The sequence below is a fragment of the Martes martes genome, assembly GCF_963455335.1.
Source record: "Martes martes genome assembly, chromosome: 10".
In the NCBI taxonomy this organism is placed as follows: Eukaryota; Metazoa; Chordata; class Mammalia; order Carnivora; family Mustelidae; genus Martes; species Martes martes.
The window spans coordinates 11976486-12034398 of record NC_137898.1 but is presented as its reverse complement, the minus strand read 5'-3'; the positions used below and the strand labels follow the sequence as shown (position 1 = coordinate 12034398).

The following is a 57913-nucleotide window of genomic DNA, read 5'->3' as shown; positions in this document are numbered from 1 at the left end:
AAGCCTAATTAAGGTTATCTTTTCTTAATTTAGATACGCATTGTTCTGCCTTACTTTTGGTATCAATCTAGAAACTACATGAAGGGTTGGTGATAGCAAAAAATAAAAAATCCAAAGCTATTTAATTACTTATAACTAGTTGGACTGTAAAGTTTTAACTGATTCTTTCAGTGGGGGGGGGGTGTGCTATGGTCTGAGTTATTTATTTTGGCAGCTAAATTAAAGGATAAATATATTATAACCAACCAACATGTCCGTCTTCTATGGGTAAGATCATAAATATATTATAACCAACCAACATGTCCGTCTTCTATGGGTAAGATCACCTGTTATCAAGAATCCATTCTGTCAGGTATAATGGATACTCTCAGGAAGGTTTCTTTCACTTCAGATCCTTTTTAAAAGATTTTATTTATTTCTTTGACATAGACATTTGACATTTATTTCTTTGACACAAGCAGGGGAAGAATCAGGCTGGCGAGGGAGAAGTAGGTTGGAGAGGGAGGGGTGGGCTCCTGCCAAGCAGGGAGCTGGACGTGGGGCTCAATCCCAGGACCCTGGGATCATGACCTGAGCTGAAGGCAGACACCCAACCGACCAAGCCACCCAGGTGTCTCTCACTTCAGATTCTTTGTGAGGAGGAGTAGTCCACTAAGAGTACTGGACTGTCAAACATTTGGAATGGCCTAAGATCCCCAGAGGACAAGAAGTCTTTATCCTTGACTGGCGCAGAAAAGCCAGAGTCTCACAGGTGCTAAGATGTCAGACACTTCTCAAGAGAGTGATGAACTTTAGTGGAGCTATCAGCTTATTTGCTCTGGGTTTAGACATGACAGACCATATCAGGTACATCTAAGAATATTTTTACCACCTCTTTCAGGACAAGAACAATTTACTTCACTTAGATGTTGCTTGTAAAATGTGCATTATTGAAAATGTTAGTGTAATATCCTATTATTTCATCCCCAGCTTTTTCTATATCCAAATGTCCAAATTCTTATTTGTTTTTCAGGAATTATTATTCATGGTTTCAAACGTTGAGTCTCTTTGTTATTTGACTTTAGTATCTATAAAAAGAAAATATTATGGAAAATTGACAAGGAGAGGAGCGTCTGGATGGCTCAGTAGGTTAAGCAGCTGACTCTTGGTTTTGGCCCACGTTGGTATCTCAGGGTTGTGGAACAGAGCTTTGCATAGGGCTCCACACTCAGCATGGAGTCTGCTGGAGATTCTCACTCCCTTTCCCTCTGCCCTTCCCTCTGCTCTTGCCCTCTCTAAATAAACAAATTAATTAATAAAGTCCTAAAAAAAAAAAGAAAATTGACAAAGGGAAATATCCTTTGAGATTGAATTGATTCATATGATTAAATCAAGTAATGATATTTACATAAGTAGAGTTATAGCAACCCTATCCTAGATATTTATTTATAGTTATTTTATTTTTAAAAGATTTATTTGTTTAGGGGGAGGAGTCAAGATGGCGGAGAAGTAGCAGGCTGAGACCACATCGGGTAGCAGGAGATCAGCTAGACAGCTTATCTAACCATTGTGAACACCTACAAATCCAACGGGAAATCGAAGAGAAGAAGAGCAACAATTCTAGAAACAGAAAATCGATCACTTTCTGAAAGGTAGGACCTGCGGAGAAGTGAATCCAAAGAGACGGGAAGATAGACCCCGGGGGGAGGGGCCGGCACCCGGCAAGCCGCGGAGCAACGGAGCACAAAATCGGGACTTTTAAAAGTCGGTTCCACTGGGAAACATCGCTCCAGAGGCTAAACCGGGGGGAAACCCAGGCGGGGTCAGCATAACCCCAGGTCCCGCGGGGTCACAGAAGGACTGGGGGTGTCTGAGTGCCGCAGAGCTCGCAGGTATTAGAGCGGGGAAGCCGGCTACAGTGACAAAGCCGAGGAGCAAGCTCTAAGCCCGGGGTTACCTTGTGCGGGTCACAGGCTGGGTGCGCTCGGAGCGCGGCTGGAGGCTGCGGAGACGGAAGCGACCCGGCGCTTTTCTCCGGCTCCAGCAATTGACTGCTTTCCTCAAGGTGCGACCGCAGGCCAGAGAGGCGGGGCGGTTGGGCGCTTTGCTCTGAGAGCGCACTGAGGAGCGGAACCCCAAGCTCTCGGCTCCTCCCGGCCGAGAGATTGGGAGGCCGCCATCTTCATTCCCGTCCTCCAGAACTCTACGGAAAGCGCTCAGGGAACAAAAGCTCCTGAAAGCAAACCCCCTCGGATTACTTAGCCCGGCCCCTGGCAAGGGTGGTGCAATTCCGCCTGCGGCAAAGACACTTGAGAATCACTACAACAGGCCCCTCCCCCAGAAGATCAACAAGAAACCCAGCCAAAACCAACTTCACTCACCAAGAACAGTGGAATTCCACAGCAGGAGAAAGCAAATCCTACCTGGACAAAATGACAAGGCGGAAAAACTCACCTCAAAAAAAAGAACAAGAGGCCGTACCAAAGGCTGGAGACCTAATCAATATGGACATTGGTAACATGACAGATCTAGAGTTCAGAATGACAATTCTCAAGGTTCTAGCCGGGCTCGAAAAAGGCATAGAAGATATTAGAGAAACCCTCTCTGGAGCGATAAAAGCCCTTTCTGGAGAAATAAAAGAACTAAAATCTAACCAAGTTGAAATCAAAAAAGCTATTAATGAGGTGCAATCAAAAATGGAAGCTCTCACTGCTAGGATAAGTGAGGCAGAAGAAAGAATTAGTGACATAGAAGACCAAATGACAGAGAATAAAGAAGCTGAGCAAAAGAGAGACAAACAAATACTGGACCATGAGGAGAGAATTGGAGAGATAAGCGACACCATAAGACGACACAACGTTAGAATAATTGGGATTCCAGAAGAAGAAGAAAGAGAGAGGGAGCAGAAGGTATATTGGAGACAATTATTGGAGAGAATTTTCCTAATATGGCAAAGGGAACACACATCAAAATCCAGGAGATGCTCAGAACGCCCCTCAAAATCAATAAAAATAGGTCCTCACCTCATCACCTGATAGGAAAATTTACAAGTCTTAGCGACAAAGAGAAAATCCTGAAAGCAGCCCGGGAAAAGAAGTCTGTAACATACAAGGGTAAAAACATTAGATTGGCAGCGGACCTATCCACAGAGACCTGGCAGGCCAGAAAGAACTGGCATGATATATTCAGAGCACTAAACGAGAAAAACATGCAGCCAAGAATACTATATCCGGCTAGGCTATCATTGAAAATAGAAGGAGAGATAAAGAGCTTCCAGGACTGGGACGCCTGGGTGGCTCAGTTGGTTAAGCAGCTGCCTTCGGCTCAGGTCATGATCTCAGCGTCCTGGGATCGAGTCCCACATCGGGCTCCTTGCTCGGCAGGGAGCCTGCTTCTCACTCTGCCTGTGCTCGCTCTCGCTCTCTCGCTCTCTCTCTCTCTGACAAATAAATAAATAAATAAATCTTAAAAAAAAAGAGCTTCCAGGACAAACAAAAGCTGAAAGAATTTGCAAACACCAAACCAGCTCTACAGGAAATATTGAAAGGGGTCCTCTAAGCAAAGAGAGACCCTAAAAGTAGTAGATCAGAAAGAAACAGAGACAATATACAGTAACAGTCACCTTACAGGTAATACAATGGCAACAAATTCATATCTCTCAATAGTTACCCTGAATGTTAATGGGCTAAATGCCCCAATCAAAAGACACAGGGTATCAGAATGGATAAAAAAACAAAACCCATCAATATGCTGCCTACAAGAAACTCATTTTAGACCCGAAGACACCTCCAGATTTAAAGTGAGGGGGTGGAAAACAATGTACCATGCTAATGGACATCAGAAGAAAGCTGGGGTGGCAATCCTTCTATCGGATCAATTAGATTTTAAGCCAAAGACTATCATAAGAGATGAGGAAGGACACTATATCATACTCAAAGGGTCTGTCCAACAAGAAGACCTAACAATCTTAAATATCTATGCCCCTAACATGGGAGCAGCCAACTACATAAACCAATTAATAACAAAATCAAAGAAATACATCGACAGTAATACAATAATAGCAGGGGACTTTAACACTCCCCTCACTGAAATGGACAGATCATCTAAGCAAAAGATCAACAAGGAAATAAAGGCCTTAAATAACACACTGGACCAGATGGACATCACAGATATATTCAGAACATTCCATCCCAAAGCAACTGAATATACATTCTTCTCTAGTGCACATGGAACATTCTCCAGAATAGACCACATCCTGGGTCATAAATCAGGTCTCAACTGGTACCAAAAGATTGAGATCATTCCCTGCATATTTTCAGACCACAATGCTCTGAAGCTAGAACTCAATCACAAGAGGAAATTTGGAAAGAATGCAAATACATGGAGACTAAACAGCATCCTTCTAAAAAATGAATGGGTCAACCAGGAAATTAAAGAAGAATTGAAAAAAATCATGGAAACAAATGATAATGAAAACACAACTGTTCAAAATTTGGGGGACACAACAAAGACAGTCCTGAGAGGAAAATATATAGCGGTGCAAGCCTTTCTCAAGAAACAAGAAAGGTCTCAAATACACAACCTAACCCTACAACTAAAGGAGCTGGAGAGAGAACAACAAAGAAAACCTAAACCCAGCAGGAGAAGAGAAATCATAAAGATCAGAGCAGAAATCAATGAAATAGAAACTAAAAAAACAATAGAACAAATCAACAAAACTAGGAGCTGGTTCTTTGAAAGAATTAATAACATTGATAAGCCCCTGGCCAGACTTATCAAAAAGAAAAGAGAAAGGACGCAAATAAATAAAATCATGAATGAAAGAGGAGAGATCACAACCAACACCAAAGAAATACAAACAATTATAAGAACATACTACGAGCAACTCTACACCAACAAATTTGACAATCTGGAAGAAATGGATACATTTCTAGAGACATATAAACTACCACAACTGAACCTGGAAGAAATAGATAACCTGAACAGACCCATAACCAGTAAGGAGATTGAAACAGTCATCAAAAATCTCCAAACAAACAAAAGTCCAGGACCAGATGGCTTCCCAGGGGAATTCTACCAAACATTTAAAGAAGAATTAATTCCTATTCTCCTGAAACTGTTCCAAAAAATAGAAATGGAAGGAAAACTTCCAAACTCATTCTATGAGGCCAGCATCACCTTGATCCCCAAACCAGACAAGGATCCCACCAAAAAAGAGAATTAGAGACCAATATCTTTGATGAACACAGATGCGAAAATTCTCACCAAAATACTGGCCAATAGGATCCAACAGTACATTAAAAGGATTATTCACCACAACCAAGTGGGATTTATTCCAGGTCTGCAGGGTTGGTTCAACATCCGCAAATCCATCAATGTGATATAATACATCAATAAAAGAAAGAGTAAGAACCATATGATACTCTCAATAGATGCTGAAAAAGCGTTTGACAAAGTGCAGCATCCCTTCCTGATTAAAACTCTTCAAAGTGTAGGGGTAGAAGACACATACCTCAATATTATCAAAGCCATTGATGAAAAACCAACAGCAAATATCATTCTCAATGGAGAAAAACTGAAAGATTTTCCACTAAGGTCAGGAACACGGGAGGGATGTCCGTTATCACCACTGCTGTTCAACATAGTACTAGAAGTCCTAGCCTCAGCAATCAGACAACAAAAAGAAATTAAAGGCATCCAAATTGGCAAAGAAGAAGTCAAACTATCACTCTTTGTATATGATATGATACTATATGTGGAAAACCCAAAGGCTCCACTCCAAAACTGCTAGAACTTATACAGGAATTCAGTAAAGTGTCAGGATATAAAGTCAATGCACAGAAATCAGTCGCATTTCTTTACACTAACAACAAGACAGAAGAAAGAGAAATTGAGGAGTCAGTCTCATTTACAATCGCACCCAAAACCATAAGATACCTAGGAATAAATCTAACCAAAGAGGCAAAGAATCTATACTCAGAAAACTATAAAGTACTCATGAAAGAAATTGAGGAAGACACAAAGAAATGGAAAAATGTTCCATGCTCATGGATTGGAAGAACAAATATTGTGAAAATGTCTATTCTACCTAAAGCAATCTACACATTTAATGCAATCCCTATCAAAATCCCATCCATTTTTTTTAAAGAAATAGAACAAATAATCCTAAAATTTATATGGAACCAGAAAAGACCTCGAATAGCCAAAGGAATATTGAAAAAGAAAGCCAAAGTCAGTGGCATCACAATTCCAGACGTCAAGCTCTACTACAAAGCTGTCATCATCAAGACAGTATGGTACTGGCACAAAAACAGACATATAGACCAATGGAACAGAATAGAAAGCCCAGAAATAGACCCTCAACTCTATGGTCAACTAATCTTCGACAAAGCAGGAAAGAATATCCAATGGAAAAAAGACAGCCTCTTCAACATATGGTGCTAGGAAAATTGGACAGCCACATGCAGAAAAATGAAATTGGACTATTTCCTTACACCACACACGAAAATAGACTCAAAATGGATGAAGGACCTCAATGTGAGAAAGGAATCTATCAAAATCCTTGAGGAGAACACAGGCAGCAACCTCTTTGACCTCAACCGCAGCAACTTCTTCCTAGGAACATCACCAAAGGCAACAGAAGCAAGGGCAAAAATGAACTATTGGGATTTCATCAAGATCAAAAGCTTTTGCACAGCAAAGGAAACAGTGAACAAAACCAAAAGACAACTGACAGAATGGGAGAAGATATTTGCAAACGACATATCAGATAAAGGGCTCGTATCCAAAATCTATCAAGAGTTTAGCAAACTCAATACCCAAAGAACAAATAATCCAGTCAAGAAATGGGCAGAGGACATGAACAGACATTTCTGCAAAGAAGACATCCAGATGGCCAACAGACACATGAAAAAAATGCTCCACATCGCTTGGCATCAGGGAAATACAAATCAAAACCACAATGAGATACCACCTCACACCAGTCAGAATGGCTAAAATTAACAAGTCAAGAAATGACATGCTGGCGAGGATGTGGAGAGAGGGGAACCCTCCTACACTGCTGGTGGGAATGCAAGCTGGTGCAACCACTCTGGAAAACAGTGTGGAGGTTCCTCAAAAAACTGAAAATAGAGCTACCCTATGACCCAGCAATTGCACTACTGGGTATATATCCTAAAGATACAAACGTGGTGCTCCAAAGGGGCACGTGCACCCGAATGTTTATAGCAGCAATGTCCACAATAGCCAAACTGTGGAAAGAGCCTAGATGTCCATCAACAGATGAATGGATAAAGAAGATGTGGTATATATACACAATGGAATACTATGCAGCCATCAAAAGAAATGAAATCTTGCCATTTGTGACGACGTGGATGGAACTAGAGGGTATCATGCTTAGCGAAATAAGTCAATCGGAGAAAGACAACTATCATATGATCTCTTTGATATAAGGAAGTGGAGATGCAAGGCTGGGGGGGGGTTGGGGGGAGGTAGGAAAAGGAAAAATGAAAAGATGGGATTGGGAGGGAGACAAACCATAAAAGACTCAATCTCAAGAAACAGACTGAGGGTTGCTGGGGGGAGGGGGGCCCGGAGAGGGTGGTGGGGATATGGACATTGGGGAGAGTATGTGCTATGATGAGTGCGGTGAAATGTGTAAACCTGGCGATTCACAAACCTGTACCCCTGGGGATAAAAATACATTATATGTTTATTAAAAAAAAAAGGGGGGGGAAAAGATTTATTTGTTTATTGGAAAGAAAGAGAGAGAGCATGAGTTGGGGGAGGGGCAGAGGGAGACAATCGTCAAGCAGACTTCTTGAGCACAGAGCCTGACTTGGAGTTTGATCCCACAACCCATGAGATCATGATCGGAGCCAAAACCAAGAGTCAGCCACTTAACCAACTGAACCATCCACATGTCCCTATTCATAGTTATTTAAAGATGATTTTTATTAAAATTTTTTTTAGTTTGTATTTAAATTCCAGTTATTTGACATACAGTGTGATATTAGTTTCAGATATACACGTTAGTGATTCAGCACTTACATATGACACTCTGTGCTCATCACAAGTGCCCTTCTTAATCCCCATCACCTATTTAACCCATCCCCCACCCTCTCCCCTCTGGTAACCATCAGTTGGTTCTCTATAGCTCAGAGTCTGTTTTTTAGTTTGCCTGTCTCTTTTTCCCCCTATGTTCATTTGTTTTGTTTCTTAAATTCCACATATGAGTAAAATCATATGATATTTGTCTTTCTCTGACTGACTTATTTCAATTAACGTAATACTTTCTAGCTCCATCCATATTGTTGCAAATGGCAAGGCTTCCTTCTTTTTTATGGCTGAGTAATATTCCACTGTATATTAGAGTATTCTTTTTTGCATATTAGAATATTCTTGATCAAAATTCATTTTAGAAGCATCAGTTGGAGGTATGGCTATTAATTGGGTTTTTATAGTTGTTGTATCCCTTAATTCTGTAAATTAATTCTACTAACAATAGCTTGGGGTATCTAAAATATTGACTGACCCTATCTAGGTCATTAATATTAGTAAGTACAACATACATACTATGAAAAACCATATGAACTGTTCCTCTAAAAATTAAAAATAGAACTACCGTATAATCCAGCAATCTTACTTCTGGGTATATAGTCAAAGAATTGAAAACAAGATTTTGAATAGCTATTGCATTCCATGTTCACTGCAGCATTATTTACAGTAGCCTAGATATGGAAGCAACCTAAGTATCCACTGACAGGTAAAGAAAATGGATAAAGAATATGTGGCATATACATAAAACAGAATATGATTCAGCCTTAAAAGAGAAGGAAGTCCTGCGTTGATTAAACTTGAAGACATTGTGGTAAATGAAATAAACCAATCACAAAAAGACAAACACTGCATGAGTCCACTCATGAGGTGTCTAAAATAATCAAACTCATAGAAGCAGAAGGTAGAGTGGTGGTTACCAGGAGCTGGGAAAATAGAAAAATGATAAGCTGCTGTTGAATGGGTATAACATGTCTGTTATGCAAGATGAGAAAGTTCTAGAATTCTGCTGTACAATATTGTGCTTACAGATAACGATAAGGTACAATAATAGACACTTAAATATTTGTGAAGAGCTCATATTTTTAACCAGAAATAAATGAATAGACAAATAAATATTAAAAGTGAGGGACAAAGCCATCAGAGACCAAAACACCCCCGTATTTCATATAAGAAGCAATGATAAGAATTGTTGTTGGCTTCTCATATTATAATTCGAGTTATAATGCATTGGAACAACATCATAAATAGTGCTACAGAAAAAAAATTCATATAATTCTATATCCAGTGAAAAATCCTTCAAAAATTTTGGATAGAATAAAGCCATTTTCAGAAAAAATAATCAGCTATATAACATTACCAGAATCTGTGCTATTTTATGTTTTCAGTCACCAGAAAATCCCAGTACTGTGATTACAATCACAGATGTCACATAAAAATGCCACCTTAGATGAGCAGAATTTTAGGTCATCTTGCTTCTTGCTTAATGCATCAACTTGGATAATTCTATATCTTTTTCTACAATTAGTACATCCCCTGTGTCTGTCTTTCCTGATAATTGTATCTATGTTACACTAATTCATTACAGATGTGAGAATTTTGTTGTTGTTTAGCTTTATTTAGATGTGAGAATGTTTTTATGGAAAATACCATGGAGTGAAAAATATATATGCCAAAAAGTATACATAGAAAGTGCTGTAACTCAAAACCCAAAGAACAAATAATCCAATCAAGAAATGGGCAGAGGACATGAACAGACATTTCTGCAAAGAAGACATCCAGATGGCCAACAGACACATGAAAAAATGCTCCACATCACTCGGTATCAGGGAAATACAAATCAAAACCACAATGAGATACCACCTCACACCAGTCAGAATGGCTAAAATTAACAAGTCAAGAAATGACAGATGCTGGTGAGGATGCGGAGAAAGGGGAACCCTCCTACACTGTTGGTGGGAATGCAAGCTGGTGCAACCACTCTGGAAAACAGTGTGGAGATTCCTCAAAAAACTGAAAATAGAGCTACCCTATGACCCAGCGATTGCACTACTGGGTATATATCCTAAAGATACAAACGTGGTGCTCCAAAGGGGCACGTGCACCCGAATGTTTATAGCAGCAATGTCCACAATAGCCAAACTATGGAAAGAACCTAGATGTCCATCAACAGATGAATGGATGAAGAAGATGTGGTATATATACACAATGGAATACTATGCAGCCATCAAAAGAAATGAAATCTTGCCATTTGTGACGACGTGGATGGAACTAGAGGGTATCATGCTTAGCGAAATAAGTCAATTGGAGAAAGACAACTATCATATGATCTCTTTGATATAAGGAAGTGGAGATGCAAGTGGATGTGGGGGGGTTGGGGGAGGTAGGAAAAGAAAAAATGAAAGAAGATGGGATTGGGAGGGAGACAAACCATAAAAGACTCAATCTCAAGAAACAGACTGAGGGTTGCTGGGGGGAGGGGGGATGGGAGAGGCTGGTGGGGATATGGACATTGGGGAGGGTATGTGCTATGATGAGTGCTGTGAAATGTGTAAACCTGGTGATTCACAGACCTGTACCCCTGGGGATAAAAATACATTATATGTTTATTAAAATAAATAAATTAATTTAAAAAAAAGAAAGAGCTGTAGATTAGTGCATTTATAAATTAATAATGCACTGTTCTATTCTCAAATAAATACCTTTTAAGGGAGACAGAAAAATTTATTACCTTAAAAATGTATTACCTGTCATATTTGATGACAGTGCAAAATTCTTTCTGCTTACTTTCTAAACTCTTAGAATGGTGGATTTTATAACAAGGGACAATAAAGGGTAAAGTCATCCTCTTGAACATTTTTGAAGCTTTATTTATGAAACTGCACAAAACATTAGTGCATAGAAGTCAATGTTATCCTTTGTAAAATTGTATAAGGGCACCTGGGTGGCTCAGTCGTTAAGCATCTGCCTTCAGCTCAGGTCATGATCCCAGGGTCCTGGGATGGAGCCCCGCATCAGGCTCCCTGTTCAGCAGGGAGCCTGCTTCTCCCTCTCCCACCACCGCCCCCTGCTTGTGTCCCCTCTCTCACTGTGTCCCTCTCTGTCAAATAAATAAATGCAATCTTAAAAAAATAAAATAAAATTGTATGAACGTTCCACATTTGGTATAAGAATAATGGCTGGTATTAACTATAAAACTCTGTCTCACACATAATAGAACATTACATTTGAAGTAGCCCAAAATAATCTTGTCTTAATACAAATAATTCGCGTGCATACTACAACTTGAAACACGTTAATAACATGCCAAATTTTCTTTTATCTTGTCAATTTAGGAAAAAAGTCATATTCAATATTTATAATTTTAATCTAGTTTGTAGAATGTTATGTATGATAAAATTTCACAAATTGGATACAGTTTTGTAGATTTTTTTCCTGATTTACCTTAAATTTGATCCATTTCTGCTATATAAACTTCCACGGATTTTGCATAATTTTCTTTTTGCATGTGTATTGTTTCTGGATATCAAGATGTTCAGTTGTGCTATTGGGACATGACAAGGTACTGAATTCTTTTGCTCTACCCTGAATGTACACACTCCAAATAAGGAATAATAGAATGCTGCTAGAGAGTAGAATAAATGGCTCTACTAAAACAGTATCAAAATAGTTATTTTGGATATTCTTCTCACTAGCCACATGCAGGACAAGATAATCAGAAACCAGCAAAATAAGCCAGACAGAGGAACACAAAAATTGCATTGTATCCCTTATATGTGGAAATCTTTAAAAGAAAAGGTGGGGGGTGGGGAAGAAGAAATGAAACTCATAGAAGCAGAGAATAGAAACGTGGTTTTCAGGATCTGGGGGATGGGAGAAATAAGGAGACATTGGTAAAAGGATACAAACTTTCACCTATCTGATGAGTAAGGTCTGAGGAACTAATGTAAAACATGGTGACTGTAGTTACCAGTATTACATAATTGAAATTTGCTGAGGGAGTAGAACTTAAATGTTCACACACACACACACACACACACACATACGATAAATATGTGAGGTGATGGGTATGTTCATTAACTAGATAGTAGGAACCCTTTCACGGTGTATGTATCAAGTCACCATTATATACACTTTAAATATTTAACAACTTTATTTGTCAATTATACTTCAATAAAGATGGGGGAAAAAAAGAAAATTGCAAACCTACAGAAAAATTGCAAGATTATATAATTAGAACTTATCTTTTTTTTAAATTTATTTATTTGACAGACAGATATCACAAGTAGGCAGAGAGGCAGGTAGAGAGAGAGGGGGAAGCAGGCTCCCTGCTGAGCAGAGAGCCTGATGCAGGACTCCATCCCAGGACCCTGGGATCATGACCTGAGCCAAAAGCAGAGGCTTTAACCCACTGAGCCACCCAGGCACCCCAAACTTACCTATTTTTCACCTGGATTTATCAATTACTAACATTTGAACCATTTGCTTTACATACAACTACATATATAATTACTTTTAATATTTTTTTGCTAAATCTTTTAAAAGTAAAAGTAATACATTTCATAAACTTTTCCTCAAATATTTCAGGGTGTATCTTTTATTTATTTATTTACTTTTAAATAAATTTTTAAAAAGATGTTTATTTATTTGATGGAGAGAGAGAGAGCACACACACACAAGCAGGGGGAGCAGCAGGCAGAGGGAAGGGGAGAAGCAGGGAGCCTCATGTGGGGCATGACGGACGTGGTGCTCGATCCCAGGACACTGGGATCATGACCTGAGCCGAAGGCAGACACTTAACCAACTGAGCCATCCAGGTACTCCTCAGTATGTATCTTTTAGATACAAGGGTGTTTTCTTATATAATACTATGACAAAATCTAGGAAATTTAGGGTTTATATAATATATTAGCAAATACGTAATTCATATTCACATTTTTGCCAATTGTTCCAGTTATAGGGATTTTATTTTGCCCCCCTTCATTTTTTTTTCAGCTATGTTTTTTCTGATCTTGGACCAACTCTAGGTTTATGAAATTCATTTAATCATCATGTTTTTTAGACTTCTCTAATTTTCAGTAGTTTCTCAACCTTTCCTTTCTTTTGTGAAATGGATACCTTTGTACACAGGCGAGGTATTTTGTAAATTTGGATTTGTTTTCTTGTTTCCTCATGCCTAGATTCAGGTAGTTCCTTTGAGGCAGGAATACAGCATACATGAGGTGGACTTGTATTTTCTAAGGAGACAGAAAACTCCTGTTTGTACCCTGGTAATAACTTTCATCATTTGGTTAAGGACCCATTTTCTAAATCAAAGAAGAAGAATAGTAGAATGACACCCATAGTTTGTGACAACCTGAAAAGCTCTATGAAATATAAAAAATTCAATTATTTATCATTTTAAGTACACTCACATGTTGTACGGTCCTAAGAATATGAATCAGTATAAGATTCAACCAATTACCAAAGTCCTTTAACTTGGATGTTTAGGATAAGATCTGTATACTTAAAGATAAGGTATTTATAGAGCCGAAGAGTCTTAAACCCAGCTAGATGTATAAATAACTTTTTTATCTTATTTTTTTCAGTGTTCCAAGATTCATTGTTTATGCACCACACCCAGTGCTCCCTGCAATATGTGCCCTCCTTAATACCCACCACCAGGCTCACCCATTCCCCTCACCCCCCTCCCTTCCAAAACCCTCAGTTTGTTTCTCAGAGTTCACAGTCTCTCATGGTTCCTCTCCCCCTCTGATTTCCCCCAATTTACTTTTCCTTTCCTTCTCCTAATGTCCTCCATGTTATTCCTTATGCTCCACAAGTAAGTGAAACCATATAATTGACTCTCTCTGCTTGACTTGTTTCACTCAGCATAATCTCCTCCAGTCCCATCCATGTTGATACAAAAGTTTGGTATTCATCCTTTCTGAAGGAGATGTAATATTCCATTGTATATATGGACCACATCTTCTTTATCCATTCATCTGTTGAAGGGCATCTTGGTTCTTTCCACAGTTTGGCAACTGTGGCCATTGCTGCTATGAACATTGGGGTACAAATGGCCCTTCTTTTCACTAAATCTGTATCTTTGGGGTAAATAACCAGTAGTGCAATTGCAGGGTCATAGGGTAGCACTATTTTTAATTTCTTAAGGAATCTCCACACTGTTTTCCAAAGTGGCTGCACCAACTTGCATTCCTACCAACAGTTTAAGAGGATTCCCCTTTCTCCACATCCTCTCCAACACTTGTTGTTTCCTGTCTTGTTAATTTTGGCTATTCTAACTGGTGTAAGGTGGTATCTCAATGTGGTTTTTTTAAGATTTTATTTATTTGTCAGAGAGAAAGAGAGAGAGTGAGAGCACAAGGAGGGGGAGCAGCAGGCAGAGGGAGAAGGAGGCTCCGTGCCGAGTGAGGATCCCAAGGTGGGACTTGATCCCAGGATTCATTCTGAGATCATGACCTAAGCCAAAGGCAGACGCTTAACCAGCTGAGCCACCTCGCATCTCTCAATGTGGTTTTGATTTGAATCTCACTGATGGCTAATGATGATGAACATTTTTTCATGTGTCTGTTAGCCATTTGTATGTCTACTTTGGAGAAGTGTCTGTTTATGTCTTCTGCCCATTTTTTGACATGATTATCTGTTTTTTGAGTGTTGAGTTTGAGTAGTTCTTTATAGATCTTGGATATCAGCCCTTTGTTGTTAGTTATTATTAACTAACTAACTAACTAATGTTGTTAGTTGTCATTTGCGAATATCCTCTCCTATTCCGTTGGTTGCCTCTTTGTTTTGCTGACTGTTTCTTCTGCTGTGCAGAAGCTTCTTATATTGATGAAGTCCCCAAAATTCATTTTCACTTTTGTTTCCTTTGCCTTTGGAGACCTATCTTGAAAGAAGTTGCTGTGGCTGATGTCGAAGAGGTTACTGCCTATGTTCTCCTCTAGGATTTTGATAGATTCCTGCCTCACATTGAGGTCTTTTATCCATTTCAAGTTTATCTTAAATGAAGTAATAAAATTCACAAGGAGAATAAGTAAAGAATGTCAATAAATGCCAGAAAAGCTGCATTAAGGTGAGGAAAGAAAACCCTGTGGTTTGTGACTTACATTGGAAAAACCGTCAGACTATCACATGCAGTAGGAGAATCTCCTTTTTCCTCTCCAGACCCTGTCCACCTCCTTTGAATGTGTTTTACAGTGATGGTGATCAAGAGCATCTCCACAAAGACGTAGTAGAGCCTCATGAGTAATACAGAGGAATAAATTGTTGGTTATATATCTACAGAGGGGCTATTATAAGGAAACCATCTTTATAATAAAGCAGTGCTACATGTCATGGTTAAAGAAAAAAGACTTTGGGACTCCTGGGTGACTCAGCCAGTTAAGTGTCTGCCTTCTGCTCAGGTCATGATCCCAGGGTCCTGGGATCGAGGCCCACATTGGGGTCCTTGCTCAGCAGAGAGCCTGCTTCTCCCTCTGCTCTCCCTGCTGCTCTGCCTACTTGTGCGCTCTGTGTGTGTGTGTGTGTGTGTGTGTGTGTGAAATAAATAAAATCTTTCAAGAAAGAAAGAAAGAAAAAAGATTCCATAAAATTGAGGAAGAACTTAACATTACTTTTAAATAGTTTGTAAAGTTAGGTAACTTATGAATACAGCATCCATATTCCTCTTCCTGCTGCACACCAGGAGGCAGTGTCTCAATCTCATGCATGACATGTAATCCTGCCTTTCCAGCTGGTAGCATGAGAAATCTTTTTCTCTTTCTGAGTATCAAGAGGTCTCCTATAACTACTTCAGTGACAGTATCCCTCCTCCCTTGATGTCTTAGAGAGGGACCTTAGCTTGTACATCTATGGATGTGATGGTTTGTTACTTTGGTGTCTTAAGGAAATAGACTTGTGATCATCTACAACCTTGGTATGGAGAGCTCTTCCCCTCCTCCTTCTGGCAAATCAGTTATACTAAAAAGTCTTACATTCTGAGTCTCTTGTGTTTTCATGCCATCCCACAACAGTATCTTTGGGTATCTGGATTCAGCTAGACAGTAGGTCCAGAAAAAGGATATAAAGCGTAATCTTTTCTATAATTATTGCAGGCATCATAAATGAGGAAAAGAAGGAAGAAAGAAAACTTGAGCCCCCAGCTTGGTTCTCAGAGGTTTCTAATATTTAAGGACAGGCTAGGACACATTCCCTCTCATCGTGGAACCTCTAGCCAGCTCTAACATTTGATAATAAGACTGAGATTGCTGAATTGGTTAATGTCGATGTTAATTTCAGGGACCTTGGGATGCCTTAAAAATAGCTCAAGATGAGAAATACAACAACTGTGCTATTGCTGAATAGTGGAGACGGAGGGTGTGATTGGAGCCACAGAGGACAAAAAGGTAGGTGGCACTCTGGAGAAAATGATACTTAAAGGAGAATTTCAAATAACTCTGGTGAGTGTCCTTCCCAGCCATTTCTTGGAATGCAAAGGTTTATATTTTTCTATGTTATTACATATACTACCTGAAAATATTCTTTCCTTTGCTATAAAACAATTCTGCTTTCAATAGTCAGCATGTTTAATGGGGATTGTGAAAAGGAGTAATTTGTGTCTGCTTAGTAATCCAACTGGTGTCCATACTGGGACTCTAGCCAATAAAAATGTTTATTTCCTTTTCCTGCCACCGATATTTCTGACACAAGGACTACTGAATATACCTATATACATGGTAGATGCTAGATTGGTACCCAATTATTTTGAATCCAATTTGTAAATTATACTCTGGACCTCTTATAGCTTGGTCCCACCCAATTTGCTAACCAATCTCTGCCTGCCCCATCCCCCACCTTGTAATGATAATCATCAGTCCATATTGCACCTAACCTGGTGCTTAATACCAAAAATTACAACTTGTGTTTTTGGAGTGCTTAATGTGTGCCAGACAATTTCCCAAGTTCTTTGTTTATATTTTCTCATTCATTTGATTTGTGCAATAAACCTATAATTTAGGAACTGTCACTTTCCCTCATTTTAGAGATGAGAATTCTGTGACACAGAGATCTTATTTTCTAAAAGATTTGATTTATTTATTTGACACAGAGAGAGAGAGATCACAAGTAGGCAGAACGGCGGGCAGAGAGGTGGGGGAAGCAGGCTCCCTGGGGAGCAGAGAGCCCGATGTGGGCTCGATCCCAGGACCCTGAGATCAGGACCTGAGCCAAAGGCAGAGGCTTAACCCACTGAGCCACCCAGGTGCCCTGACACAGAGATCTTAAATAAGTTCCCCCACTTTATAGACCTGACAAAAGGCAGATCTGGAATTGTCATTCAGAGAGTCCAGCTCCACAGTATGTACTTCTAATCACTACATTACACTGCCCTACCCCCAGTGTTTATATAATATTATTGATTTTTTATATTAATAGATGATTTCCATAATGTAAGCTCCTCAAAGGATCTATGTTTCACTCAGTGTGTGTCCAAATTCCTAGAATAGCCCCTGGCACACAGTAGGTGATCAGTTAATATCTATTGCTGTTGTTGAAATGAGAAAACTGTGGAGAATTTGAAACATCTCTTTTGTGCTATTAGCATGTAGAAAGAGCATGAGAAAATCATATGAAAGGGCAGGAGAATCTTTGCTCATTTTGACATCACACTTCTAATCCCTGGAATTTCCCTCAAGAAAATATATATACTAAAAAAAAGAAGATAGGAATAAAACAAAGAAAGAAAGAAAAGGAACTTTAGTATTTCATATTAAGTAAAGGTGTATAAATGTGATATATTAGTATAATTGAGTATTTGTCACTTGATATATATTGATCTCTTTATATATTGATCTATAAATACACACACATATATATAGAGATAGCTATAAACATATTCACAAATATATATATGTGTGTGTGTGTATATATATGTGTGTGTGTGTGTGTGTGTGTGTGTGTGTGTATATATATATACATCTATGTATCTACCAACCTATAGACAGAGTGTGTGTGCCCACTGTCCCCTCTCAATGTCTTCCAACTGATGGACCCTCTAGTTTAACTTTCACAATCAAACACAAAATGTTTTTTATAGCAGGGTGATTATCAGGATGGAAATTGGCCGATTTCAATAACACTGTTCTCACTTTCTTGGGGTTTGTCTGAGGAAAAATGCTACCACTAGTTAGTCTTTCTCTTAAGAACTCTCTGAGGATCATATATACCTGATGTCATATATTCATGTGAATAATATTTTAACATGATTATTAAACACAGATCAAAGAGTTACTGGTGAAAGAATCACTTCACATCACCTACTGAAGACATAGAACACACTTTGGTCATTAAAATAAAAGGGGGTCAGGAGTGATGTCACCAAGATGGTGGGATTGGATGCTCTTGACTTTCTCTCTTCCCAGGGACACACTCAGAGACGGCAGTTACCTTTGAGAGAAATCCAGAAACTTGCAGAACAACTTCTACATTTTAGGTGAATGAGAAAAGAGCCACATTGAAATGGATAGGATGGGCTAATATATGCTCACCACAAACCCCACCCCACCACAGCACTTTACAATCAAGAGAGAACCCCCAATTCTCAGTTTCTTCCTGAGAAGCAAAGGGTTGGACCACACAGCTAGTGCCCAGTTTTTAAGGCTACCACCCAAGGGATGGGTCCCCAAATCACCTTGCCCAGAGAGCCATTGTGGCTTGGCATACATGAAACTCACAGGGACACATCAAATAAAGAAGTTTTTAAATGGGTGCATGAGCATTTTTTTGCAGCTATCCCTTCCAGGGTCAGCACAGAAGAAGCAGACAAAATGCCATCTCCCAGTTTCTCCCTGGAAAGGATTTGACCATATACTTTCCCAGCCACTGCCTTAGGTTCTGGCTTCTAAACAACCCACATGTGGGAGTTCATTGAGGGTATTCCCAGCTACCTAAAAGAGCTGGTGGATACATCTGCTTTCTCTCCTCAGCTAACTGCAGTAATAAAACAAAGTCTTCAGCTTCTTCCTGAAAGGAGTTTGTCTATAAATCTAGTACTTCATCATCTTTTCTCTACTCTTTTTTTTTTTTTAAGCACCTCATCTTCTAAGGCTGCCTCTGAGGGACTGACTTCTAAATTACCTAGCTTTAGGAGGCAATGAGGTTCAGTATTCATTGTGTGTTCCAACCCACAAAAGAAAGAGGTAGCTCTAAATAGGTACAAAAGCATTCCCAAAGGGTATCCCTTCTGCCTTAGCACAGAGTAAGTAGACAAAAACACCCAGTTCCCAGTTTCCCCCGATGGCCTAGATTGTATATTTAATATCTCAACTTTCCCAGGTGCTGCCTGGAGGTTGGGCTTCTAATTAGCTTGCATTGGAAGCTGAAGGGGCAGGCAAATAATAGCTCTCTGGGAGCCTAAAGAGGCATGTGGGCAATTCCCATGCTGTTGGGACACCAACAGATCTTGACACACCCTGATCTCTTGACCACAAAAAACAAAGACAGTGGTTTAGGCAAACACCGAGGCTTGAGGAAAATAAAACCTCAGGTCAAGGTTATTGGCAAAGATTATTTCCTACATAAGGCAAGTCTGTCAAGACTGGGAGGCAGGGCTGTTTTATCTAATGTGCAAAAACCAATACAGAAAGTCAAGGAAAATAAAGAACAGAGGAATATGTTCCAAACCACCAACCAAGAACAACAACAAAAAAACCAAGATAAATCTCCAGAAACCAATCTTAATGAAACATAGATAAGTAATTTACCTGACAGGGAGTTCCAAATAATGGTTGTAAAGATGCTCACCAAGGTCTGGAGAGCAATGCCTGAGTAAAGTGAACATTTCAACAAAAAGACAGACTATATTTTAAAAGTGCCAAACAAATCACAATAACCAAACTGAAAAATTCAATAGAGTGGTTCAACAGCAGATAAGATCAGATGGAGAAAAGGATCAGCAAACTCAAAGTTAGGTCAGTGGAAATCATCTAATCAGAAGAGCAAAAATTTTTAAAAAAATAATGAAAAAGAGTGAAAATAGCTTAACCAATTTATGGAACACAATCAAGTGGACAAATATACCTATTATAGGTGTCCTAGAAGGAGAAAGAGAGAATAGTGCAGAAATGTGTTTAGAAAAATAGTGATTAAAAACTTCCCAAACGTGGGGAAAGAAACAGACACTAAAATCCAGAAAACTCAAAGAGAAACAACAACAACAACAACAAATTAATCCAAAGAGACCCACGTCAAGACACATTATAATTTAATTGTTAGTAAGTAAAGACAAAGAATAAAACACAACAAAAGAAAAGTGACTTTTTAAAAACAAGAAAACCCTCATAAGACTATAAGCAGATTTTTTCAGTAGAAACCTTGCATGCTTGAAGGGAGTGGAATGATATATTCAAAGTGCTAGAGAAAAATAACTACCAGCCAAGAAGTGATTTATCCATGAAAGTTTCCTTCAGAACTAGAGGGGAGATAGATTTTGGCAGACAAACAAACCTGAAGGAGTTCATTGCCACTAGAGCAGGCTTACAACAAATGTTAAAAGGAATTTCTTCAAGTTGGAATATATTCAGTGCAAATGGAAACCAGAAGAAAGTGGGAGTATCTATACTTTTATCAGGCCAAATAGACTTCAAGGCAAAAGTATGGTGAGAAAGAAAGAAGGCCATTATATAATGATAAGAAGGTCAATTTATTCAAAGAATATAACACTTAAAAAATGCATATGTACCAAACAATGGGATGTCTAAATATATAAAGCAGATAATGACAGATCTGAAGGGAGAGATAGAAAACAGTAAAAATAATAGTAAGGGACTTCAATATTCCACTTCCAACAATGACTACATCATCCAGGCAGACAATCAGTAAAAAAATATTAGATTGGAGCCACATATTAGACCAAATGGACCTAACATATACATACACATATTCCATCATACAGCAGCTGAATACACATTTTTCTTGAGTGCACATGGAACATTCTCCAGGATAGGTTATATGTTAGATCGCAAAGCAAGTCTACACAAATTTTAAAAGATTGGAATCATACCCAGAATCTTTTCTGACCACAATGGCATACAACTAGAAATCAATATCAAAGACAGAAACTGGAAAATACACAAATATGTGGAGATTAAACGATATGTTCCTAAACAACAGTGAGTCAAAATTCTTTTTTAATTAAAATTTTTTTCAGACAAATGAAAAAGGAAACACTATATACCAAAACATACAATGCAGCAAAAACAATTCAAAGAGAAAAGTTTATGATGATAAATGCTTAGCTCAAGAGAAAGATCTCAATCTCATCTCACACCTCAAAAAAACTAAAAAAGAAGAAATAAACATAAAATTAGTAAAAAGAAGAAAGTAACTACCAGAGCATAAATAAGTAAAATGAGACTAGAAAAATAATAGAAAAGATAAATGAGACTAAGGGTCTTTTTTTAAAAAGATAAACAAAACTGATTAACCTTTAGTTAGACCTACTAAGAAAAAAAGAGAAAAGACTCAAATGAATAAGACTGGACATAAAAGAAGAGAGATTACAATAATGACACAAAAATGAAAAGAATCACGAGACCACCATGAACAATTACTAACTAACAAATTGGATAACCTAGAAGAGACTGTTGAATTCTTAGAAACATGCAACCTGTAAAAACTAAATCATAAAGAACTATGAAATTTGATCAAACCAAATACTAGTAAGAAAGCTGAATAATCACAATCTCCCAACAAATAAAAACTCAGGACCAGAGGACTTCATTGGTAAATTCCACCAAACATTTAAAGAATTAATGCAAACCTTTCTCAAATCTTTCAAAAAATTAAAGAGGAGGATACACCTCCAAACTCATTTTATACGGTCAGTATTCCCCTGATACCAAAGTTAGACAAGGATACGACAAGATGATGCAAAATTCCTCAAGGAAGCCACAATCAGCAACATTTTAGGAGGATCATACACCAGGAGCAAGTGGATTTTATCCCTGTATATTAGCCCACAGCTAACATCATACTCAATGGTGAAAAGCTGAAAACTTTTCCTCTAATATTAGAAAAAAGACAGAGATGTCTACTCTTGCCACTTATCTTCAGCATAGCACTGCAGGTTGGGAAAAGAGATAAAGTCATCCAGGTAAGAAAGGAGGAAGTGAAATTGTATCTACTGATAACATCATTGTATGTATAGAAAACCTTAAAGATTCCACTCCCCCAACAAAAAAACCTACTAAAACTAAGAAGCAAATCAGTAGAGTTGCAGAATACAAAGTCAGGATACAAGAATGAGTTGTATTTCTAGACTCTAACAATTGTCAGGAAGAGAAATTAAGAAAGTCCCATTTATAATAGCAACAAAAAGAAAAAAAATGCTTAGGAATAGTTTTTTTTTTAATTTTTTTATTTCTTTTCAGCATAATAGTTTTAATCAAGGAGGTCAAAGATCTGTACCCTGAAAACTATAAAACATTAATGAAGGAAGTGTAAGAAGATGCACATAAATGGAAAAAGATTGTGTTCATGGACTGAAAAATTATTATTGTGCAGATGTCCATTCCACCAAAAGCAATCCTTATTAGGACAATCCTTACCAAAATTCTGATAGAAAGAGAAAAAATAATCCTAAAATTTGTATGGAACCCTAAGAGACCCCAAATACCAAAAAGATGTTGGGAAAGAAAAGGAAGGAGACGTTATACTTCCTGACTTCTAACTATGTTACAAAACTATAATAATCAAAAGAGTATGATATCGGCATAAAAGCAGACACATAAATTACTGGAACCGAATAGAGAGCCCAGAAATAAACCCATGTATATATGGTCAGGTAATTTTAATCAACTTGGTTGTGGGAGGTCTTTCACAATGTATGTGTGATCACCACTTTTTACACTTTACATTACAGTTTTATTTGTGAATTACACCTCAGTGAAGCTAGTTGAGGGTGGGGCAGGGAGAGGTAAAGGGTCAGGGTAAAGGAAAGTCAGGTAATTTTCAACAAAAGTTCCAGAAATATATAATAGAGAAAGGAGAGTCTCTTCAATATATGGTGTTGGGAAAACTAGATATCCACATACAAAAGAATGAAATTGCACCACTATCTTACACTATACACAAAATTCAACTCAAAGTGAATTAAAGACATACACCTAAGACCTGAAACCACAAAACTCCTTGAGTTAATCAACTTGGATGTGGGAGATCTTTCACAATGTGTGTGTGTGTGTGTGTGTGTAATCACCACTTTTTATACTTTACATTACAGTTTTATTTGTGAATTATACCTCAGTGAGGCTAGTTGAGGGTGGGGCAGGGAGAGGGAGGGTAAAGGCAAGAGAGAGGAAAATTATACTACCCTTAAGATAATGCCACATCTTGGCAAAAAGTAGCAGGATATGCTTATTAGCAATACCTTGCTTGTAAGATAGGAGATCCAGGAGAAGCAGGAGGGCAGAATGTAGCTGAAAAGAGTATCACTGAGATCCAGAAGTGTAGGAAAATGAACGAGACCGGGGTCCGCACAGGAAGGTCTGGCCATGCCAGGTCTTCCAGACCCAAAGGGGAGTACTACATGAATGGTTTGAGAACAGGGACTGTGGTGGTTCTGTTGACCTGTTTTGAGAACAAAGACTGTGGTGGTTCTGTTGACCTGTTTTGAGAACAAGGACTGTGGTGGTTCTGTTGACCTGTTTTGAGAACAAAGACTGTGGTGGTTCTGTTGACCTGTTTTGAGAACAAGGACTGTGGTGGTTCTGTTGACCTGTTTTGAGAACAAAGACTGTGGTGGTTCTGTTGACCTGTTTTGAGAACAAGGACTGTAGTGGTTCTGTTGACCTGGTTTGAGAACAGGGACTATGGTGGTTCTGTTGACCATTTGTACTGCTTCTCAGAGCCCAGACAACATACACCAGTTTACTGCTGATTGCAATTTGTTCTTTCTCCCTGTCCACCCATCCACTCCTCCTGCCACATCAGCCCACCCAACTTGGTCTTGTGCTCAGGATTGCTTCACAGTGGCACACAGTGCCACTGGTTCCAGTTACAGGGCAGGGTGATATGATTCAGACTGTGACTCATTTTCTGTATGATTTTGTTGGTTACGACTGTATGGTAATAGCTAGGGTAGTCAAGTTTGTCCAGAGCATTGATGTGAACATCCATGAGATAGGAGATGAGACCCTTGCCCCGGTACTCAGGCACAGTAGCCCCCATCCGTATCTCGCCTGTCTGGTCCATCAGGCTCCAGGACACAGGGGTCCCCTCAGGCCCCAGCACGCAGAAGGTGGGGAAGGTCCGGATGCAGCGCTCGATGAACCTCTGGCTCCTCTCATTGCTGCCAAAATGCCAGAATTTATTCACCAACGGAGCATGGGTAACGTCCAGGGAGGAGAGTTGAAACATTTCTTGGTTGCTGTTGAGAACAAGGAAAAAGAATACCCCAAAATATTACACATACCGTGGAGTATTATGTTCGTTTTCCCCAAATTGTCTTCAGACAATGCAGAGTGGAATGGAATAAAGGCATAGACTCTGCAGCCAGATTGCCTGAGTTCATCATCTTTTTATAAAATGGAGATATTAACAGAGTGGTGCTTAGTAGCACCTCTGTAAATAATATAAGAGCTATCACATGATAAGTACCTAGGACCCGTGCCACACAAAAAATAATTACACAAAAATTAACATTATTTTTGTCAACATTGCTGTGACTCTGCACTTAAGATGGGAGAATTGATAACATTCCCTGTTCTACACATAACAGTAGGTAAGCAGAAAATAAGCAAGTGCCTCAAAGCATACACTAGCAAGCTCTAAAGCCAGGGCTTGGAATCTTGTAATCCTGGAATCTTTGTCTGTTGGTGTCAGAGGCTCCTTGGCCACTGTGAGAGAGCTGAAGCCCAGGGAGAGGCAGTGATGTGGCGTGCGGGCAGCCCCCACCTGACAGACCACTGAAGTCTGAAGACTGCTACAGGGGTGGAGAAGGTTTTGGGAGGTGTCCTGGAAAGAGCCCAGAGGGTGGAAGCAGGAGATGTAAACGTGAGCCCCAGTTATGCCCTTAACCATCCACATGACCCTGACAAGCTGTTTCATCAACTGGACCTGTTTTCCATCAGGAAAATGGGGATAATGTCTCCTCCCTTGTCTGTCTCATGGGATGAACAAGAAATCAAATGAGAGCATAGATTTGGAGGTGCCTTTCAGTTGTAAGTTGCAATCCAGTGTGAATAAATGTTTTCCAAGTGTATTAACACAGAGAGGGCCATAGGATTGGAGATCTCCAGTTAAAATCCCTGTATCAGTTTTAATTCTATTCAGGCATAAGTGGAGGGCAATATATAATGTGTTTTGCTCTGAGATGTAAATTCATTGCGTATTTATGAAGCGTCTACTTTGTTGTAGCTCCTGAAAGCTTACTGGTGACCACCATGAAGAGTGTCCTCTGCTCTTGTGGCGTTTGAATTGTCGCAAGGGAGGAATCCAACAACAGAGAGGTTAATAAATTCACAAATAAGCTGGTTTGGGGTAGTGATAAGTGCATGGAGGAAAATAAAAACTGGGTTTCGTGATGAAGAATTATGGGAAGGGGTGGTTTCGGGTTGCTTTGAGGAGAACTCTCTAAGGAAATGACATTGGAGATAATGAGTGGCAAGAAAGAAATAGATATGCAAAGATCAGAGGGAAGGAGATTTTAGGCAAAGAACAAATGCAACAGTCCAAAGGCATATGTGAATGTAGGAAATCAAGTCAGAGAAAAAAGGCCAAAGCTGCTGGTGGAAGTAAGCAAAAGGGACAAGATGAAGTCCAGGACGTGGTGGATAGCAGGTCTGCTAGGACCCTGAATGTCTGTAATGGGTGTGTGAGCGGAGGAACACTGATGGCTTTTAAGTGGATGAATTGACATAATCCATGTCCAAAAGGATCACGCTGGAAATGGATTGTAGGGAGGCAATAGTGAAGATAGGGAAAGACGTTGGGAGGCCACTTCCATGCAGAAAGATGAGAGTAACGTAGAGTATCTTTTCCCAACACTCACATGACTTTGTGTCTGCCAGATTTAAGAGGTACGTTCTTTGCCTCCAGCAAGGAAGGGAGGAGTTTGCTTGCTCTCTCGGGCGACGTGTACATGATGCCTTGTTGTTGCTCGACCTTGACCAGTTTAACAGCTGCAAGATTGTGTATCACTTCGTTCAGGCTGGACTGTGAACCTAGAGAGGGGTAAGGTGAAGTGAGAAGAAATTGGCCGTGTAGATGCTACAGAAGCTTCCGGGTGGAGATATGCAGATCTTAAAGTCAGGCAATGTTGCTTCTGGGGTCACCATTAACCATGTGACCATGCCCAAGTCACTCTCTTATGCAAGCAGATAATACTAGAAATCCTGACTGTATCACTGCACAATCAATGGAGAAATGGCATTTTAAAAATAGTAGCTAGCCTTGAGTGTGTGCATACTTCATGCCCAGGTATTGGTCTAATACTACGTTTAATTCTTCCCTTGAACCTGTTTTAAGTACTTGTACGGCCCTTTTTTTTTACACATGCAAAAATTGAATAATAGATACACCACTTGCTCAAATCACAAAGCAGGTAACAGGCAAAGCAAGGATGCCACCCTAGAGAATCTGACCCTGGAAGGTATGCTCACAGCCATGGTAGTTGTACTTGTGACCTGGAGGTGTTCTCTGGCACAAGCAACTGTCATTCTTATTCTAGGAATGGAAGGCCAGAGAGGGAGGGAGCTCTGCTCTCACACCTAATCCCCCTAAGAGACCCTGAATATGTCTGCAAAAATATATCATGAATCCTTAGCTAACAAGAAATTCCATTACTCACAGTCCCTTGTGTCAAGTCCACAGTTTGCAATGTTTGAATTCTGTTCCACTGAAGAGGTGGGAGCAGCTGATGCAAAGAATGAACATCAAGCTGAGTGGGGTTTGCTAGAGCTTCCTAGCCCTACAAAGGCTGTAGGGGAATGTTCTCAGGATGAAAAGTGACCCTGCAGGAGTAGCCATGAACGGTCATAGAAGCCAGCACACATCCCAGATCCATACTTACTTTGAATCTGCAAATGTTGTTTCCAGTTGATGACACCCGATGCACCGAGGAATTCTTGACAGTTTGGGGGATTCTTAGAATAGATTTGGTAGGTGTTGGTGTAGTGATCAAAATCATCTGTCATTTCCTGTTTAGTTAGGTAATGTAAAATAAATCATATTGATTATACCCAGTGATTGGAATACTTTGCCTTAGTCTGTCATTATACTGTCCTATTTTATAAACTTACAAATATTTGATATTTTTCTTTTTCTTTTTTTTTTTTAAAGATTTTATTTATCCATTTGACAGAGAGATCACAAGCAGGCAGAGAGGCAGGCAGAGAGAGAGGAGGAAGCAGGCTCCCCACTAAGCAGAGCGCCTGACACAGGACTTGATCCCAGGACCCCGGGATCACGACCCGAGCCGAAGGCAGAGGCTCTAACCTGCTGAGCCACCCAGGCGCCCCTTGATATTTTTCTTGATGTACTATCATTATTCCTGAATCATTTACATCATGAGAGCAAGTCAGGGATTTAATCACTCAATTTTTGTTTAAGAAAAACTTGCTGAACTAGGTATTTATATGGTGTGTTACAATTTCAAATCAACCAAATGTGCACTGATTTAGAAAACATTCTTCTATAATTCTGTAATCTTCAGGAGAAAGAAAGTATTACTGTCAAAGGCAAGTTGCCTTTGAAAGAGCAAGTCTTATTCTATTTAAGAATCTCAAAAAAAAAAAAAACCAGTCTCAGAACCAATGGATTATAAACATAACAATGTTGAAATTGACACAGGTAACCTTGTATTAGAATTTTCAATTATATATGACATAGCTACATGAAATAAAGACACATGATGTCTTTATTTTTCCTTTTTAAAAATTTTTAAATTTTTAATTTACATATAATAAATATGCAGTGTTATATTAGTTTCATATATTTATAAGAAATATAAAATATATTTTTTATAAATATAATGATTCAACAAATTTTTTAATACATTACTCAGTGCTCATCACAATAAATGTACTCTTAATCCCCTTCACCTACTTCACCCATCCTCCTACACCCCTCCCTCTGGCAACCACCAGTTTTTTTTCTGTATTTAAGAGTCTGTTTTTTTGTTTGTCTCTTTTTTCTTTGTTTATTCATTGTTTTTGTTTCTTAAATTCCACCTATGAGTGAAATCATATGGTATTTGTCTTTCTCTGACTGACTTATACACTCTTAAGTCCATCTACATTGTTGTAAATGATAAGATGTCATTCTTTTTTAATGGCTGAGTAATTTTTATTATATATATAATATATATTATATAATATTATATTTATATGTAAAGTTACCTTTATATTATAAAATCATTTTCTTTATTTATATAGATAGACACTTGGATTGCTTCCATATCTGGGTTATTGTAATAATCTTGCAATAAACATAGGGACACATATATCTTTTCAAATTAGTATTTTCACCTACTTTGGGTAAATACCCAATATATATACGTGTGTATATATATTGGGTAAATACACAATAGTGGAATTATTGGATCATGTGGTAATTTAATTTTTAAGTTTTTTAAGGAACCTCCATACTGTTTTCCATAGAGACTGCACTAATACACATTCCCAACAGTGTATGAGGGTTCCTTTTATTCCACATCCTCACCAACACTTACTTCTTGTGTATTTTCATTTGAGCCATTCTGACAGGTATAAAGTGATATCTCATTGTGGTTTTATTTTGCATTTCCCTGATGATTAGTGATATTGAGGATCCTTTTAAATGTATTGGCATCTGTATGTCTTCTTTGAATAAATGTCTATTTAGGTCCTCTGCCCATTTTTTTAAATTAAATTTTTTATTTATTTTCAGCGTAACAGTATTCATTGTTTTTTCACCACACCCAGTGCTCCATGCAATCTGTGCCCTCCCTAATACCCACCACCTGGTTCCCCAACCCTCCCACCCCCTGCCCCTTCAAAACCCTCAGGTTGTCCTCTGCCCATTTTTTAATTCGGTTATTTGGTTTTTTGGTGTTGCGTTGTATAAGTTCTTCATATATTTTGGATATTAACACTTTATTGGACACATGATGTCTTTAAAATGTAAACCATAATGCACTATTATTTTAAAAAAATAATTTGCATTATTTTGCAAAAATTGAAACACAAAATTTGTTCAAGAAGTTCTTCTCAAAGTTAACAAATCAGAGTTCAGGTTATTTGAAGATGGAGGGAAGAGTCAGGAAACAACTACCCAACAAGGGTAGAATAGCTAGAAAGTGCTGCTCAGAAATGCACTCATAGCTTCATTTTTCAGTTCAATAATTAATGTAAATGTCTTCATTTTTGTATTCCGTTTAGTTCAAAAGCATGATACATTTAAATTGTATTTGAAAATTTTTGTATTAAAATGACATTGTATGATTACACATTTTGTATGCATACATTTTTACTTTATATTTTCCAATATGCTTATAACATATTTGTTTTTGAAATATATTAAGCACTTAGTTTGAGTGATCTTTAAAAGTTGACACTGAAAATATGTTCCCAAATATAGGCATTGTGGTTTGTTCTTTATATTTTCTTAACTTTCTTCATATTTAGCTCTACACATTTTTAGGTGTTATGTTTTCTGTTTAGAATGCACCCTCTATTCTTGTCAGCCTGTCCAAAACCTATTTATCTTCAAAATCCAGTTTTGCTGAAATGTCTGCCTAGAAGACCTCTGATCCTCTACTTGCATACCCTGACATCTGCAGTTTTAACCATCTCTTAGACAGTATTGCTGGTATCTTCTATGGTGTGTGTTTTTATATGTTTTTGTACATTTTCACTCCATGTTGTAATTTATTCCTTTATCTGTCTTCTGTGAGTTCTTGAGGACAGCAACTCACTTACCATCAAACAATTCATTTCTTTTCTTTTTTTAAAGATTTTATTTATTTATTTATTTATTTGACAGGCAGAGACACAGCCAGAGAGGGAACACAAGCAGGGGGAGTGGGAGAGGGAGAAGTGGGCTTCCAGCTGAGCAGGGAGCCAGATGTGGGACTCTGGGATCATGACATGAGCCAAAGGCAGACGCTTAATGACGAGCCACCCAGACGCCCCTCACACAATTCATTTCTGTATCCCCTGGGTCTACCACATTGCCAGGTGCATGGTAGGTACATAGCAAATAAGAACACAAAAGTGTATTCATTCTACATCTGGCACCTTACCTCCTTCTGAGGTCGGATAACCACTGTTGTAAAGTCAGGCCACTTGTCCACCAGGGCCTTTAGCTTGAATGGGTTTCTTTGGTTCATGTGGAAGACAGTCCCATAAACCTGCAGCATCCCAAGAAAGTCAGGGAGTCAGCTTATTAGGAAAGGATGGTAAAGTAACTTATTTGATCAGGACAATGATTATTTCTATGAAATCAAGGTGATAACTGATAAGCATGTGGTTCAAATCACCTTCAGGTTCCACTTCATTATTCCAAATAGAGATAGGTTTGGGGGGTCAAACCATGAACATTATATGAATAGAGTTAAACATCCAGATAAACAAATTAATAAAAAATCATCCACTATCACACTGTAGAACTTAATATTATATCTTTCCATTTTATTTCATTTATTGACTAATACATAAACTTTTTAAGCAATGAAATTACCTAATGTATATTAGTTTACCACATACCCCCTCCACACACACAGTATACTATGGGCATATTTCCATGTCAATAAATACCAATCTATGTAATCATTTTTAATGACTGTATAATATCCATCATAGGAAAGAACTCCAGTTCAATTTTTTTTTCTACATCTATTAAGAGAAGATCATCTGGCTTTTTTCTTTAATCTATTGATACAATGAAATACACCGAATTTTAATGTTGAACCTGCCTTAGATTCTCAAGATAAATTCCCCTTGGTTATAATATATTATCCTTTTGATATATTGATGGATTTGACTTGATAGTATTTTGTTGAGGATTTTTGGGTATATGTTCATGAATAATATTGTTTTCTAGTTCTCTCTTCTTTAAAATAAAATCCAGGGGTGCCTGGGTGGCTCAGTGGGTTAAAGCCTCTGCCTTCGGCTCAGGTCATGATCCCAGGGTCCTGGGATGGAGCTCCGCATCAGGCTCTCTGCTCCTCGGGGAGCCTGCTTCCTCCTCTCTCTCTCTTCCTGCCTCTGCCTACTTGTGATCTCTGTCCGTCAAATAAATAAATGAAATCTTAAAAAAAAATAAAATACACTTCTGTTTTTCATATTAGGGTAATTCTGGATTCATAAAATGAGTTGGGAAGTGTTTACTCCTCTGATCTATTCTACAAGAGTTTGCATAGAATTGATATTATTTCTTCCTGACATGTGTGGTAGAAATTGCCATGAAAGCCATCTGAGCAATGGTGTTTTCTTTGTTGGAAAATTTTAAATTATGAAATCAGTTTCTGCAATGCATACAGGATGATTTAGGTTATATTTTTCTTCTTCGGTGACTGTTGGTAATTTGTACTTTTCACAGAACATAAACTGTGAAATCTATGGGCACAGTATTGATATTGGTATGTCTTTATTATCCTTAAAATGTTTATGGGATTGGTATTAGTGTCCCCGTTTCATTCTTGATTTGATTTGTGTCTTCTCTCTGCATTTCTGACTCAGAAGTTTATCAACATTATTGATCTTTTCAATGAGCCAGATTTGATTCATTTTCTTTTTTTAAAAATATTTTATTTATTTATTTATTTGACAGAGAGAGATTACAAGTAGGCAGAGAGGCAGGCAGAGAGAGAGGAGGAAGCAGGCTCCCTGCTGAGCAGAGAGCCTGATGCAGGGTTCTATCCCAGGACCCTGGGATCATGACGTGAGCCGAAAGCAGAGGCTTTAACCCACTGAGCCACCCAGGCGCCCCTTGATTAATTTTAATTGATTTTCTCCTCTCGAATTCATTGCTTTCTGCTCTTATCTTTTATAATTTCCTTAATTCCTTTGCTTTGAGGTTAATCTATTCTTCTTTTTCTGATTTTTCAGGTGGAAACTTAAAATGCTGATTTGAGATCATTGGGTTTTTTTTCTTTCAGTAAAGCACTAAACGCTATATATTTCCCGCTTATCACTGCTTTAGCTGCATCCCCAAACTTTTGATATGTTTTGCTTTCATCTTTATTCAAATATTTTCTGATTTTTCTTGTGACTTTAAAGTATGGTTTATTTAGAAATGTGTTGTATATTTCTTAAATTTGGATGTCTTTCTAGATACCTTCCAGGGTTTTTTAAAGTTTAATATCATATTGTTGAAGGACATACTTGTTACAATTTCAGTTCTTTAAAAAGTCTTAAGAATGTGGTCTATCTTTGTACACATTCCATGTGCACTTGGAAAGAATGTGTATTCTGCTATTGTTGAGGGATGTACTCTGTAAGTGTCAATTAAGCTGGTTCATAGTATTTTTCAGGTCTTCTATCTATTCTATAAGTTACTCAGAGAAGAGTGTTAAAAATGTTTAATTACACATGTGGCTTTATCTATTTGTTCTTTCAGTTCTATCCGTTTTTGTCCTATGTCCTTTGAGCCTCTGTTGTTAGGTATATACATTTCAGCATTTTTAATGCCTTCATGGTGAATTGATACCTTTATTAAAATGCAATGACAGTCTTTATCCCTGGTAATATTCTAGTACTTTGAAATATATATTATTGCCTCCCCCCCAAAAAACCCACCTCTTTATATACAGGATCATTGATCTATTTTTAAAACATATTTCTATCTCATCCCATATTAAACATAAGCTTTTGGGGTTTGACAAAATAGAAATTGGCCTATCCTTGATTTCAAAGAAAAATCATAATGGTTAACTTCTGTCAGGCACTCAACTGTTTAGAAAAAATAAGTTAAACATTAATGTGTTAGTTCAGTCAACTGTGCAATTCTGGAAAATCTTCCAGTTATATAATTATTGGAAAGGCACAAAGAGATGTTTTTGGGTCATCACACAGCAAAGATCATAGTGGATTTAAATCATATGATTGCCACTCACTAGTGGTGTGGTCAAGTCCTAAAACTGAGTTCCTCTTTGGTTACATGGGTATAACAGACTTGCCTTCCAATGAGGTGATGTAAGCTAAATGAGATGTAAGATGAACAAGTGCCTGGTACAGAGTAGGTGCTCAGAGAATGTTTGTTCTCCTTCCTACTTCTTTCATAGGCAGTTGCCAGTCCTTTTATTTCCCTCTAAAAATGTTCTTTTACCTTTAAGGACTCTGGGAGGCTCTTCCTCAATGATTTCTCTAGCATCTGCAACACTTGTGGGCCTTGTAAGTGGAACATCTTACCCTTAACCTAAAGAGAGGATCAAGAAATATCAAGGAATGAGAAGTGATGGAAAACATACAAAGACCCAAAACAGACACAGCAGGCAATTCTAGCTAATGGTCAGGCCTTCATTCTTGCTGTTTTCTTGGTGCCCCATTCACTGAACTCCTCACTAAATCCTAGGAAGAATAAGACTGGCAGAAAGCACAGGTGCATACTTCCAAAACTATTTTTCTTTAACATTTTCTAACCTTTAAAAATCTGTATGAAATTTTTATTTTAATTTTTGTATCATCCAGCATACCAATAATTAAGGATGCACTAAGATGATCATATATAGTATCTAAACATGCATGAACATCTTTTTTTAAAAAAGATTTTATTTATTCATTTGACAGAGAGAGAGATCACAAGTAGGCAGAGAGGCAGGCAGAGAGAGAGGGGGGGAAGCAGGTTCCTTGCTGAGCAGAGAGCCTGATGTGGGGCTTGATCCTAGGACCCTGAGATCACGACCCGAGCCGATGGCAGAGGCTCAACCCACGGAGCCACCCAGGCACCCCAACATGCATGAACATCTTAGAGATTAAGTTCCTCTCCATGACAAGCCTGAGTCTGCCAGCTAGAAGCTATAGGATGTTGGGCAAATTACTCAACTTCTCTGTGCCTTGGTTTTCTCGTGTATAAAATGCTAGTGACTACATGCCTGTCCCATAAAGTGGTTGTGCCAGTTAGATAAATCAATACATGTTAGGTGCTTTGACCAGTCCATTTGAGCAAATGCTTTTAGTCATCTTGAGTAAACATGTAAAGGTACATTTGCATGGTCATATAGTAAGCATATGTTTAACTTTTAAAAAACTGACAGACTGTTTTTCCAAAGTGGCTGAACTATTTTATATTCCCTTAGCAGTGTTTGAGTTACATTTGGTCCTCATTCTCTCCAGCACTTGTCCAGATGATTTTCTTATGCAGCCATATTCAGGAATCATTGATATAATAGATAACAGATAAAATCCTTAACAATACCCATCACAGGTCAGATAAAGGAAGATAACTAGGCTCATCCCATCCTACAAACACAAACAGATAAATATTAAATCATCCTAAATACCCCAGAAATCAACCAGAAGATGGGCAGAACAAACTCCACAACCAGAGAGAAAGAGAGAAGAGGCCACACCAAGGAAGGTAGAAGTGTGGAGATGTGGTTCAGGGAAAAATGGATCAAGGATGCTGTATAAGGGAGGGAGCCATGGTCTCGGAGAAAGATGAGTGAGAGAGCAGGGGATGGGGGTGGGGGAACACATGGGAATGTACAAGGAGAATGTTTGTCCAAAATCATTGGCTTGAAAAATGAGAGGGGTTGATTTTTGTGAGCTCTGGCAACCAGTGGAGCTTACAGCCTGGAGTTTTAAAGATCAGCAGGCTCAGCTGGCACCATTTTCCTACCTCATACTTGGCTTAAATACAGAACCACCTGTGGGAAGCAAGTCAGCACAGACACTGATTACATAATCTGCTTACGCCAAGGTCAACCTCTGTGCACTCTGGCAGGACTGTCCTTCTAAGTCAAATTTGTCTTGGCCCAAGCATGACAGTCCCCTCCTCTAGAAGACTAGCACAAACCCCTGCCCATACCACATCTCCTGACCAGTGAGTTCTGCAGGATCTCAGTTCTGGTAGAGTAGGTATTGGGTCTCATTTCACAAACAGACCAGAACACACCTAGTTAAAATTCACCTTCAGGCTGGGGACCAAACACTACCCTCTGGATGCAAGGACCCTCTGTAGATGACTGGCGTGAAGGACAGAGCAGCCAAAACAACAGCAGAGCAATGCAGCACACACCAGAGACACTCCTTGACGTATCGGGCCCTGGACACTACATTACCTCTTCCTTATAAGGCCATTACTTTCAGAAGCAAGAGACATAACTGGCTTCTCTATACAGAGAGAAAGGCAGAGACTTAGACAAAATGCCAAGATGGAGGAATTTATCCCAAATGAAAAACAGGATAAGGCCACAGCCAGAGATCTAAGCAAAGCAGACATAAGTAACATGTCTAATGAAGAATTTAAGGCAACAACCATAAGGATACTTGCTGGACTTGAGAAAAAAATAGAAGACATTCTGATGGGAGACCCTTACTACAGAGATAAAAGAGTTAAAAAAGAATCAATCAGAGAAGAAGAATACAATAAACAAGACTGGAAACAGGCTTGATGCATTGAACAGTGGGCTGGAAGAAGTAGAGAAATGAATTAGTGATCTAGAAGACAAAATAATGGAAAATAATGAAGCTGGACAACAGAGAGAAAGAATAATTATGGAACATAAAAATAGATTTAGGGAAATCAATGACTCCATCAAACATAATAACACTTGTATTATAGGAGTCCCAGAAGAAGAAGATAGAGGAAAAGGGGGCAGAAAATTTATTTCAAGAAATAATAGCAGAAAACTTTCCTAATCTGGGGAAGGAAACAGACATCCAGGTCCTGGAGGCACAGAGGACTCCCATCAAAATCAACAAAAGCAGGCTGACACCAAAACATACTTCAAGTTGCAAAATACAGTGATAAAGAAAAAAATCTTAAAAGTGGCAAGACAGAAGCCATCCTTAACTTACAAGGGAAAACTCATAAGACTACCTGGAGATTTCTCAATAGAAACTTGGCAAGCCAGAAGACAATGGCTGATATATTCAACATGCTGAATGGGAAAAATCTGCAGCCAAGAATAGTCTATCCAGTAAGGCTATCTTTCAGGATGAAAAGAGAAATAAAGAGTATCCCAGACAAACAAAAACTAAAGGAGTTCATGACCACTAAACCAGCCTTGAAAGAAATATTAAAAGAGACTCTAAATGCAAAGGAGAGACCATAAGTAACAAAGACAAGAAAGGATCAGAGAAAATCTCCAGAAACAACAACAAAACAAGTAATAAAGTGCTAATAAATATATATCTATCAATAATTACTTTGAATGTAAATGAAGTAAATGCTCCAATCAAGAGACACGGAGTGTCAGAATGGATAAAAATCAAGAGCCATCTATATGCTGCTTACGAGAGACTCATTTTAGACATAAGGACACCAGCAGACTACAAGTGAGAGGGTGGAGAAACATATGTCATGCAAATGGATGTCAAAGGAAAGCCTGAGTAGCAATACGTAGACAAACTAGACTTTATAGATTTTTTTAATTAATTAATTTATTTATTTTGAGATAGAAAGAGAGAGAATGGGGGGAGGGGCAGAGGAAGAGGGAGAGGGAGAAGTAGACTCCCTACTAAGCAGGGAACCTGACTCAGGGCTCAATCCCAGGACCCTGGGATCGTGACCTGAGCCAAAGACAGATGCTTAACTGACTGAACCACCCAGCTGCCCCCAAACTAGACTTTAAGACAAAGATGGTTAAACGAGGCCAAGGAGGGCATTATATAATTATAAAGGCGATAATCCAACAAGAAAATATAACAGTTATAAATATTTATGCACTAAACATAGGAGCACCCAAAAATATAAAACAACAACAAACATAAAGGAACTAATTGATAATAACACAGTAATAGTAGGGGACTTTAACACCCCACTTACATCAATAGACAAATCATCAAAAGAGAAAATAAATAAGGAAACAATGGCTTTGAATGACATACTGGACCTGTTGGACTTAACATATTCAGAACACTCCAACCTAAAACAGTAGAATACACATTCTTACCAAGTGCACATGGATCATTCTCCAGAATAAATCACATATTAGGTCACAAAACAGACTGCAACAAATACAAAAAGGTTGAAATCATACCATGTACCTTTTCTGACCACACTTTGAAACTAGAAGTCAACCACAAGAAAAAAAAGACCACAAATATATGAAGGCTTAACAACATGCTAGTAAACAATGAATGGATCAACCGGGAAATCAAAGAAGAAATTTAAAAAATACGTGGGAAACATATAAATGAGAATACCGTAGTCCAAAACTTTTGGGATGTAGCAAAAGCAGTCCTAAGAGAGAAGAATATAGCAATACAGGCCTACCTCAAGAAGCAAGAAAAAAATCTCAAATAAACAAAATAACTTTACATCTAAGGAGCTAGAAAAAGAATAATAAATAAAGCCTAAAGCCAGCAGAAGGAAGGAAATAATAAAGATTGGGACAAAAATAAATGATATAGAAACTAAAAAACAGTAGAACAGATCAATGAAATGAGGAGCGGATTCTTTGAAAAAAATTGATAATTTCTTTCATAAATTAAACTATTAACAAGCATGAAAGAGAAAAAAATTAATAAAATTGGTAAACCCCTGGCTAGACTGATACGTGAATTTAGGGAAGTCGCAGGATACAAAATCAATGTACAGAAATCTGTTGCATTTCTATACACCAATAATGAAGCAGTAGGAAGAGAAATTAAGGATTCAGTCCCACTTACAATTGCACCAAAACCAATAAGACACCTAGGAATAAACCTGACCAAAGAGGTGAAATACCTGTACTATGAAAACTATAAAACACTGATGAAAGAAGTTGAATGGCACCAGAGTGGCTCAGTCAGTTAAGCATCTGCCTTTGGCTCAGGTCATGATCCCAGAGTCCTGGAATCCAGCCCCAGTTCGAGCTCTCTGCTCAACGTGGAGTCTGCTCCTCCCTCTCCCTCTGCCCCTCCCCCTGCTTGTGCTCCCTCTTTGAAATAAATGAATAAAATCTTAAAAAAAAAAAAGAAATTGAAGGAGATACACAAAAAAATGGAAAAACATTCCCTGCTCATGGACTAGAAGAACAAATATTGTTAAAATGTTTTTACTAGCCAAGGTAATCTATACATTTAATGCAATCCCTATCAAAATACCAACAATATTTTTCACAGAGCTAGAACAAACAATTCTAAAATTTGTATGGAACCACAAAAGACCTAGCCAAAGCAACCTTGAAAAAGAAAAGCAAAGCTGGAGGCATCACAATTCTCTATTTCAAGTTACATTACAAACTTTAAAGATCAAGACAGTATGGTACTGGCACAAAGACAGTATGGTATTGTCACATAGCTCAATAGAAGACAATAGAAAACCGAGAAAGGAATCCACAACTCTATGGTCAGTTAATCTTTACCAAAACAGCAAAGAATATCTAGTGGGAAAAAGACAGTCTCTTCAAAAAACAGTGTTGGGAAAACTGGACAGCAACATGCAAAAGAATGAAACTGGATCACTTTCTTACACCATACACAAATATAAATTCAAAATGAATTAAAAGACCTAAATGTGAGACTAGAAACCAAAAAATCTAGAGAAGAAGATAGGCAATAGCTTGACATCAGCCATAGCAACTTCTTTCTAGATATGTCCCTGGGGGCAAGGGAAACAAAAGAAAAATGAACTATTGGGATCTCATCAAAATAAAAGGCTTCTGCACAACAAAGGAAACAGTCAACAAAACTAAAAGGCGATCTGTGGAATGGGAGAAGATAATTGCAAATGGTGTATCTGATAAAGGGTTAGTTTATTAACCATATACCAAAGAACTCATAAAACTCAACACCCAAAAAATGAATAATCCTATTAAAAATGGGCAGAAGACATGAATAGACAATTTTCTGAAGAAGACATACAGATGGCCAACAGGTACATGAAAAGATGCTCAATATCACTGATTATCAGGGAAATGCAAATCAAACCTACTATGAGATGTCACCTTACACTTGTCAGAATGACTAAACTCAACAACACAAGAAACAACAGGTGCTGGTAAGGATGTGAAGAAAGGGGAACTCTCTTGTACTGTTGGTGGGAATTCAAACTGGTGCAGCCACTCTAGAAAATGGTATGGAGTTTCCTCCAGAAGTTAAAAATAGAATTACCCTATGATCCAACAGTTGAATTACCAGGTATTTACCCAAAGAATAAAAAAATTACTAATTCAAAGGAATACATGTACCTCTTGATGTTTATAGGAGCATTATCTACAATAGCCAAATTTTGGAAAGAGCCCAAATGTCCATTGACTAATGAGTGGATAAAGAAGATGTGAATACACACACACACACACACACACACACACACACACACACACTGACTGTTACTCAGCCATCAAAAAGAATGACATCTTGCCATTTGCAATGACATGGATGGAGCTGGAGAGTGTTATGCTAAGGGAAATAAGCCAATCAGAGAAAGAAAAATACCATATGATTTCACTCATATATGAAATTTAAGAAACAAAACAAATAAGTAAAGGGAATAAAGAGAGAGGGAGAATCCAAGAAACAGAGTCTTAACTATGGAGAACACATTGAGGGTTACCAGAGGGAAGGTGGGTGGGAGGATGGGTGAAATAGGTGTGATGGGGATTAAGGAAGGCACTTGCTGTGATGAGCACCAGGTGTCATATGGAAGGGTTGAATCACTGTATTGTACACCTGAAACTATTATTACACTGTATGTTAACTAAGTAGAATTTTAATAAAAACTTTAAAAACCACAGTACCTTCAAAGCAGTAAAGCAAGATTTGTAGACAAGCTAATTCTGAAGGCAGGCCAAAAGACTGACGTCAAATTGTATTTCAATAAATGCAATTCTCCAAGGGACTTACAATGTGGAGTTTCACCCAAGCCTGTGTTATCCTAGCAAATAGCAACAGTACAATGTGGAGTTTCACCCAAGCCTGTGTTATCCTAGCAAATAGCAACAGTTAAAGAAATCCCTCCATCTACTTTGTGTTCCCGAAAGGGCTTACTGCAGGGAATCTTCCTTCCTCCCACCCGCCTTAATAAGACTCACTGATGCGCCACTTACTTACCTATGACAAGGCCAGACACTGATCCTCCAAATTCTCAATCTCTGCCTTATAAATGATTAGCTGAGCTGTGAGCCACACACTGATATATCAAAACAAACTGCTTGTTAATCAATGTTGGTTAAATTTCTCTTCTTCCTCTAGACTGAATCAACATATAACCCTGCTTAATAGCCCCTACCAAGAATAGGCTAAACTTGGATAAAACATTCTCTGAGCTATATTGGTCCCGCCCCTTCTACTTCCCACTTCCCCACATGGGATTTTCCAGCCCTGTTTACTTTTCATAAATGATTAGGTTGACTGTTTATCCTCACTGATCCATCTAAAGTTTGTATAAACTTTAATTAAGCTTCTGCCCCCCACACAGGACTCTGGACTTTGTGCCACCCTCCGCCTGAGCCCTCACTCGCATGCAGAAAAACACTCCATGAGCTTTGCTTACTCCTCTCTATTAAAGAATAGCTCTTCTCTGACTGCCCTTCCGTTGTTTTTAGATCTTATGGCCTGAGAGTTACTCCTGATGAAATTGATCTACTCATCCATTCACTCATTTAATCACTCAATAAATCTTGATTGAGAGCTCACTGTAGTGGCTTTATAAGGCATCACCCCAGCTAGGCTGAACTGTCTTTCCTGGAATTCCCTTTCTTGCATGGTTCTAGCTAGAGCGGGCCACATGAGAGGTTCCTAAGAGATATTTGGAGGACAGAGTTACAGCAGCAGGCATTTAGTTGCTAACTCCATGACATGAGGCCTTGCTGGGCTGGCAAGTGCTTCAACGTCCCCTAGGTTTGACTTCAGCTTCTCTGTCATTGGAACCAGGGTGTTTAGCCCCCTAATGAAGGAACCTGTCCTCTACAGGACACACAATCTACCAAGGTCAGAGTCAGCAAGAACTGAAAAGATTTCCGTCCCTATGAGCTTCAGTTTTAACATGGTGGGAAGTCCTTGTATAAACTGATGTTTTGATTTTTTCTTTTTTTTTAACTTTTTTAAAAAATTTATTTTGAGAGAGAGAGAGAGAGAGACAGAGTGAGAGAGAGCATGAGAGGGGAGATCAGAGGGAAAAGCAGACTCCCCATGGAGCTGGGAGCCCAGTGTGGGACTTGATCCCAGGACTCTGGGACCATCACCTGAGCCAAAGACAGTTGCTTAACCAACTGAGCCACCCAGGCACCCTGTTTTGATTTTTTCATATGTGCTCCCTTTTCCCCAGGTTCTTGTCAGTTATTTGGATTCTTGCCAGTGAAGCAGTCCCTGCACTTAACCTTGAATTCCTTTCGTGATTGGAGGGGAGAATCTTGACCAGAACCACTAAGGCCGTGGTTGTATTATTTTTTTTCTTTATTTCCCCCATGGTTGGGGGAAATGGTTGGCACAATAATGTTAGTTAACACCACCATCCCATCACATAATTACCTCTTTTTTTGTTATGAGAACATTTAAGACCTACTCTTTTAGCAACTTTAAAGTATCATATTATTAATTATCATCACCATGCTGTACATTAGATCCCCCAGAATTTATTTATCTTGTAATGGGAAGTTTGTACCATTTGACCAACATTTCCCCATTACCTCAAACTCCCAGTCCCTGGCAACCACTATTCTACTCTCTGTTCCTTTCAGTTTGGCTTATTTAGATTCTGTACAAAAGTGAGATCATACAGTATTTGTCTTTCTCTGGCCTATTTAACTTGGTGTGATGTCCTCAGGATCCATTAATGTTGTCACAAATGGCAAGATTTCCTTCTCTGTTATGACTAGATAATATTCTACTGTGTATATATACCACAACTTCTGTATCCATTCATCCATTTGTGGACACTTAGGCTGTTTCCATGTCTTAGTTACTGTCTATAATGCTGCAGTAAACAGGTAGATACAGATCTCTCTCTCTCTTTTTTTTAAAGATTCTATTTATTTGTCAGAGAGAGAGAGTGAGCACAAGCAGGGGGAGGGAGTGGCAGGCAGAGGGAGAAGCAGGCTCTGTGCTGAGCAAGGAGCCCCATGTGGGACTCAGTCCTAGAACTCTGGGATCATGACCTGAGTGGAGCAGATGCTTAACTGACTGAACTACCAAGGCATCACCAGATATCTCTTTGAGATTGTGATTTCCATATATATATATGAAAAAATAAATATATATCTCCAAACGCCAAGCAAGCATGCGGCCCAAATCCCTAGACAATGTGTGCCAATTCTCACGAACTTTCTACCGAAACTGATATCGAATGGGTAGAAAGCTCGTGAGAATTGGCCAGAAACCTCTGGCGAACTTGGTGAACCTTTATATCTATATAGATATATAGATATAACATACATGCATCTATATATCTATATAGATATGAAGGTAATGAAATATAACCTTCATATGAAATATAACCTATATATGAAATATAGCCTATGTGTATATGTGTGTATATATATATACACACACACACACATACATGCACACACACACCCAGTAGTGGGTTTGCTGTATCGTAAGATAGTTCTAGTTTTAATTTTTTGAGGAACCCACATATTGTTTCCATAGTATTTTACACCATCTAACACACAGTAAAGACTCAATAAATTATCAAGTATTTATACCAACATAACCATCTATTTAGCCACTCCACTTACCAAGGGCAAAGACTCATTCATTCCACAAGTACCTCTAGAAAGCCTACTGCGTGCTGGGCATGGGGACTTGAAAAAGACCTCAGACCAGAATAGAGGCAGCTGTGCCATATCTTGGATGGTATCAAGACAGTAGAAGTACAGTATTTCTGAAGATTAATCTGACATTAGCTAGGAGCATCTCACAAAAAGGTCACATGACAATAAGAAGCCAAGTTGAATTTGATGCCAGATTACCAGGGACATAACAGTGATGTATTGCCAAGTACATTTGGGATTACCTTCAACATGTGCACACACACACACACACACACACACACTAAAAACAAAAACATGATGTTCAATAAATACATTTGGCTGAGACAGGAGATTCAAGGGAGTTGGCACATTTTGGTATTTGCCTGCATTGATAATGGACAAAGCACTATGCAGGACACTTTGAAAGCTTTGATGAAACCATTCTAATATTTGGAATTTATCCAAAGAAAACAATTCAAATGAAAAATGCTCTATGAACAATTTTGTAAAGCAATACTAACTCACAGAAAAGTACTAGACACAGTCTCAGACAGTTTACATAAACAATGAACTATTATTATTTTACAAATCTAAGACCCATTAACATGAAAGATATGATATATATGCTGGTATATGGAGTCTTAAGATGAGCACAAAAAGGCAGAAAATGACAATACATAAATTCTAATCAGATATGTAAAGTCTTTTTGTATGCATATTTATATAAATCACATAAGTATGAAAGCAGCAATGTCCACAATAGCCAAACTATGGAAAGAGCCCAGATGTCCATTCACAGATGAATGAATAAAGAAGATGAGGTATGTTATATACAACACACACAATGGAATATTAGCCATTAAAAAGAATAAAATCTTACCATTTATAACAATATGGATGGAACTAGATGGTATTATGCTAAGCGAAATAAGTCAATCAGAGAAAGACCATTAGATGATTTCATTCCTGTGTGGAATTTAAAAAAGAAAGCAGAGGATCATAAGGGAAGGGAGGGAAAAATAAAGCAAGACAAGATCAGAGAGGGAGACAACCATAAGGGACTCTTAACTATAGGAAACAAACTGAGGATTGCTGGAGGGGAGGTTGGTGGGCGGATGGGATAACTTGAATAATGGGCATTAAGGAGGGCACATGATGTAATGAGCACTGGGTGTTTTGCAACTGATGATCACTAAACTACTAAACTCTACCTCTGAAACTAATAATATACTATACGTTAATTAATTTAATTTAAATAAAATTTTTTAAAATATGAAAATACAAAAGGAAATACCAAATAATATCATAGGAGTGTTACAGTTAAGACTTTTTTAAATTAAATTTTTATGGTTTTAAATTGACACTTAATTTCATCTGTTCTGTGGTCCTCTTACTAGAATCTACCTCATCCTTCTGCAACTTTAAGCAGGACACTTAATTTCCCTGGTCATCATTTATCCAAGGGAAAAAATCTGACTACCTTAGAATGTTACTAGAAGATGGAATAAGATAATGTTTACATAGTATGTCTGTAAATTGTGTTTTCTGTCACCCAAACCAGCATATTCCTTCTAGAGGCTGTTTGATTGTCTCCCCTCTACCAACAGCTGACTCCCAAATCTCCTTGCATTTCTTTATCAGTTCAGAACAAGAGCTTGGCTTTGTCCTGTCAAGAATTTCTCACAGAAAAGGGTATTGCCCTATACACAGTGGGTGCCTGATACAGGTTTCTGAAATGGAAGACCTTTTTTGCCCAGCATAATTCTCAACCCAAACAGTTGAGATCCAACTGTAGCATTTTGATTCATTCACATCCAACAGTAGCACATCCAACATCCAACAGTAGCATTTTGATTCATTCTCCTTCAGTGGGAGAAGCAAAAGGAGATGAGGGGTCCCAGAGCAATGATTCTCCCTTGTTCTCACCTGCAAAGCTGTCGATCTGATTCAGTATCTGCAGAGATCCCCAAGTAAAGACAGAAGGCTGCAGGCCATTCTAGAAGATGAAAGGCACCATCAGCACAAACTTTGGGCAGCAGGGTATGAAAGTCAGTCCCTCCCTCAGGATCCCATGTTCAGAGAGGCTCCAAAATGTTGACATGTTGGCAGCTTGCCCTCTGAGGCTCTTTTCCCAGAAGGCTCAGGTGTTCTCTGGTCTTACAGTTCCTTCCATTACTCAGCACCCCTGTCTGGACTGTGAAATCAGCTGGCAAAGCACGGGAAGGTAGATGGACCTCTATAAAAAATACATCTTTTCCTTCCTTCCCCTTTCATAAGCACCAGCAAGAAGAGAAATCTATTGTTAAGATTTGACTTTTAGAATCAGAGTTTTTCACTGTAAGTAAAGAAATTACTTATTGGGGGGGCCCTGGGTGGTGCAGTTGGTTAAGCATCCAACTCTTGGTTGGAGGTCATGATCTCAGGGCCCCACTTTGGGTTCCACACTCAGTGCAGAGTCTGCTTGAATTTCTCTCTCCCTCTTCCTCTGCCCCTGCCTCTTGCAAATAAATAAATCTTAAAAAAAAAAAAAAGCTAATAAAAAAACCAAACTTAAAAAAATAAAAAAACCTTTCACTGAGGACCACATAATTTAATTCAGTAGAGTATCTCAAAACTCTTGAGAGGGCATCCAGGATCAAAGGCTGTGGGGTTTTGAGAGGTTCTTTGGAAAATTTTGTCAGAGGAAGGGGAAGATACCAGAGAAGACACTTTTCAAATCAGTCTTTTTATTTTCAAGCACGGAAGCACGGAAAAACAGGATTCTCTCATGAAAGAAGACTTCAAAGAGGAAAATGTTGCTTTGAAAGGTTTATCTTGGCGCTAATGATTGACATTGGATGATTTTAATTCTGAGAGGTCTGTCAACATAAAGGCAAAACATAACACCAAAAGTTCAAGCTTCCATTTTTCTCTATTATGGAGGAGGACAAAAATATTATACAAAGGTGGGTTAAGTAATCCAAATAATTGGATTTTTTTCTGCTAATATAAATTATAATGTTTGTTTTTGAACTGGTATTTTTTTCACTGGTAAGAAAGGCTTGTAATGGACAGTGGCACTAATCAATAATATTTTCTAGGAGTGCATTTCCCAATGATGCCAGCCACAATGAGTAGCCTCAAGGGCTACAGTTCTCAGTGCCTGAAGGTTTTCTTCATCTCTTGACACATGGAAATAAGAGGCATTTTTTTCTGAATAAAATACTTTATGAAGTGAAAACTGATTTTCTTCATGTAGCCTTTGTCTTGGTATTTGGGGACAGTGTAACCCATTCTCATCTCACAAGACTGTTCCATCACAATCCAAGAGATAGGGTCCCCCTCTGGACCCAGCACACCAAATCCTGGAAAATTCTGGAGGCAGCGTTCAATATATTTCAAGCTCCTTTCATTTTTTCCAAAGTTCCACTGCTCATTCACAAGCCCCATATGGGAGGCATCCAAGAAGATGTTCTGAAAGCTTCCTTTCCTGTCAACAAAAGAATGTGCATTTATTCAGCCAACATTTACAAAACACCAGGATTGCAGAGAATAAGACATCAACCCTTTCCTTGAGGATCCCACAGCCTAGAAGAAGAAACAGAAGGGCAAAAAAACTACTAATTCTTCGTCTGCTTCAAAAATGTTCCCAAATAATTAAGAGGGAGCTAACTATATGTGCCTTATGATACATAAAGTATAATACATCTCAAAAAAGTCTAATCGTATATCCGAAGAAGGAAGAAAATAAGCGTATGTCTTAAAAGAGGAAGGATATAGTAGACCAGAGTAGTCCTTGATTTTGTTTGCCTGAATTTTGTTTGAGGATGCATGTATGGAACACACAGATTTTGAATTCTACCCTCAAAATAATCTAAGTGCGTAAGATAATATTCCTTTCAACAGATATTTCAATAAAATATGTATCACAGGAAGGTGAGAGATGTGTTGATCTTATGATTTCATGTGTCCGAAAGCCCATCCATCACCACATGCCTTTAGAGAAGTGCCAAAAATGCAATGTAAGAAACGCCAATATAGGAAAAAGAATATTGGAATTTCCAATGGTAATGGTTACAATTTAATCCTAATTCTCTCACTGGACAAATTATCTGAGACTGAGTCTTTTCATCTGCAGAATCAGAATCACATCCTCTGTAGGGGGAGGAGGTTGGGACAGGTGGAAGAGCCCTAAGAAGTTTCACCTATCCCCAGGGAGGAGGAGTTTTCCAGAATTGGTCAGTTTCAAGGTCACCCAGATATTAATGGAGAATTCTTTATTTTTTTCTTTGATCCCTTATTATCCAGTTATAACCTTCTCTAAAGACTGCCAGTGATGCCACTTAGTTATGTAACCTTCCAGTAGCGCTCTGTGATTTTAGATGTTTACATATTATGATAGCATACTATATATGTTACTCAATTTTATTTGTTGTTGATTTTCACCTAGCCATACATTTTGGAATTCTTCCCATATAGTTCATATAGAGCTGCTTCCTTCTTGTTAATCGCTGCTTATTATTCCAGTGTGTGGATTATACCATAACAAATCGACCTGTGTTGCTACTAAAGGACACATTTGTTATTTCATATGTTATGCTCTCACATATTGAATTCATCTAAATCTTAAAATCCAATTTGGGAATATCTTCCATAATATACATATCCTTTTACCTAACTATTTCAATTCCAGGATTCATCTTTCAGGAAATAGTTATACAGTTTGGGCAATGATCTGTTTATGAAGATATTTCTTGCAGAATTTTTGTTACTAGGAAGAACTGGAGATAAATTGAAAGTGTGCTAAAATGGGAATACATAACGGTGCATCTCCCTCTTATAGAAATCTGTGCAACTCCTAAAATGAATGAAACATATCTATATTAGCATACATGAAAGGTTTACATAGCATACCACTGAGGGAAAAGAAACTGCAGTACAGTATCTGCATATGTTGTTTAAAAAAAAAGGACAAGAAAACAAAACCAATTCATACATGCAGAGTACTAAAAGCACACACACCAATTTTTAAGAATATTTACACCTACACCGCCATCAAAAAGAAGGAAATCTTGCCATTTGCAAGGATGTGGATGGAACTAGAGAGTATTATGCTAAGCAAAAGAAGTCAGAGAAAGATAATTATCATGTGATTTCACTCATATGTGGAATTTAAAAAAGAAAACAGATGAACATAGGGAAAGGGAAGGAAAGACAAAATGAGATTAAAACAGAGAGGGAGGCAAAATATGAGACTCTTTTAACTATAAGGGCAAAATGAGGGTTGCAGGAGGGGAGGTAGGGGTGGAAGGATAGGGCTATTGGGTGTTGGGCATTAAGAAGGGCACTTGATGTAATGAGCACTGGGTGTTATATGCAATGGATGAATCCCAAAATCTATCCCAAAACTACAAAAATACACTGTATGTTAACTAAATTTAATGTAAATTTTAAAAAATTTTTAAAGAATATTTATACCTGGACAGGAAGAGTGTGGGGAATCCAAGTGAGCAAACATTCACTTTTTACTTTGAATACTTGCATACTTTGTAGAGCATGTAGTATTTTTGCAAGAAATATGTAATTTCAGTAAAGATTCTAATGTCACCATGATGTCCAGGACCCTCCCAGGAGAACTTGTATGAGAACTAAGTAGTTATACATGGAAAGGACCTCATCTAATGTAGACCCTGCCCCTGCTCAGCAAACTTCTGCTAATAGAGTTCCCTTCTGTTACCCCTACAAATGTGTACTGCATAGTTCATTGTCAAACTGTGCATTTCTGAGTGTGGTCCTTATGACAACTGAATGATTTGTTATTAGGAATTTGGGAAGCAACACAAAAAATCTCACCTGCTATCTTCATCCACTTTGGGCATGCTAAATGACTCCACCAAAGCCATCTGGTCATCACTTGATGTCTTGGGTTCCACTGGTATTTCTGTCATAACGAGTGTGGTCTTCAAGTGATCTACCTGCACTGATTTTGCAGCTGAAATCTTTCTTATTGCCTCCCCCACATTCACTTGGCAACCTGGAGAGAGGAGAAAAATGGGCAGTACCTATCCCCTTCCACATCTAATGTGAAAGAACCAAGGGTCTTTGTCTTTTAACTTGGATCAGTTACCTTGGATCTGGAAAGTTTGTTCCCAACTGATGACCTGGGGGCATGCCAGGACTTCCTCTAACTTGTCAGGAGCTTTGGTGAAGATGTGGTAAGTGTTGGTATAACGATCCAGGTCATCTTTCATCTCCTGATACAACAAATATTAATCATACTTATATGACAGTATGATTTACAAATTGTTCTTGCATATGTCTGGAGTGCAAGAGGCTCAATTATTTAATACCCTTTATTTGGGGGATGCCTGGGTGGCTCAGTCAGTTAAGTGTGGCTTAGTCGGTTAAGTGTCTGCCTTCGGCTCAGGTCACGGTCCTGGGGTCCTGGGATTGAGTCCCACATCAGTCTCCTTTCTCAGAGGGGACCCTGCTTCTCCCTTTGCCTGCTTCTCTTCCTGTGTGTGCTCTCTTTCTCTCTGACAAACAAATAAATAAGCAAATATTTTTTGAAAAAATATCCTGTGTTTTTCCCAGAGGTGCAGACAGAAAATGGCCTCGGAGCCCCTTGAACAATAATCACTAGGGACAGACCGAAGGTGGTGTCTTGAGGCAGCTCTTGGTAAGGTGGGAAGTAGCTCCATTGTCTGAGATGGAAGCTTCACCAGAAATAGGGTGTGTTAAGGGTTTTAAAGAGAGAGTGCCTACCTTGTGGAGAGAAATATAGGGAACAGAGTGGGTATCAGGACTTGAGGTCTGTGAAGAGACCATGCCCAGGCTAATTCCGACTCAGCACTCTGGTGCTGGCATGGTGATTGGCTCTTGATGTGCATGTGAGTAGAGAGGACTTTCATGAAGAGCAGTCACGCTGGAGCTCACGGCAGCACCTGGAGTGAAGGGCCCCGTCTCCCATGCCCCTCATTCCTGCTTACCTTCTGCAGCTTACAATCCCTTAGAAGTTGTTACAGGTGAGTTGTGCTCTGATTTTCCTGATAACTATGTAAATGGAGAAGTGTGGGAAGAGGGGTTAAAATATCCCTACTCTGGGGTGGAAGGGATTCGCTACTTATACCCCCCAAATCTGTAAGATGGGAAAGATATTTTCTTTAAATACACAGTTGCCTCTTTTTTCTTTCTTTCTTTTTTTTTTTTTTTTTGAGATTTTACTTGTTTATCTGAGACAGAGAGAGAGATTATGTGTGTGCATGCACACGGGAGGGGTAGAGTGAGAAGCAGACTCCCCACTGAGCGGGGACTCCCCACATGGGACTCTATCCCAGACCCTGAAATCATGACCTGAGCTGAAGGCAGACACCCAACGACTGAGCCACCCAGGCACCCCACACAGTTGGCTCTTGAACAACACTAGTTTGAACAGTGCAGGGCCACTTTCAAACAAATTTTTTAAAATAAATACAATATAATGCTGTAAATGTATTTTCTCTTAGGATTTGAATAACATTTTATTTTCTCTAGCTTACTTTATTGTAAGAATCTGGTATACAATACAAGAGCATATAAAATATGTGTTAATAGACTGCTTATGTTATTGGGAAGGATCTGGTCCACAGTAGGCTACTAGTTGTTGAGTTTTTGAAGACTCGGGAGTTCTATACAGATTTTTGACTATGCAGGAGTTGGTGTCCCTAACATCTGTGTTGTTCAAGGGTCAACTGTACATGACTTATATCATGTTTAACAGTGCTCTGACACAGTAATTCTTATCAACTTTGCTTTTATAGCTAAGAAAGCCACAGTCTTCTAATGTCACACAACTAGTCATTTGGCAGATTTAGATCTGAAACCCAACATTGATTCAGGTATTATTGTATTATACTGCTTTAGTCCCAGGGAAAGCAAAACATTTCCTAATTCTCTCCAGCCACAAACATCTATCTTGAGGTATATGCCTGCTACAAGAATCTCAATGGAAAAAAAATTGACCAGATGGGATCCTGATGTTATTTACAAGCCCTGGATTATTGGCTATGTGGTTTATACCCGTGGCTTACTTCACTATCCTCCCCTTCTCTCCAAACAGCCCTTCCAAAATCTATATGTGTCAGGGGTGCCAAGGTTCTTCGCAGCCCCCAGATTCAGTTCCCTCATTTCCACACGGAGACCATCCTGATTGTGACTGGCTTGGTATTCGGTAGCTGGTGCTCTTACCTCTTTCTGAGGCCGATTAACTACCGTCTGATAATCTGGCCAGGCATCCACCAGCACCTCCATGTTGAATGGGGTTTTATTTTTAATGTTGAAAATGGCACCATATGCCTAAAAAAGCAACAGATGAACAGGTGAAAATGACCTTTTCCTTTGAGATAGGGTCTTAGAAGTAGTTTGGGAAATAAACCAAGAGTTAGGAGCACTTAAGGGGATCGAGCTAGCGATTTCAGGATGGCTCCCCAAACTACCCATTGGAGGGTATGCTGGGGAAAAAACAAACAGGAAGGGTCCACAAAATCTAAGGAAATAGCTGATTCAAGAGGAACTGGCTCCCCTGACTTTCATTCATTCATTTTTTTGAAAATTCATTCCTTTTTTTTCCACTTCATACTATACCATTTTGGGGGCACCTATTGTGGGTCAGATTTGTGTCAAGTGTGGAGAATTCCAAGATAAGTTTGATATGGCCACTGCATTCAAGCAGGATGGAGCGGGATGGAGCACCAGGGTGGCTCAGTGGGTTAAGCTTCTGCTTTTGGCTCAGGTCATGAACCCAGGGTCCTGGGATCTCTGTTTGCCAGGGAGCCTGCTTCCCCATCTCTCTCTTTGCCTGCCTTTCTGCCTACTTGTGATCTCTGTCTGTCAAATAAATAAATAAAAATCTCAAAAAAAAATGTCTGGCAGGATGGAGAGGTACACAGTCAGATCTTAATAGGACACATGTTCTGATAGATGCATGACATGGTTGTGTGGGGTCTCAAGGAAGAAAAGCATTACCTCTCAGGGAGTGTTGGGAGATTTACAGAAGAAGTAATATTTGAATCTGGTCTTCAGGGACAAGTTAAGTCTTTTCCTGGCAAAACAAAGAAGGAAGGCAAGTAATTTCTGGTGAGAGAAAAAGCGTGCTTGAGTACCTCAAAATGTGGCAGATTGTATCATACCTGCTGAGCTCTGAGAGGCTTAGAGGTTGTACCTTGCGGTATGTAGCAAGGATGTGTTGCAAGATGAAGTGGAGAGACTGGGACATTTTGTGATCAACCTCACAATTAAGGGGTGTGGACTTTATGCCTTGAACTGAACGTTTAAAACAAGGGAGAGGTATGATCATATTTGCGTCAGATAGATGACTCTGATCATCATCTGTAGGTGAGTTAGTAATACTGCAGAAAAGCAGGTATTGCAATAGCCCGGAGCAGATAAGGAAATCTACTAGAGAGAGCAGTAGAATGGATTTGGACAAGGTTTAAGAGGCCAAAGGAGGAGGAGGAGGAGGCAGAGGACGAGGAGGAAGGAGGAGGAGAAGAAGAAGAGGGGAGGGAGACAAGGAAGAAGAAGAGGAAGGGGAGAGGGGGATGAGTGGGAGGAAGAAGGAGGAGAAAAGTAGGTGCCTGATACGGGTATTGAGACTATCCCTGCAGAGGGAATCTGACTTTAGATTTGTATTTTAATTTGCCCGGGCAGGTTCTGAACCCTGAATCTATACTCCCACACTCTAGTCCTCTCTCCCAGGTTTCTCCCAGCTCTCTCACCTTCAAGGACTCAGGGATGCTCTTTTCCAGGGATTCATGCAGAATCTGCAGCTTTGGGGTTCATGAAGCACAAACATCTTGTATAGCACTTCAGCCCTCTTGTCTCAGGAAGATGACCTAAGGGAAAAAAAAACATGCAAACAGAAATATCTTGAAGGATGAGACAGGTGTCCAGGAAAAGCAGGAAGGAGAAATCACCTAGGACATATATTGCCAGAAGTAAACGGCTTTAGAAATTATCAAGCCCAAACTTTTCATTCTGCAAATGAGAAACTAAAGCTCAGAGCTGCAGCTTGACCTCGGGGCTCCTGGGTGATCTTCCTACAATTCCACAGAAAGTACCATAACACAATTTGTGAAATGAACCTCTTCATGCCCATTTGATTCAAATTAGGCCAAGACTCTAAGAAGCAAATGTGACTAGCTGTCCAGCTGCAAGTGAAGAACAATGAATCTTTCAGAAAAACTGTCCCAGGGGACCCTGAAGTCCTTGGGCATTGAAACACTTGCTCTAATGTTGCCGTACGATTAGTATTTTCAGGCATCGTGAAAGAATGCAATCTTCTGGAAAAGATTCTAAGGACCATATTACATGTAGTTGCTTTTTTCTGAGGAACAAAATCATAGGAAGGAAAAATTATTGATCAGGGTGATATTACCCAAGAATAAGTTGGCTAGATATAGAAACTGGAATTATATCCTAGAAACCTTAAAAATAGAGCAAACCTTTTCATTCAATAATTTCACTTTTAGAAACTCAACCCACAGAAGCAATAATAGATATCTATAGAGATGTAAATACAAAGAAATTCATTGCAGTATTATGATACGGTAAATTTAGAAATTATCTAAAACTAGGACATGAGTCTGGCTCCGTCAGAAGAGCATTTGACCCTTGATCTCCAGGTTGAGAGTTCGAGTCCCACATTGGGTGGAGAGGTTACTTAAATAAATAAAACTTTAAAAAATAGAAATGATCCAAAGTCCATTATAGAGGAATGCTTAAATTAATGATGGCATATCCAAATTATGGATTACCAGGTAACAGTGAAAATGATGTCTTCAAAGTGCATTTAAGACAGAGAAAAATGACCATGTTATAAACAAAGGAAAATATCTAATATAATCCCAAATGAGTAATATAAAGATGGACAGGTAAATGGTTACCTATGTATATGTATGTATGTATGCATGTGCATATCCACCAAATTCATTCTAAAACAAAGTAGTAATTAAACAAGATACACATATGAACTTTTTTCCAGAATATCTGACTATAGGGGCGCCTGGGTGGGTCAGTGGGTTAAGCCTCCACCTTCAGCTCAGGTCATGATCTCAGGGTCCTGGGATCGAGTCCTGCATCAGGCTCTCGGCTTGGTGGGGAGCCTGCTTCCCGTCTCTCTCTGCCTACTTGTGATGTCTCTTTCTCTCTGTCAAATAAATAAATAAAAATCTTAAAAAAAAGAATATCTGACTATAAAGATAATTATATAATATATATTTATATTACATATACCTGATAAAGGTATATATGATACATAAAGACATTGATAAGATGAACCATGTTTTCTAAAAACCAACAAATATAAAAAATTCAAAGCAATTTTGAAGGCTTAGAGTGGAGCCATCAATTTATTCATTTTTAAGATTTTATTTATTTATTTATTTATTTATTTATTTGAAAGAGAGAGTGCAAGCGGGGTAGGGAGAGGAATAAGCAGACTCAGTGCTGAGAGCAAAGCCCCATGCAGGGGCTGGATGTCATGACCCTGAGATCATGACCTGAGCTGAAATCTAGAGTCAGACACTAACCAACTGAGCCTTCCAGGCACCCCACCATTAATTTATTTCTAATCATAACAATCCTGGAAAATCTAACACCTATTGTATATGTGTGGTATATGTAGCCATAATCAAACCAAAAGGAAGAATAGTGGTTAAGAACATGATATTTGGAGTCAAACAGATCAGGACTCAATCCTGGGCTCCTCAATTTGATAGCTGGGTCATTTTAGGTAATTATATAGTTGAGTATATTTATATAGGTAAGTATATTTATGCTAACTATGGATTACTTGAAACTCTCTGAGATTTACTTTCTTCATCCGTAAAATGGAGATAATAATACCTACTTTCTGCATTGTCCTCAGGGTGACATCATGAACTGTGTATGTATATGAACTACTTAGTGTTCTGTTAGGTGGTGTATACATGTGGTTCTGAAGGAGATTTTAAAGACCTGCAAGTCAAATCAAGAGGACAATTCTAGAGGACAGCAACATTACCAAAGAAAATTATAGCTCCACATATGGTACTTTATATAACTTGCCCACATAAATCTGTTAACATAAAAGAGTCATCTTGAGGCAAACCACAGCTCGAGAAGAAGCCAGTATGTTTGTGGCACTGTGTAGGACCATGGATATACAAACCAAATGGCAGATTATTCTGCTCATTCTTCAGGCCTCTTGTAGCATATTTCCCCAGGAGAGTGTAATCTCCTTCAAAAGTAGACCATGTCTTACTCTAGTTTGAGTTCAAGCATCAAGCACAGCCCTTGGCATGGTGTAGCCATCAATGAATATTTTGTTCAAGAAATGAATGGAATCAGTGAGGCGTAGAGATAGGGCCCTTGGGACCTTGAAGACAAAGCAACAAATTTCTTCACTCTGGGTCCAAGCTTAGTCAACACTCTAAGAAAATGTGGCTGCTACTGAAAGCTTTCAAATAAAGAAGAAAATGTTTAATGATGAGTTGTTTTTAGCACCCTATGTCAGATATGCAAGTTGTAGGGAGATGCCTTAAGAAGGGATGGGAGAAAGGTTGAGTATAATTTTTGTTCCCTGATGCCACCTGCCATCATCCACAGCACATGCTCTCCCATTTCTGTGCCATGTTACAGTCAACTGCCTCTGGCCCAGGACTCTTGCTCAGCTCCCACCAGCTGGACACATCTATCTCCAATTCACTCTGGGGCCTCCATGTGGTAGAATCCTGGTTTAACCTAATCCAATAGACACTCTGTTATGATCATCCATAAAAATATGTAGACAAACATAGACGTTTAGCAAGATGAAAGAAGTGGGGTCCACAGAGGAGACTAGGGAGTAGCAGGCCAAGAAGAGTGTGCAAGGTGAGAGGAGAAGCATCTCTGAAGTCAAAGCAGCAAAACTTTTTAAAGGAAGGAATAAGCGGAAGAGTGAAGTGATGCTGAGAAGCTAAGAGAGAGGAGTAATAAAAATGCCAGTGCAATTTGGAGTGGGGAATTGATTACCGATGTTGCAAGAGACATACCAGGGAATGATGGAGAAGACAGGTAAGAGGGATTAGAGACTAAAATGGATTGTGAGGAAGTGAAGATATGTCTTTAAATACCTTGGACAAGAAAGGAAGGAGAAGAATATAAGAGTATGGATGAAGTAACAAGAACATAGGAGCTCAAGTGAAGGCATTTCTTATCAGATGAGAGAGGTAAGTATATTTATGCTAACTACAGAAAGCCAGGTATGATGGAGAATAATTGACAAGTCCACAGATATAACAGAAAGTGGAAAGGGACAAGATAAATAGCTAAGTCCACTGACCAGACACTGTTCCAAATCCTTTATGTTTATTAATTCATCTAATCTTATCTTTTTTTTATTTTTTAAATTTCTTTTCAGTGTACCGGAATTCATTGTTTATGCACCACACCCAGTGCTCCATGCAATACGCGTCCTCCTTACGTGCCCACCAGCAGGCTCACCCAAACTCCCATTCCCGCCCCTTCAAAACCCTCAGATTGTTTTTCAAAGTCCACAGTCTCTCATGGCTCGTCTCCCCCTCTAATTTCACCCAACTCCCTTCTCCTCTCCATCTCCCCATGTCCTCCGTGTTATTTCATATGCTCCACAAATAAGTGAAACCATATGATAATTGACTCTCTCTGCTTGACTTATTTCACTCAGCATAATCTCTTCCAGTCCCGCCTGTGTTGCTACAAAAGCTGGGTATTCATCCTTTCTGATGGAGGCATAATACTCCATAGTGTATATGGACCACATCTTCCTTATCCATTCATCCGTTGAAGGGCATCTTGGTTCTTTCCATAGTTTGGAGACTGTGGCCATTGCTACTATGAACATCAGGGTACAGATGGCCCTTCTTTTCACTACATCTGTATCTTTGGGGTTTAACCTTATCTCCAAGTATAGGTGTTGGGATATCTTTGGATGGGCAGAATACCTCTTCTACTGAGGTATTTTAATTAAAATATATGTATGTGGGTATGTGTGTAAGTGCCTGGGGTTAGACAAAAGAACTGAAAGAACTGAAAGTTGACAGATTATCTTTGAATACCTATTTTCTGGAAGAAATAAAAGGACAAGTCCCTTTGGAAATGAGTAGGGTGAGAGAGTGTGTCAGGAGGGTGTAGAGAAAAAATAATCAGTTTTTATGGGAGATAGTTAGGGTTTGAAAGCTATCTGATATTAGTGGTAGAAGACACAGACCAGGTATACATATAGGGATCTCCACACATTTCATAGGACCAGGTGCAGAAGGAAAGCCAACATTTGGGAGTAATATTCATCCACATATATGAACTAACACCAGAGAGTAGAAGCAGAAAAAACAATTTTAAATGAAACAGGTTAGTGTAGCAAAAAAAGATAAGGGCCAAACTGTTTGAGAACAGGGAAATTAAAGATTTTATTTTATAAATATTTTATTGATTTATTTGAGACAGCGAGAGAGCACAAGTGGGGTAGAGAGGAGCAGAAAGAGAGAGAGAAGCAGACTCCCTGCTGCCGAGGGACCCAGAGGTGGGGCTCAATCCCTAGACTCTGGGCTTGATCATCACCTGATCTGAAAGCAGATGCTTAACTGACTGAGCCACCCAAGCTCCCTGGAAATGAGAGACTTTAAACTAAATTTAACTTGTGGGACCTAGAAGAAAGAAGGACAGAAATAATGGAGGATGGAGACCAATCAAGTGGCACAGTATGGAAAGAACAAGGGATGAAAGCACTTTATAAGGTCAAAGAATAGCAATGGTGATAGACAAGGGAAACATATTCAAACCATAGGAGATTGGGGTCATAAATTAAGCTATTAGAGGTTAGGATTTCAGAGGTGGGTTAGTTCTGGACATATGGCTGTTGGCTTCGACTTCAAATCAATAGAATCGGAGCCAGTAAGGGACTGGGAGTTTTGGGTGTGATAGACATCACCATGATGTGGCAGGAGTTTTGACAGAAAAGTCTGTGAGTCAGGTGCCAAATGCATCTGTCAATGGAGAAAAATTTGGCAGAAAACAACAGGAAAGAGTCAGACTCCATCTTAGTCATCTGGCACAGGACTCAAAGGA

General features: G+C 38.8%; 2 protein-coding genes across 2 annotated transcripts; both read right to left on the bottom strand.

The window, feature by feature from the left end:
* Positions 1-22846: 22846 nt before the first annotated feature.
* On the bottom strand, positions 22847-40389 carry LOC308351170 (glycine N-phenylacetyltransferase-like). Its single transcript, XM_080816635.1, has 6 exons — positions 40191-40389; positions 33319-33408; positions 30293-30400; positions 27083-27209; positions 26063-26234; positions 22847-24439 (listed from the first exon to the last, which is right to left on the bottom strand). Exons 2-6 carry the CDS (start codon positions 33394-33396, stop codon positions 24037-24039), a joined length of 888 nt encoding a protein of 295 aa, XP_080672761.1. The 5' UTR covers positions 33397-33408; positions 40191-40389; the 3' UTR covers positions 22847-24036.
* A 5578-nt stretch (positions 40390-45967) lies between these two features.
* On the bottom strand, positions 45968-52643 carry GLYATL2 (glycine-N-acyltransferase like 2; the record flags this gene model as incomplete). Its single annotated transcript, XM_080816187.1, is given in 6 exon segments — positions 45968-46301; positions 48665-48845; positions 48939-49065; positions 51038-51145; positions 52567-52619; positions 52622-52643. Coding segments are annotated over 6 exon segments (825 nt in total).
* Between the last annotated feature and the right edge of the window lie 5270 nt (positions 52644-57913).

Excerpts from the sequence above, each read along its gene's own strand:
- LOC308351170 (XM_080816635.1), bottom strand. The coding sequence starts at position 33,396 with ATGTTCCACTTACAAGGCCCACAAGTGTTGCAGATGCTAGAGAAATCA. Across the intron at positions 30,401-33,318 it reads GCCTCCCAGAGTCCTTAAAG|GTTTATGGGACTGTCTTCCA; the intron begins GTAAAAGAACAT and ends GGGATGCTGCAG. Across the intron at positions 27,210-30,292 it reads TTATCCGACCTCAGAAGGAG|GAAATGACAGATGATTTTGA; the intron begins GTAAGGTGCCAG and ends CTAACTAAACAG.